The 69,707-nt window shown below is 37.6% G+C and overlaps 7 protein-coding genes and 1 pseudogene across 9 annotated transcripts; all 8 read right to left on the bottom strand.

Moving 5' to 3' along the window:
- Window positions 1–3,628: 3,628 nt before the first annotated feature.
- On the bottom strand, window positions 3,629–8,404 carry LOC118558369. The gene is made up of 6 exons (XM_036128894.1): window positions 8,204–8,404; window positions 7,485–7,704; window positions 7,020–7,328; window positions 6,595–6,652; window positions 6,420–6,499; window positions 3,629–5,927 (listed from the first exon to the last, which is right to left on the bottom strand). Exons 1-6 carry the CDS (start codon window positions 8,395–8,397, stop codon window positions 5,853–5,855), a joined length of 936 nt encoding a protein of 311 aa, XP_035984787.1. The 5' UTR covers window positions 8,398–8,404; the 3' UTR covers window positions 3,629–5,852.
- Window positions 8,405–18,714: 10,310 nt separating this feature from the next.
- On the bottom strand, window positions 18,715–22,000 carry LOC105932580 (extracellular calcium-sensing receptor-like). 2 transcript variants are annotated; one of them, XM_021321131.2, is made up of 6 exons: window positions 21,799–22,000; window positions 21,364–21,652; window positions 20,402–21,214; window positions 20,094–20,321; window positions 19,870–19,993; window positions 18,715–19,787 (listed from the first exon to the last, which is right to left on the bottom strand). In XM_021321131.2, the coding sequence occupies exons 1-6, from the start codon at window positions 21,996–21,998 to the stop codon at window positions 18,868–18,870; spliced, it is 2,574 nt and encodes an 857-aa protein (XP_021176806.2). In that variant the 5' UTR covers window positions 21,999–22,000; the 3' UTR covers window positions 18,715–18,867. The 2 variants fall into 2 exon arrangements, with proteins under 2 accessions (XP_021176806.2, XP_035984805.1); XM_036128912.1 differs by lacking the exons at window positions 18,715–19,787; window positions 19,870–19,993; window positions 20,094–20,321 and having other exon boundaries at window positions 20,838–20,885; window positions 21,005–21,214.
- A 2,941-nt stretch (window positions 22,001–24,941) lies between these two features.
- On the bottom strand, window positions 24,942–28,673 carry LOC105932555 (extracellular calcium-sensing receptor-like). Its single transcript, XM_036128892.1, has 6 exons — window positions 28,570–28,673; window positions 28,134–28,416; window positions 27,256–28,047; window positions 26,911–27,138; window positions 26,685–26,808; window positions 24,942–25,855 (listed from the first exon to the last, which is right to left on the bottom strand). The coding sequence occupies exons 1-6, from the start codon at window positions 28,656–28,658 to the stop codon at window positions 24,942–24,944; spliced, it is 2,430 nt and encodes an 809-aa protein (XP_035984785.1). The 5' UTR covers window positions 28,659–28,673.
- Window positions 28,674–34,459: 5,786 nt separating this feature from the next.
- On the bottom strand, window positions 34,460–37,224 carry LOC105932556 (extracellular calcium-sensing receptor-like). Its single transcript, XM_036128872.1, has 4 exons — window positions 36,964–37,224; window positions 35,747–35,974; window positions 35,515–35,638; window positions 34,460–35,373 (listed from the first exon to the last, which is right to left on the bottom strand). The coding sequence occupies exons 1-4, from the start codon at window positions 37,222–37,224 to the stop codon at window positions 34,466–34,468; spliced, it is 1,521 nt and encodes a 506-aa protein (XP_035984765.1). The 3' UTR covers window positions 34,460–34,465.
- An 8,008-nt stretch (window positions 37,225–45,232) lies between these two features.
- Window positions 45,233–48,443, bottom strand: LOC118558376 (annotated as a pseudogene).
- A 3,816-nt stretch (window positions 48,444–52,259) lies between these two features.
- LOC105932603 (extracellular calcium-sensing receptor-like) lies at window positions 52,260–55,796 on the bottom strand. The gene is made up of 6 exons (XM_036128885.1): window positions 55,675–55,796; window positions 55,201–55,483; window positions 54,282–55,073; window positions 53,880–54,107; window positions 53,617–53,740; window positions 52,260–53,167 (listed from the first exon to the last, which is right to left on the bottom strand). Exons 1-6 carry the CDS (start codon window positions 55,704–55,706, stop codon window positions 52,260–52,262), a joined length of 2,367 nt encoding a protein of 788 aa, XP_035984778.1. The 5' UTR covers window positions 55,707–55,796.
- A 3,003-nt stretch (window positions 55,797–58,799) lies between these two features.
- Window positions 58,800–62,488, bottom strand: LOC105932557 (extracellular calcium-sensing receptor-like). Its single transcript, XM_036128882.1, has 6 exons — window positions 62,337–62,488; window positions 61,848–62,130; window positions 60,946–61,737; window positions 60,593–60,820; window positions 60,333–60,456; window positions 58,800–59,727 (listed from the first exon to the last, which is right to left on the bottom strand). Exons 1-6 carry the CDS (start codon window positions 62,366–62,368, stop codon window positions 58,814–58,816), a joined length of 2,373 nt encoding a protein of 790 aa, XP_035984775.1. The 5' UTR covers window positions 62,369–62,488; the 3' UTR covers window positions 58,800–58,813.
- Window positions 62,489–65,276: 2,788 nt separating this feature from the next.
- Window positions 65,277–69,448, bottom strand: LOC118558375 (extracellular calcium-sensing receptor-like). 2 transcript variants are annotated; one of them, XM_036128907.1, is made up of 6 exons: window positions 69,109–69,448; window positions 68,120–68,911; window positions 67,793–68,020; window positions 67,559–67,682; window positions 66,291–66,566; window positions 65,277–66,209 (listed from the first exon to the last, which is right to left on the bottom strand). In XM_036128907.1, exons 1-6 carry the CDS (start codon window positions 69,370–69,372, stop codon window positions 65,653–65,655), a joined length of 2,241 nt encoding a protein of 746 aa, XP_035984800.1. In that variant the 5' UTR covers window positions 69,373–69,448; the 3' UTR covers window positions 65,277–65,652. The 2 variants fall into 2 exon arrangements, with proteins under 2 accessions (XP_035984800.1, XP_035984799.1); XM_036128906.1 differs by having other exon boundaries at window positions 65,277–66,566.
- Between the last annotated feature and the right edge of the window lie 259 nt (window positions 69,449–69,707).

The raw sequence follows: 69,707 nt of genomic DNA, 5'->3' as shown, positions 1-69,707 counted from the left end.
CTTAATTTTTATTAACATAATTATTCCTCTAATTATTCCTCTTAGCTTCCTAAGCTACCGACTCAAATCAGTAACTTGGGAAGCTAGGGTGCTGTAGCGGACGATCGTCCGGAAATGACGTGTCGGGGCACTTCCAGTGCCCTTTTTTGACATCAGCTTGAGTTTACCTTAAAGTTACATGAAACACCATTATATCGACATCAGTGTTGTAGTACTCGAGTCCGAGACTCGATCTCGAGTCCGAGTCATTAGCTAAATTTAGAGACTCGTGACTTGACTTGGACCTGAGCACTGATGACTCGAACTTGGACTCCCACATTTAGATCATTCTGACTTGGAAATTGAGAAAAAGACTCGACTTTTTTATATCATTAGGCTATAAATTTAATATGTCATTAGAATATTATTTGGTGTATGATTTTAATATCTAAATGGCATACCGCGCATGTGACGTCACCATCTTAGGAGCAACGCCCCTTGCCGCTAAGGTTGGGCAAACAGTGTGAGAGCGCACGTAGCAACCAGCCATTACACATGCAACAGATACAACTATATGACCGACTTTTCCGCTGTTAAACTTTCACAAGAGGATGTCCAGGCGCCCATTTTACTGGTAGAACTGTGGAACAACATACCAGCGTTCAGCTCAAACGATGGATTGAGTGTCGAGGGCTTAGAAAGACTGGAATACGGGCCGAGTTGATAGAAAGGTAAGTCGATGTTTGTCTTCTGCTCGGCGTTCATGGCGTCATCGGCCGTTTTTTTTCTGTTTGTAGTCACCGTCCACGAATCGGTATAAATTGTCCGGCCCGCTGAACAATTTAGTCCGGTCCGGTGGCCATGCATTATCATTATCATTATCCAACGGCTGTATCTCCTCGCTGCATCGACCGGTCTGCACCAGATTTGTTGTGAGTCATGGGGAGGGCTGCCGAATGTGTTTGTGTGAATCGCCCGGTGGACGGGTGAGGAAAATGCGTGACAGCATCTGCGGTGGCGGTGCGCGAACCCCGCCGGCCAGCCGGCCGGCATCGCAGCAGTGGCCAATAGGCCGGAGCGCGCTTGGCTGCGAGGGCCGATCGACACCGCTTGCGGCTTTAACATCCTTCATATGCGGCCTATCAGCGTACCTCGAGTCGCTGTTGCACGTTCCATAACAACAATGTTTCAAAACCATGGTTGGGAGACGTCTTAGACTTGGAAAAAGCAGCCGTTTTACCGAGTAAAACCAAGGGTAACTACAGCGAAAGAGTGGAGGAAAACGCATATTTGCCCTACATGTACCACGTGATATGACGTCACGTTCTAAAAAATAGCTCGCTCGCAGAACGCCATTATTAGTGTAATGGAATGTCACTGATTCATGTCATTCATAACGTCACGGCATGTTCCTACAACGAACTTGGATCAATAGTGACTCGACTCGGACTTGACTCGGATGAGTAATGGACTTGACTCGTACTCGACTCTGATTTTTTTTTAATGACTTGGACTTGACTCGGACTTGAACACTGGAGACTCGAACCTGGACTCGGACTCGAGGCATAGTGACTTGACTACAACACTGATCGACAGTAATGCTCCCTGTCAATGCTGTAATACTTGTAGCACTATTGAAATAATGGCAGAGATATCGAGAACAAAAATATGTTTAAAACAACTCATAATTATGTTTTACCAGGGTATTTGTTATGATTTGGGTTTTGTTTGTTTTGCCATTGGACTTTTCTTCAGCCTGCCACCTCTCAGCCACCAACACTATCCTGTCAGCTCTGCCCCAGTCTATTAGCCCACATCAACTGCACCTGCTGCCAGTAATTAGATTTAAGTCTTGTCACCTGTTCACCAGCCCACATATACCCGCCTCAGCCAACTCATGCCCACCAGAACGTCTCCTCACTTCACTTCTCATGTCAGATCACCCTGTGTGATGTACCCTGTTCTATCAGGTCCTGTGTGTTCAGCCAGCAGTACTCTTCAGTTAAGTTACCAGTGTCTACATGCTGCAGTTCTGCTGGTTTCTCCTTGAGTCCTTGCCATTTGCTCTGCCCGTTCTGGTGGCTCCCTGGTCTACACTGCTTGGTCTACACTCTGATTTCCTGCTCATCCCTGCCAGCATTTCCAACCAAGGTTCATCTGGCTAGTCTGGTTCTGTTTGTCATCCTCTGATCTCCTGTTCATCCCTGCCTGCCTGCACCTTCACCCAAGATTCACCTGCCATGTCTGTTCTGTTTGGCTGCCTCACCCACCACTACTCATCATGACAATAAAAACCTTTTAAATGTATCTCTGTGTCCGGCTGAATATCAGGTTCACCTCGAGGAATCATTACAGTATTAGGGAGTTATTAGAGAGGCTAATTTCGGCTAATGCTAGTGGGATCTCTGCGCTCACTTAAAAAATACTTTTGAGCCATATTTTGTCATAATGAGCAGACTGGCCCACACATACATTACTGTTCCATTGGTGTATGAAATTTTTATGGAAACAAAATTTGTTATTAAAACATCCAAATAAATCGAGACCCTGAAAGAACCCAACCTGAATGCAGACCACCAGGTGATGGATGAAGAAAACAGAAACTGGGGTGTAAGATGAGATGAGGATGATGACTGAGCCTGGGATGTAGATGATACAGATATCAGAATCAGATATAGTTTAATAATCCCAGAGGGAAATTGCTGTTTCAGTACAACCGCCATAACAAACAAACAAACATACATCACAAACATTTACAGGGGGAGACGATTTACTGAGGCCTTGCTGCCAAGGACAACCGCATTACACGGTGCCCACAGGGCGCTGCCATTACTCTGTGGAAAAATAGAGGCCACAAAAAAAGGAAGGTGAGAGGAAAAAAAACAAAACATAACTCATACTTTATCCTATAACAGCATACAGTTTGAGGTATCAAAAACCTCTTGCACATAACAAAACCAGGAGTGATTAGATAGGGAGGGCATTGACCAAATATGTTATTTGTTATGAGGGCAAGCTGCACTACTTTCCTGTCAGCTTTAAGTCTTTTGCTGGGTCCATATGGTGAAATACAATTTTTCAAATTGTTGGGCTTTTCCGCGCTTCACATCCAGATTTTATCCCAAACTCGCCTTGAGTCCAACCACCAAAGCCAGTCTCCGTCCCAGCACATCCAGCTTTTCGGCGTCGCTCCTCCACCTTCCAGAACTGTCCATTCATCGCCTTAGTCAGCGCGTCATATGCAGCCGGCAGCCTGATCAAGGCAAAATGGCTACCGACATCTGCTGTATTTGCTGATATATCAAAAATCCACCAGATTTATCTACCAATAAGTAGAAATCCAACTATCCTTAATCCAAACATGCTAACATTCCAAACGTCCAGGAATGACAAAAGTCGAAAGACACACCGTTTTCCATCCAAGAATATAGGGTGTATCTCACAAAATGAGTCAAATCAGGACCGGACGGGTCCCCCTTTTGTTGCCTACCCGTCGAAAAAAATGTATCAATAGCATTGAGAGACCAGCTTACCAGATCCATGTTTTACAGAGTTCGGTTGATATGAAGAAAGTGCTCAGAAAGACGAGACATAGCAGCAGGAGGGGGGGAGGGGGGGTGGCGGGGGGGGGGGGGTGAAAGCTGGAGAGGAGAGAAAGACACGACCGACCTCGAAGAGAGACAGAACAGATACTGGTGATGCTGATGACTGAGCCAGGTGTATAGGTAAATATGATGATCAAGCTGACTAAACCAGAAGTGTAGATGAAGAGGATAATGACATGATTATATAACACATTTATATAATACTATCTTGCTCTGGAATTCAGCATTGAAAAAGACCTTGCTCTGGGGCGTAAGGTCAGAGAAGCAAGGGACATGTTCTGGTGCTCTCTGGCATCTCGGGGCAGGTTCTGATGCAAACCGAACATTGGTCTTTCATTATTTTTACCTTAGCTTTCCTCTTGCTATGCTACCATTTTGGCCAGATTTATTAAGCACATGATTCTGTCAGGGATCTGCTGTGTGGTTTTCTTTGTGCTTTCTTCTCTTCTCTGGAGCTGCAGGTTGCCAGACAGGTGGAGCTGAGCACCAATGCAGCACAGCTGCATTGTATAAGGGCTCGTCAGCATGAGCTCAAGATGAGCTGGCTGCTGATCAGTGAATGCCTGAATATCAACCATTATGGTACCACTAGCCTTATGAAAAACTGATTGTGTAGTCCTTGTGCATTATTATTGCTAACCAAGAAATTCCCAAGCTCCTGCCAAGACACTATTCTGAACCCAAACTTTGACTTACAGGGTGATATCTTGAGATGTAGCACCAGTTTCTCCTTTGAAACACACATGCAAAATTATGCTAGCATCCCTGTACTACAGTTTTGGTTTGAACCAGAAGTATCACAATTGATTGAAACTATGTTGATGGTTTTGAAGACCTGGAAAAATACGTAGACTTAAGAAACAAACATTTTTGCTTTTTGGATGCTGTATCTATAATTCGAATTGATATAAAATTAACAAAGCATTTTAAAAAAAGGTACATCACACTGACTAGCAAACATGGTAGTAGGAGTGTGATGCTCTGGGGCTGTTTTGCTTTTACAGTACCGGAACGTTCTGCTCTTACTGATAGGAACATACATTTTCTACACTACCAGAAAATCCTAAAGTAGAATGTCCAACCATCAATTCATGACCTTAAAGGGGACATATCATACAAAATTCCTTTTTTGGCACTTAAATATTTTTTTGTGTACTTGGAGTCTCAAGGGGTGCATACAATTTGAATTTAGTCTTTTAAGAACTGCATAGAAATTTGTATGTTCTGTTTAGGTCATACTTCAAGACATTGAGTTTTCTCTGTTCTCTATTTTACCAGCCGGGCATGCATGTACGTGCGTGTGTGCATGTGAACAGCTGTCATTCAGGGCTTGGCCCCTCCCTGCCCTAAAATACCACCATCAGAGCAGTGCAGCGTTGGAGCAACATGGCGGAGAGCACCCCCAGCAGATCAAAATGTTATCTTGCTAGCAGCATTGAAAAGTTATGAGTCACTTATTTCTTCACTATATATGTTCCTCCGAAAGGTGATGCTGTTTTGCTGTGTTTTTATCCTTTACAAATATGCGCATGGGAGGTGACGGGGGAGAAGGTTAAGGAGGGACCAGGTTGAGAGGCGCGGTTGTCATACATCTTGTTTTGCTATAGACAGTGGTCAAGCACAACCTAGTGGTGAAATATCGTTATTGCTCCTTTAAACTCAAGCACACTTTGGTTAGACAGCAGGAAGTTGATTCAAAGCACACCAGTATGTCTACCTCTTAATTGCTCAAACAAAAAAGGAGTTTTCAGATTGGAATAGCCAAATCTTTACTTTAATCCTGCTGTGGCATCGTAAACTGGTCATTCATAATTGTAAATGCTTCAGTTTTGCTGAATTAAAACAATTTTGCATTCAAGAGTGGGCCAAAATTCCTCTGACGTCACATAAAATAACGAGTCTACGTTATTTCATGCAATTGATGGGTGTTGTTGCTGCCAGGCGGTGCACAAGCAAGTATTAGGTTTAGGTGACAATGCATTTTTTTCATATAGGGCCACCATGGTTTGGATATTGTTTTTCACATTTAATTAGGAAATCATCAATTGAGAACTGTTTATGATATTTTCCAAGGATATTTTTGTCTAAAAAAAAAAGTTGTTTGACCTAAAATGAGAAAAAAACGCAAACAGGAAGAGAAATATAGTTTTTACAACATTGTAATGGTTTAAAAAGTAAAACTGGCCAATTACAATGTCAGCTAATTAGAAAAAAAATAAGCATCTTTAGTTCCTTTTATTGGTTCAGTAGAAAATTAGAAATTGAACTTTAAATTAACCTGTATATTCTTACAAAAAGCAAGTACTTTCTTGGTGTTCTTGAATTTTGTGGGTAAGTCACCAGCTGGAGATGAAAAAGGACATTCAAGCAGTTCAGAACAGTCAGGATGAACTCTAGTATAGAGAGGATTAGGACAAATACACAGTAAAAACAAGCCAGTTCAAGTTCAAGCTGTCCTAAAATGACTAATGATCTTAAAGTCGATTCAAGACTATCCTTCATATGAATGTTGGTAGACCAGGCTTTCAAGTTCATATTTGGGAAAGTAACGATAAAAATTAGCCAAAGAACCAACAGAGTGGCAAATATCACCATTGACTTAAGGTGAAAAAGAAAAACTCTGTTTATGACCAAATGCACTGCCTTGTAGGCAATTAAAACATGACTCGCTTTTGTCACAGCAAAAAAGAGATAAAAGGCCATCATTGACCATTCAGATAAATGGTGCATTGCGATTGTGAAAAGCATCCTCATTGTTGTGCTGCTGTTATAAGCAAAGCCAGCCAGGTTTGTTTTAAGTCTTCTTGTATTGATTAAGGTCAGAAGTGCTGTTACCAGGAAAAGTCTTCCAAAACATCTGCTGGAGACTATATGTGCATCCCACACTTTTGTCCGCACATGAAATCTGAACATTTCTGTGAAAGAGCAAAGTTGTAGATGTTATGTGTATGCAGGAGAAAGTAAAATCAGACTTTCTTTTACAGGATAATTTAAAAGACAAGACTATTACCTGCTGGGATCATACATGCTTCTTTTAAGCAAGATGTTGAAAAAAACGTTGAAATGGTCTGTAAAGGAAATATAAGATTTTACACAAACACACAACTTACTGGTTTCTGGTGATGAAATAACTGCACAAGAGATAATCCTCTGCACTTATTTTAGTTATCAGTAATCTCCAAATAAGTTTATACGTTATGTTATAATACTTTTATTTGCCACAAGCATTTTACGCAACTTGCACACAAAGTGAAAGGTGTCTCTCATCTATTCAGATAAAATGGTAACTAAATGAGCTGTGTCTGGAGTTTTTACTACTTGCTTTATTATTTGGCATATTTGAAATTCTTCTGGTTGCAGTGATTATTGTATTGCTTTCTCAAAAACTATGATTACTACTAACAGAAAAATAAAAAAAAACCTTCTCATACACACCTTACCACAGCAGGCTCTGATGTAAACAATCTCTGATACATAAGAAGATCGATGGCTTATTTGGCTGCCACAAAATTTGAGGACTCTGTGTTTCAGAAATCCACTTCTAAAGTCTGTACACATAAAATCCCATAGAATTTTGTCTTTAAGGTCACACTCCTTGAAAATCGTAAAATAATTAACATTTCTCCAGTGATACAGATAAACAATGGTGGTGACTTGGGGACACTGAATCTCTGATCTCAGCAGAAGAGATGAACAACGGACATTTATATCATTTAACTGTGTCGTCTGGTCACCAGCTTTTGTCTGAAAAGAGTTACAAACAAACAAGGTTCTTTACAATATATGTATGTGATCAGGCAATAATAACTTCCACATTTGGAGAACTGCGCTACTCTAAATTAAAATAAAAGTTAGTTTTTCTCCTATCTTGGAATAGTGTATACTGCATATTGCACTCACCTTCATCTTAAATAAAAGCCAGTCAGTCTTAGAGAGAAAATGCATCCCATATTGAAGAATCTCACATTTACACATTTCTTTGTTTTCCTCTGTAGCGTTCACGTTGCGCTTAGCTTTTTTCAGAAGATATAAGGATGAATCATGGGGCATGCAGAAGACGGACACTTTACATCTCTCACAAGCCAAAATCCTATCAAAGGCCACAACCATTTTATCAGATCTAGAATAGCAAACAGCATTTTGTTTTATCACATTATGTATTTGATATGTCACATCACTTTCATATATTGCAATAGTTTCCCTTTTGTTTATCATCACCCAGGTCTTATGGAATCAATGGGCATTTAAAAATCAGGAAATGCTGAATCCTGGTATAACTGTTTAAAATTGTATAATAGAAACCTAATTGCACAAGAGGGAGTTCTTTTTAATTTCTTTATAAACACACTTGAATTGCATTAGGCTACTTATCTTCTCAAGAGATTATCTAATTGTCTATGCAGGGGCTTCTTAATGCATTAAGACCCTCTTAATGTTAAGCGGTTCCCTGCAGGGAACCTAATTAAATTACTGACAAATTAGAACTAAATATGTGAAAAAAGCACACCTGGGTATTCAGATTGCTAGCATCATTGTGCATGTTAACATGCAGACTGCAAGTGAAGAGAACAGAAAACTGTGAACATTGAAAACATCAATTATACCTTCAAATTACTTACCTTTGAAATGCCAAAGTTGATTTTGTTTTGTAATTGTCATAAATGACAGAATATTTATATGAAAAGCTTAAGGTCTCATTTTTTTGATAATGCTCATCCTGACAAAATTCAATTGGCTGGTCCAGGCCAGACAAAGTGCCAGATGATAAGATCCATGTACACACAGTTAAGAACCCAACTCTGACTGTTGTCATTGCAGAGGTTTGCCTGTAGCGTACGTGTTTGATCCAAAGATGTCTTTTTAAAGCTCTCTCTCGGCATCTGTGGTGTAGGAGGCAACTTGGTGGACCACTCTCAGTGTCACATGCAAATTTTTTGCATTCATTTGATTAGGATTTAAAGAATATAATGTATGCATATTAAAATATACATAAAAACATATTTTACAATTTTTTTTCCACACAAAGAATTACCCATTGGCCATTGGAAAAGGTAATTAGATATAAACATTTTGTTTTGCTAAAATATAAAACAAATAACAAAACATCAGTTATTTTTAAAATAACTGATACTCCTTTAAATTGTATTGTTATCTTCCACTCATCTAATTTCTCATCAGAAACAGACTTGGTAGAATAAGAATGATTGTACATTTAAATCAGCTTCTTGTTAATAGTAACAAGACGGTAACTTTCTGATTTGATATCACTGCTAAATGGTGAACTGACAATTTAGAGATTAATATTCAATGCTGTATATTCTGCCTATGAGTACATACACAACGTTAAATTATTAACTGAACTAAATCAGTAAAAATGGTAGAGTTAGCTGCCATTCAAGGATTTTGTATACACAGGTGAGTAAATCAAGTCATGTTCTTGTTAGTTTACTAGTGTGAGTTTTGTTTAACATTAACGTACTTATTGCTCAAATCATTAAACATTTCTTAAAGTCTTTGGAGCCTGATTGATTTGAGTGTCAAATTACAAAATACTATAGAACTACGTTCAGGGATTCAAGGATTCTTTATTGTCACCGCGTGTTACCGTGGTGAAATTTCTTTTTGGCCTCTCCGGCTAAGAGTGCACATAAGAAAGAAACAAACAGGTAATGAACAAGGGTTAAATTTTTCCCATGGTAGTATTCAAAAGAGTTTCAAAAATAAAAAGATGAAGATTCAAGAGTTTGTATGACGGGCTTGTATGTTACGTATGATGGGCTAGTAATAGTGGGGTGCTTTTTAATGCGTTGGACTGCAGTTTCCCATCAGGGGCGATTGCCCTCACAGCTCTTAAGAGCAATTACGACTGCCCTCACAGCTCTAGGGAAGAAGCTGTTTCTAAGTTTATTGTTTTGGCTTTGAGGCTTCTGAAGTGTTTTCCTGATGGGAGAGGGGCAAATAGCCCATTGTCTGGGTAGGTGGGATCAGTGGAGATGTGTCTGGCCCTTCTTTGGACTCACTCTGCATAAATTGAGTCTAGATCCTGCAGACGGCATCCTGCAATCCCCTGCTCTGTTCTCACCACCCGTGCTAGGCCCTTTCTCTCCTGGACTGTGCAGCTCCCACACCATACAGTTATGTTGATACATAAAACACTCTCTATGGTAGCTCTATATAAGTTCTTTAGCAGTTTAGTGGGAAGTCCAGACCTTTTCAGTTTCCTGAAGAGTCGTTGTTGGGCCTTCTTCACCAGGTTGGAGATCTAATTAGCAGAATCTAATGCTGTCCACACGCTCCACCACCTCCCCTTGCATATATAGAGAAGTGTGTTCAGTCATCCTGGTCCTCCTGTAGTCTGTTATTACCTCCTTGGTCTTACTGGTGTTCAGGATCTGATTGTTCCTGGAGCACCACTGTGTGAGATTGCTGACCTCATCCCTGTAGTGGGACTCGTTGTTGGAGACGAAACCCACTACAGCGATGTCGTCCACAAACTTCACCACTGTGTTTGTGGGGTGGACAGCAGAACAGGGTGAAAAGGGTGAAGAGGGCTGGGCTAAGGACACAGCCCTGCAGCATTCCTGTGTTGAGGATCACTGGAGCAGATGTGCGTTTCCCTATCCTCACCACCTGGAGTCTGTTGGTCTCCTCCTCGGTTTAAGGTTGTTTTTTCTCTTTTAAACAGAGGAGGAAGACTTAGGTTTCAACTCTCAAAAAACTTACAACACAGCAATAGGGTTAATTCCTTCCAATTATCACCTCAATCCTCACCTCCATGCAGGTGATCAAAATATCGCTCCTGTAAGCCAGGCCATAAACGACCCTAATGACTCCGCATTCCAAAGGCGTGGACCCGTTTTGGTTTAATTTGCAGGCCAACAACGACCTTTACAACTCCCGATTACATAAGAGTGGACCTGTTTCAGTACAATTTGCATGTTATCTAAGCCATAACAAGGCTTTTGTTGGGCAATACTATAAAGCTTAAAACTCCACACTACTACAGACATTTTGAGTTGAGAAAGCTTTCTGGATAGGAAGTGAAATGTCTTCAAACTTCGGAAAAAAGTCCCGTTTTATTTTTTTTACTTTTTTGGAATGACCATGAGCTACACCAGCATATCACTGTGTGAGCCCTTCAGCTCATTCTTCTCTGATGTAAACATTGATGCTCCGGACTGGGTGTGTGATCCATTTTCACCAGCTGTTACACAACATGGCCGAAGAGGTAAATAAAAAGAAATATAGCTCTAGGAGTTATCTTGTGATAGAACATCAAAGGCCCGATTCCAAATGCTAAGTCATGAAAACCTTCAGGCCTGTTTCTTACAAGAGTATGCTGAGCTGGCTTTTGAGGCTATACAAATATAGGTGTCCCTTCCTACCACTTGCTTCTGCAAATTATCTTTATCAACTTTGACTAGAGTCAAAAATGGGTGCGGAGCTTGTCTACATGTAGAGGATGACCTAAGAGTCTGTTTGTCATCTATCCTTTCAAGAATAGAGAAACTTAATGATGAGTGACAGGCTCACTGTGTCATGATCTTGGCATTCATCATCCCAGCTTGCTCTTGGATTGTGAGAAGTGGTTTCTGTACCACATGCTGGTGATTCACCTGCAACCTGCTGCAGTTTACTCCTCAATAAACTGTTTTGTTAACATTATCGGATTTTGTCTGGCTTAATTCTGGGTCCTCCATTTCTGATCATTAAACACCGTTCTCATTAATTTAGGGAGTTATTGCAATTACTGATACTGGGACTGATTGAGTAATACAACTTAGCAAATGTTTATAAGGTTAAGATATTAGTCTTCTGCCAAAAGTTTGAATACGATGTTATATATTGTGTTCAAATTTAACCCATTAAATGTCTTTAAACTGATAGACGCTTCAAAATGGATTCATTGGAATTGTTCCAACCTTTTCACAATTTGGAAGCTTTAAAATGTTATATTTGAAAAAAATATATATAGACAATAAGTTTAAATGTCACTTGAATGAATTTGCCCTGTCATTACAAAGTTTTTAAATGTTTTTTATTTAATTTGCATATGGTCTTTATCTCTATGCAACAGATTTGGAGTATTTAGGTTACAATATAAACACATCCTTCATCATTTAAGAGTACAAAGGCAGTTTAAAAGATGCTATCAGTGTGAGGAACATAACTGGTTGTGTAAAAAAATATATATATAAGGGGTCCCTGGCACCAAAACGTTTTAGAACCCGTGATTTAGAGAATCCAGCAATATTCATCCGATCACTGGACACTCAATGACCATGACAATCTTGAATGATGATCTTTTGGCATACAACAGTCTAACCATTAAAGTAGGGACAAAATGAAACTTTAAAGTATTTCTTTGTCTTTAAGAACCTATCATATACAATATTTCAGAAGAGGTTAATCACTAATCCAGTGCACTGTTAGAAATTTAAAGTGAATTAAATGCTAAGTTAAATGTGTCATTGTGCTGCCCCTGCTTAACATATGGATAGTTTCTCAGCCCTAGTTTTTACTTTATGTATGTGTGGCCTTTTAGAATCTAGTGTTAACGATTTTCCAAGCTTTCTTTTTCTCATTTGTTCTTATCCACTACAATTACCTTCTGCTGCTAACGCTTCAAAAACCTTTTTTTCATTGGTATGATAAAGTAAGTTGATGTCCATAGTGGATCCTGTGAACCCTTAGGTATCCTCCAGATATCATGACTTCCTAAAAGACTAAAACATTAAGTTTTGTAATGGCTGATGCTGAATCTGGTGTCAGTGTTACTGTGCATGCCTGTTTTAGCAAGTGTTGACCCTGTGATGGACTGGTGACCTATTCCAAGGAAAACTAATGCCCGGAGCATCAACAGATCAATTTCTGCTACCCTGAATAATGAAACATTTGTACACAGTGTGACTGAGAGAAACTTTTTCATAATGACTAGAGAACTCTTACAAACTCAAAAAAGTTAGAACACTTTAAACGATATTACATGCTACATAAGATAGCAATATGTTCGAATCTAGATAAAGTTGGTGGTCTTTTGTTCATTTTTTCTTTCTTATGATCATGAGTAGTGCTTTGACCGATTTAACCCAGGTGAGTGACACGTTACCACTGTACATCTGTACTGCAAAACATATTGCTCTCAAAGTTACCTTGTCTTGGCAAAACCATGCTGTATCATAGTTTGACCTGGATCAGACTACCTTATTCTATGATTATCTTACTGAACAGACTGCACCTTCACTTCAAAAAAAGGGAAAAATTGGTAATTAGTTACAACAAATAATATTTGAACTACACACTTTTTTTTGCCAATAATATCTCTTATTTCTGTTACGTAGTCCTGCAGTATAGCAATGTGACACTCCAAAGAAAACAAAAGAAAGCAACAAAGAGGAAAAACAATCAAAATATTGTTTTAACTTAATGAAGAACTGTTGATTAGTTATTTTGACAGTTGTTAATTAACACACCCTTATTTTTTCTGCTTGAAGCAATATGCCACCTGTTGTTCTGCTTGTTATGTACAAGAAAAAAGCAATGTGTTGCAATGTTTAATCCCTGGTGTCTGCTGTTTGTGATCCCGCTGCAGCTGCTCTGTCCTATTAGAATGAGCTCCTGGGTAATAAAGCCTTGTGTATGACAGATGTGAACTTTTACTTTTCACTGTTTTTCTTTCTCTCTTTGTGTGTGTGTGTGTGTGTGTGTGTGTGTGTGTGTGTGTGTGTGTGTGTGCGCGTGTGTGTGCGTGTGTGTGTGTATGGTGGTGGTGGTGGTGTGTGTGTGTGTGTGTGTGTGGGGGGGGGGGGGGGGGGTAACCTTTTGTAACCTTTCATTTGTGTGATACTGTTGCCTATTTCACTGGTCCAGTCCATTATTAATAACAAAAGGAAATTAGAGTGCAGTCTAACTTTAAGGCCTAATGCAATGTAGATCGTCATTTGGAGTAAACAACTGCACATTTAATTTGCAATCATAATTTCATAAACTGAATTTTATTAATTGAAATTAAGCAAGTTCTGAATGGAACAAGTTTTACACAAATATTTTAATATGATTCTGAAATTGCAACATAACTCTTCCTATGAATTTTGTTCTATACTGTAAAACAGCTAGGATCATGAGTTTACAAAGTTTACCTCACTCCTTAATGCATTTCATTGTCTTCAAGGTCCATAGAACGTTAAACAAAAGGGTAAATTGCCAAATTATTTTCAAGCAAGGCACAGGCCTAGGTGGGTCCTGACTATTATTACCAATAAAAGCCAGTAACAGTATATTTTTCTCTATTTTATGAATTTTAACATGTTCAAAAATTGATATCTTACAGCACTGGGAATTAATGTATGCCATTAATTTAATATGATTAAAATGCAGAGCGTACATAAAGTGGTATTTGCGCATCCATGACAATGACTCCTGTATACTGGCATGACTTAGGGAATTGTAATAAGCAGGATAGAGACTTGTCTTGTGCCTTCAGCCAAGAAAGAACATAAAATTCAATTCAATTCAGTTTTATTTATATAGCGCCAATTCATGAAACATGTCATCTCAAGCTACTTTACAAAGCCAAATTCAATCATATTATACAGATTGGTCAAAAATTTCCTATATAAGGGAACCAGTTGATTTCTTCAAAGTCCCGACAAGCAGCATTCACTCCTGGAGAAGCGTAGAGTTACAGGGAGAGTCGTCTGCATTGTCCATGGCTTTGCAGCAATCCCTCATACTGAGCAAGCATGGAGCGACAGCGGAAAGAAAAACTCCCCATTAACGGGAAGGAAAACCTCCAGCAGAACCGGGCTCAGTATGAACGGTCATCTGCCTCAACCGACTGGGGGTTACAGAAGACAGTACAGAGACACAACAAGACAGACAAAAAAAGCACAGAAGCACACATTGATCCAGTAATCTGTTCTACATTAGATGGTAGTAGCGGGTGATCTGTCTTCTCTGGATGATGTCACAGTTAACAGAACGTCAGACCAGGTGTACCTACTATGAAGAAAAAAGAGAGAGAGTAAAAAGTTAAAAGCTGAAATGACAACAGTCATTTCAATGTAACGTAATGCAATGCAAGACTAGAGAACAGTAGACTAGAGAACAGTAGAAATCAGTAGAGTGAGGAAAAATAGGCCCCAATGTCCTCCAGTAGCCTAAGCCTATAGCAGCATAACTATAGAGGTAGCTCAGAGTAACATGAGCCACTCTAGCTATAAGCTTTGTCAAAAAGGAAAGTTTTAAGATTAGTCTTAAAAGTAGACAGGGTGTCTGCCTCACAAACCAAAAGTGGGAGTTGGTTCCACAGGAGAGGAGCCTGATAGCTAAAGGATCTGCCTCCCATTCTACTTTTAGAGACTCTAGGAACCACCTAGACATGCAGCCTGAGAGCGAAGTGCTCTGTTAGGAACATACGGGGTAATCAGAGCTCTGATATATGATGGAGCTTGATTATTAAGGGCTTTATACGTTAGAAGAAGAATTTTAAATTTTATTCTTGATTTAACAGGAAGCCAATGAAGGGAAGCTAAAATTGGAGAAATATCATCCCTCTTAGTCACAGACTATTTCAGTCACTTCCCTCTGGCAGGAGGCTGCGGTCCATCAGGACCAAAACCTCACACCACAAGAACAGTTTTTTCCCATCTGCTACCAGCCTTATGAACAAGGCCAAGAGCTGCCCGTTAAACTGGACACTGTCTCTCTCCCCCGCTCAGGACTTACAAGCTTCTGTGTTACATTAACGCACAGTTTACTGAGTGTATATAGCTTCTGTATATGTATCCGTTTTATTTTATTGTATTTTTATTTTTTGTCTTGGCGATTAAACTTCATTCTGATTCTGATTTGTTGATTTTCATCAGAACTCTTGCTGCAGCATTTTGGATCAGCTGAAGACTTTGAACTGCATTTTGTGGACTTCCTGATAGTAAAGAATTACAATAGTCCAGCCTGCAAATGCATGAACTAGTTTTTCAGCATCACCCGTGGACAGAATGTTTCTAATTTTGGTGATATTCCTGAGGTGAAAAAAGGAAACTCTGGAAACCTGTTTAATATGGGATTTAAATGACATGTCTTGGTCGCAAATAACTCCAAGATTTTTTACTGTATTACCAGAGGCCAAGTTAATGCCATCCAGATTAACTGATTGATTAGGAAGTTTATTTTTTGAGGTCTCTGGTCCAAAGATTACAACTTCTGTCTTGTCAGAATTTAAGTGCAGGAAATTTAAAGTCACCCAGCTTAGACATGACTGCAGTCGAAGTAATTAATTGGATTCATCAGGATTTATGGATAAATATAGATGAGTGTCATCAGCATAACAGTGGAAATTAATTCCATCCTGTCTGATAATATTGCCAATCAGAAGCATATATATATATTAAAGAGAATTGGTCCAAGGACTAAACCCTGTGGTAATAAGACTGATAGTTGGAAACATGAAATGTGAGACTTTTAAAGGCATCAGGGGACTGTTCTCACAGCAGGCGGCCACTGTATAAAAACCCCTGGCCACAAACAATCGCTCTCTTTTGCCCGCTGCCTGAAGCAGCATTGGGGGAGAAAAGCTGATCTAAAAATATCCCTTTCAAGTAGTTAAAAGTCCAAAAACACTACATGACCGTAACTCCAACAGGCGCTCGCGGTCAAGTACTGATCGGCTGGGTAGATGAGAGATTTCTAGCGAGTTTGACGGCATTTTTTATGACAAATGTCGAGAGTTGGTCGGAGCTGTATGCATAGCTGCTGCCCGGGTGGGCGCCACCGGAAGAACATGTCCCAGTCAGAGCACTTTTTTTTGGTTCTCAGATTTGGATCTGCAGTGAACCAAGATTCACTGAATTATTCTTGTGATAGTTTTCAACGATTTTTTAATTCGTCCTTTGTTCTTTTTTGTGTGTACACAGTTCCTTAGCTCCTTTTTTCTTAATTTTGCTTAGTAATTTAGGTAAGTTCCACTAGCCTAGTAGAGAGGATGTGTTTGAATTCAAATAGTGTTAATTCAGATAAACAACATTCTATAGAGGCATTCTCTGGATTTTCAGTTAAGTTCTGTTAAATTCTTGAACTTGAAGATAAGTTGTCACTCATTTATTCCATATGTGTGTGGAGTTTGCTGTTAAAAGACTACCAATGCTCGAATCACTCTTTCAACTATTGTCCTAATATCACCTGTATGGGCTGATATTCACCGGACAGTACCTAACAGACCAAGGGTTATTTAATAAACATTAAATAACTTAAAACATGCATGATGAGAGAATACTTGCTAGCAGTGGTATAGCATTGTGCTAGGATGGCATAGTCTTTATCCTGACATGAGAGCTGGTTCAGTGGGCATCCAGTAGGATTGTTCTAAAATGCATATTTTAGACATATAGAGGTTGGTGAGGATTGAAGTTATGTTATGGAACCAGAAATGGCAGTAGCAAGTATTAAGAGCCTTTGCCTTGACCTGAGCAAGGTTTTCCAAATTTGCAGCAGTCCACTCAGATTCATCTAGGTCTTGTAGGTCATGAAAAGCGCAACCATGGAAGTTATGTTGTAAAAATATATTTTTATCAATGTCTCCTTAGATACGAATCAGTGTCTATCCCTAGTTTGCTCTAGCTCTCATTCAATATGCTATTTTGCAACATGCTTTTAGGTTTTTTGTTATGTACCCCTTTTCAGTGTCACATACAACAGTTCAGTGGGAATCAATTCAGTGGTTTGTCTTCAGAATATCATAAACTCATATTTCTTTCTCTACTTAAATCTTTGTAGAATGTGTTGATTTTCAGATTTTGTCCTTTTGGAAAGGTCCACTTGATTTTAAAGGTTTTGAAACATATGTTCACCGTGTTAATAACAACTGGCATGTAATATGTACAATTTATAATTTAATATGTTATAAGGAGCTTGGCAGTCCCTGATGCAGCCAACAAAGTCCAAACTATAACATTTTGACCATTGTGTTTTGCTAAACTGATGCAGAACAAGATTTTTACCCGACACACTTGTCAGTAGACCTGATCAAAGGTTATATGGGGCCTTTCAGAGGAATGCGGAGGAACGCTGCATGTTTTAGGTTGTGAAAGAAGGACTGTGATGTTGTATATAAGAAGTAGCAACCATAAAGTAAAAATGTTTTCAATTTACATTTCACTCCCTGTGTTACCTTATAAATAATTGATTGGCATAAAATGTAACATATTGTGCCATAATGAAAACTACCAATAAACATATCAGTTTTTATTATATATTTTTGCTGGGACAAACCATTAACATAAAAATATAAAAGAACAATTTGTCAATGACATTATTTTAACTGTAATAGTTATTATTCTAAATTAAAAAAAGCACAATAGATAGTTGAAGGAAAATACATGAACAAATATTTTAAATGAGTTTTCTCAAATCACCTGTGCAAATACCAAAGTATGGTAATTATTGATTAATGAAATTTTGAGATATACGTTCTGCCTAAGAATACCAGGATTATTCAGCAACCCCTGACGGGTTTTTTGGGCCCAAAGCAGTGGCTTTATTTGTTTTTGCTTTAGAGCTGGTTCTACTCTTTCTGCAAGTCATGTTTTTGATTATTCTATGAATTTTGATTTGTAGAGCATCAGAAAGACCATTTTGCTTATGATCTCTTCACCTCTCAAAGTTATCCTAAGGAAAATGTTTTCAAACTTAGTGTAAGTTTTGTTTATTGAGATGTAATTAAAAAAAAATTATTTGATAAAAAGTATTTCAGTGTTCAAGATAATATTTTTTTTCTGAGGAATAAAGAGACTTTTCTAGATCTTGTTATGATTACGTAGCCCTTATCTTTAGCAAAGGAAAACAGCAAATACTGAATGACATAAGACAATTCCCCCTCACCCACTTACTTTAGTTCTTCTTTATTAATGTAAAAATATAATAAATGATGTTGTTGTATTTTCTAAGTGATTCATCTATTTGTTGTTTACTCTAAATTTAAAAGATAATTGTAAATAAAATTATAAATAAAAAGCATGCAGTATGTTGACAATGCATGTTATAATAACAATAAATATATTTCTATGAAACAAAAGGAACACTTGAAAAATACTTTTTACTCACATTTTTTCTGTTTTCTTTGTCTTTATCTAGTTTTGGGTTCCATTTATAGTTAAATAACATGAAACTTTATTCATCACAACATACAACAGTGCAATCACAATAGGAGCAAAAGTTGGAAGTGTATTACAATACAAACACAAAACTTTTACACATTTTTTTTAGAGAGTAAACAAATAAGAACTTGTTAATATTGGATATCTATTTTGATGGTTTTTCCCATTATATGTTTCTTGGTATTCTGTTCTGGTCTGAACAATATTATATAGCATTTTGGCAGAAAAATGCAGAACAGGACTCCATAAGTAGAGGCCAAAATAGCAAATATTTCTACAGCATCGCTTAGCTTACCAGGAGAGCTGATGTATGCGGGTATAAATGTAATCCAGACTGAGCAGAATATCAACATGCTGAAAGTAATAAACTTAGCTTCATTGAAGTTATCAGGCAGCTTTCGAGCCAAAAAAGCAAGTACAAAACATAAAAGAGCCAAAAATCCTATGTACCCCAAAACAGTGTAGAACCCAATGGCTGTGCCAAGATCACACTGTAAAATGATTTTGTCCTCATAAAGCGCCATATTCATAAAAGGGAATGGAGGCTTTGTAATTAGCCAAAGTACGCATATTAAAACCTGTATAAGTGTGAACGCTAACACGCTGAATCTTTGCTGTGCAGGCCCAAACCATTTCAATATATTGCTGCCTGGAAGTGTAGCCCTGAACGCTATTAAAACCACCATAGTTTTCCCAAGAACACAGGACATACAGAGGACAAAGGTCACCCCGAACGCTGTGTGACGCAGCATGCAGGACCACTCAGTGGGGCGGCCTATAAAGGTTAGAGAACACAGGAAGCACAGAGTCAAAGAGAAGAGCAGCAGGAAGCTCAGCTCTGAGTTGTTAGCTCGTACTAATGGGGTCTCTTTGTGGGTGAAGAAGATTAGTGTTGTGATCATAGTTAGAAAGATTCCCAGTAGTGAAAAAAATGCCAACACCGTCCCCAGGATTTCATGGTATGCTAGGAACTCAACTGGTTTTGGGATGCAGGCATCACTTTGGTTGTTTGACCAGGACTCAACAGGGCATTTAAGACACTGCAATGATTCTGCAAAACAAAGAGGAAAGACATCTGATAGATGCATTAACCACAAAACTGAATCTGTTCATTTTAAGCCAGTTTATGTTACCAGTTAAATTTGTGATCTCGCCTGCTGGGCAGGGTATGCAATCATGACAGCAGATTGGCTTTCCTTTCTGGAGCACTTTATAAGTTCCAGGGAGACATTTTTTACTGCAGACTGACACAGGCACCTTGTAGACACAAAGATGATTGTATAACATTAGATAACATTACACAACAAAATAATCAACCACTATCAAATTATTGGAAATGCAAACAAAAAATCAATACCTCTAACAAGCCATTTGCAAAGGCTACTGAGATGTTATTCATAAGGAACTGTTGATCATCTGGAAGAGAATCATCATAAAAGCCAACAGTTTCTCCTTCCATGATCCCTTTTGTTGTAATTTGTAAATTTACAAGTTCATATCTTGCCGGTGAGTCACCATTACTGTCAAAATAAACTCTTTCCCCATCCCCGGTGGTGAAATTTATGTTGTTAAGATTTTGCAAGACCTACAATAAAAAGAAATTTAAATGTAATCATATATTCCTAAATGACATCATAACGTAACAATAAACTCTGTTTTTCTCACCTGCCATGGCTGTATGTGCTTAGGGTCTAAACAGCTCCTATTAAAGAATGTTTTTTTATTATCATCACATTTAATGATGACATCAAGTGCATGAGCAACTGCATAGACTGACTTGTAGACATTTTTGGTAAATCTGAGCTCAGACACATCAGTAAACTGTGATTCAGTAGTTTGCAAGCTCTCAAAGCCACTACAGGGTTGTCTTTCTGTGTTCACAGTTTCATTTAGAGAGCAATCAAATACTTCTTCCCAGAAATCTTTGACAAACTGGCTGTTGGGGAACTGAGAGGGATGGAGTTGCCTCAGGTGTTCTCCCAGTCCAAGGATGTTAGCTTTGGCAACAGCAAAGCCAAGTGACCCCAGCAGGATAGTGTGTCCTTCACTGTCTGTGAGAGAGGAATCTGTGATCCATGCATCACTACCAATCCACTGCAGTCCTGTGATATTCTGTTTGTACAACTCAGAAGCAAGTATTTGTATTTCCCTGTGTGACACAAAAGCCACAATAACCTTTGAAGTGGACTGCTTGATGGTTTCTATTATTCTCTTTAGCACATGGGGTGGATCAGAAGATGAAAATGCTTCAGAATACTCTATACATACTCCATATTCTTCTGCAGCTTCGATAAATGCCGTAATTCCATTCAACCCATATTCATTATCCACAGCTACAGCCCCGACCCAGGTCCACCCGAAATGGCTGACTAGCTTTGCCAGAGCTTTGCTTTGGTAGTTATCACTGGGAACAGTCCTGAAAAAAGTTGGATACTTTCGCCTATTGCTCAGGCAGGCACAAGTAGCAAAATGGCTGATCTGCAATAAGGTAACAAAATGTCTCACATTTACTTTCTTGGATTTGAAAATTATTTTAAGTAATTCACCAGTATCAGCATAAATGTAGCTATGAAATATAATAAACAGAATTCCCAGAAACTTTACCAATAGTGTTGTCTTTAACTTACCACAGGTATTTGAAATCTTCCGACAATCTGTAAAAAGGCAATGGTTGGACTTGATCCTGAATGACCCAAGATAGCTTGCACTGTCTCTGTGTCTGTGCAGTCATGTTCATTAACTTCTTCTTTAAGCCCACTTACAAGTGCCAACGCAGCTCTCAGTATGTCCATAGTCCCACAGTTGTCATAGATCTTGTAGCCAAGTCTCACACCAGAAAGCATTTTAGGATTTGTGTTGATCTGATTTATAGCAAAGATCATTGTTTGGGCAAATCTGAATTCTCTTAAATTGAAACTGTAAAATATACAGTGCAATCGTAAATCTCATTTATAACTATGTACATATAAATCAAAACATTCATGACAGCATAAATCATTTAAAAAGAGAATAACAGGATCATTTTTCAGTTAACGAGTATCAAAACACAAGCTTAGCCATACTTGTTGCATTTTCGGAAGTCTGGAATTGCCTGAAATGTCTCGGTAAAATAATCCTGGCCTGTGCGGAATGAAAAAATGCCTCCAATGATAATGTCGCCATCCTGTGCAAATTCAGGCTGTTGTGTTCCACCTCTTAGTCGACAAACAGTCCTGCCATTTGCTGTTAGCGCAACTATTAGGATCAGCCTGAGCAGTAGCATAGTTCCTCCCTTTTTGATATCAGCTCTTTTTGTCATGGCAAGCTTTTATACACAATCACTTAAGGGGGGGTGTTTGTCAAAGTCAAACTCAGGAGGCAGCAGCACAGGAGTAACAAAAGGAAAATGTTCAGAAGTCTTCATTTAATTATCTGTCTATGGCTACACACACATACATGAACATACTGTTACTTTTATCCTTTAATCTATTTCCTCTAAAGTTCACACACACACACACACATATACAGTATATATATATATATATATATATATATATATATATATATATATATATATATATATATATATATATAAACTTGATGTACACTGTCAGTGCACTATGAGCAAGATCAATCAAAATCAAAGTCATATTTCTTATTTGTGCACATGACTTTGGTCAATAAAGCTGATTCATATTCTATATTAAACAAAACATTTCATGATTTTCGCAGTTCCGCTAAAAATCATTTGTACCACTTTCAACCAACAAAGAAGATAGAAACGAATATAGATTTAATAGATAATAAAACTGTGTAAATCATGTTAACAGAATTTCATTTAAAAAATAATGTTGTGCATTTAAATTTGAATAAAAAAAGGCTGCATCGGAAATTATTTTAAAACTTCCTAATAGGCAAAAAAATAACTTGGTTGCTATTACAGCAATCTAATCCTACTTTTTGCATGTTTGCCCTGATACTTTTACTATTGATTTTTGTTGAGGACCTCTTTGAGGTCTGAAGGCTTTCTTCCCCTGGTCTAATATTTAACTCCATCTGCAGATTTTCTATCAGAGACAGGTCAGGACTCAAAATGTTAATATTACTTCCAATCAGAACACCCACATAGACAAAATTAAAAATGTACTTTAAACCTAAATATTTGAGGGGTATGAATATTTTGGGGCTTAACTGTACAATTTGCTATACTAATAAAATTAAAATAATGACATTATGAAAACAAATAACAACAGAACATGAAACTGGATTTGTTGAGGAAAAACAGTTGTCTAAAAGGAAGAACTTGTGTTACATGTGTTCGAACCATCCAAATGTACTCCCAGATGTTGGAAGTTTGATGAAGAAAATGCCAGTCAGAGGGTATTGTTACTCTCATCCAAAATAGTACATTCACATGTGTGTTTTGTGTTTTTTCCCTTCACTGCCATGAAGAAAGATGAATAGATTGAACTACCTAAAGTCAGAGTGGACTCATGATGCAAACAAACATACAAACATTCCTACAAAACCAATTAACCATTGGTGTGGTAATAATAATGCAAATAGCATCAACAACCAATGTGTCTGTTTTTTTCTCTAAATTATGTTTTATATCTTTAAAACCTTTAAAAGAAATATGCCCCAGTTTTATCATTTTAAATGTTTAGTTTAATTTCTGTGAAGAATCTCAATACCCCATACTTGTTGATCCATGACCCCAAATGGGGTGCCGACCCCAAAGTTGGGAATCAACTGTCAGGGGTCTGCAACCTGAGGCTCCGGACCCACAGGTGACTCTTTGGACCTTCCACAATGGCTCTTAGTAACTGTGATAAAACATGACAAAGAACTAACTAATGTTTTTAAATATAGATATAATAATGCTATTTTATTTTTATAGCAGTTTTAAAAAAAAAAAGTTCTTGAAATAATTTAATTGGCTTTCTATATAAGAATGAAGCTAAATGTACTAGTAATATTTTCTTAGATCTATTATTTTTGTCATTAGGTTGCAAACAATGTTTTTTCTTTACATATAACACATAAATTGTATCTATGCTCTTTTTTGAAAATATTCAATGTTTTTCTTTATTTTAAAACCTAAAGAACCTATAGAAATAAAATCACGAAAAAATGTCCTATTGTGGATATACATGAAAAAATATTCTAAGCTGTTATTTATTTATTTTACCAAAGGTTCAGGTAACATTTGTGGTTCTAGCCTGGACTCAGGGTAAAAATGGCCCTTTGGATTGCAAAAGTTGCAAACTGCTAGTCTGGACCAAACAAATGCAAAAATGGATGGCAATGACATTCAGAAGACTTAAAAACCATCTGCTAATGAGTTGTGGAAAAACAGTTGTCTGCAACCTCAGTGGATCTTTAGTATGTTGAGTAGTTTTAGGTTTCAAGTAATTACAGCAGTAGTGATGGAGTGATGGGAATTTTACAAGCCCATTAGTCGTTTATTAGCATTCTGCAAGTAATTAGTGTATATATTAAGTATACTTAATTACACTTTTTTTTTAGTTTTTGCTTACTAGTTCTATACTAGCAACTTTGCTTTGCCATTTATATGATTGTTAAACAACAACCAAGATGGCAACAGGAACTATCCATCCATCCATCCAATTTCTGACCCGCTTAATCCCTCATGGGATCGCGGAGGGTGCTGGTGCCTATCTCCAGCGTTCAGGTGGGAGAGGCGGGGTACACCCTGGACAGGTCGCCAGTCTGTCGCAGGGCCAACAGGAACTAAATATGTGCCAATTACTTCTTAACAAGGGCCTCCTAATGTTCAAACAGTGTCACAACAGGTAGGCATCATATTGAATCAATTTATTTTGTATTTTAAATACTGCTTAATTCTTAAGAGTTATTTATTCAGCAATATGTTAAGGGCAATTTATAAATTATATTCCTGTTTCGAATATGCCCTTCAGTTTGAACCAAATAAACTCAACTGTTTAACACATGGTCTTTACTTCAAATTTGATGAAAACATTTCAAATTTAATTTGCCATTACACAAATACTGACTTACTGTATTATTATTATTATTATTATTATTATTATTATTATTATTGATTTATATTTATTTTTGCTTTGATAATGTATCTCCATCACACCATGATTTAAATGTACTTTTCCTGCCCTAGTGTGAAAAAATAAAAAATACATTAAGCATTACAAATTCAGAGAAAACAATTCCAGATTGATTTAATTGTTCAAAATGATTTTTGTAACCCCTTCCCCATTATATTTTTCTTTGTGTTTTTCTCTGGTTTCAGTAAGATGATATAGCATTTTGGAATGAAAATACAAATAAGCAATCCAAAACTGGAAGCTAGAATAGCAAATATTTCTACAGCAACACTGAACTTTCCAGGGGAACTGACATACGCTGGAATAAAAGTTATCCACACTGAACAGAATATCAGCATGCTAAAGGTGATCAATTTAGCTTCATTAAAATTATCAGGTAATTTTCGAGCCAGAAAAGCAAAAATAAAACACAACATGGCAAGAAGTCCTATATATCCAAGTACTGACCAGAAACCAATAGTGGAGCCTAAATCACATTCCAAAACAATTTTATCTTTGAATTCCTTAAAGTTCTTGATTGGAAAAGGAGGAGATATTGTTAACCAGAGGATACATATAACAATTTGTATAAAAGTAAAACCCAAAACACTGACTCTCTGTTGTGTAGGTCCAAACCATTTTTTGACATTTCTCCCTGGCATGGTAGCTTTAAATGCCATTAAAACCACTATGGTTTTGCCCAGAACACAAGAGATGCAGAGCACAAAGGCGATTCCAAATGCTGTGTGACGCAGCATGCAGGACCACTGAGAGGGCTGGCCGATGAAAGTCAGAGAGCAGAGGAAACACAGAGCCAAGGAGAGGAGCAACAGGAAGCTCAGCTCAGAGTTATTTGCCCTGACAAGAGGACTTTTCCGATGTCTAAAGAAAATGGTAGCTATAACAGCAGTTATGCATGTTCCAAATAAAGAAGTTGTTGTTAATAGTGTTCCCATAATTTCCTCATAGGAAAGGAACAGTTCTTCTTTCTTTATACAAGTGTCTCTTCCCTCATTTGACCAGAACTCTGGGAAGCATTTGAAACAGGTGATAGAATCTGCAACATAATATTGAATCTTATTATTCATTGGGGATATCCAAGCTTGACAAAACTTAACACTTCATCCACTGATTGTGATTTTGTAAATTGCATCCCCCAACACATTAGGTTAGGTTTTGCCTCATTAATTTTCAAAATAACACCTTGTTGTTATTGTGCATAGCTTGCTAAACTAGATTGTATGCTGTGCACATTATATTTAACCATTTACAATGACACTGAGTGTGAAAGACATGTCCTGTGACCTATTCTATACTCATCCGAGATAACCCAGATAACCTGGGAGAGACATATTTACGAGTACATGAGTCACAAGTCATGAGTAAGCAGAGAGTAAACATGCAAACATCACTTCAGCAAAGTGCTCAAGTCTAAAACATTGTCAGCATGAACAAGATGCAAGTTTATTGAAGCTTGTAGCTATATGTGTCAAGTCATATATATATATATATATATATATATATATATATATATATATATATATATATATATATATATATATATATATATATATATTTAGACACAAATGATGCAGCCATGCACATCCAAAATCCCCAGAACATGCTTACAGCTGTGAGGACTTCTCAGATTTTTTTTTTTTAAATTTCCTTAATTACCTCATTTGAAACTATGTACAGGAAACTTTACTGAGACTCAAAGAATAACAGATCAAAATAATATGTTGTGTTACAAATTATGAATTATCTATATTTGCCAAATCACAGTACAGGACTTCATCAAACCTTAAAAAGGTTATATGATGCTATACAAGTTAGGGCAATTTATTTTGGGATCCAAATTTCAACTTGCTTGAGTGATACTGAACCTGTATTGTTGCTCATTTCTCCTTCTGGGCATCGTACACAGTGATAACAGCAAATGGGTTTTCCTTTCTGGAGAACTTTACGTGTTCCATGAGGACACTTCTCATTGCAAAGTGACACAGGGACCTGCAAAAGACACACACACACACAAACACAAACCTTACTTACTTATGATGCGTAAGTGTTGAAGTACTGACTGTAGTGAATGTAGTTAAAACTCTTTGTTACCTGCAGTGAGTTTTTCGCCCAAATTACAGACATATTTCGCACATCCAGTTGTTTTTCTTCAGGTAATGATGCATCATATATTCCAACACTGACAAATTCAACTATGCCTTTTTCTCTTGGCTGCCAGTTGATAATTTCATATTTAGCAGGTGGATCTCCATTTGCATTAAAGTAAACATGGTCTCCTTCCTTTGTTTTGAAGTGAATCCTTTGTAGGTGCTGTAAAATCTAAGAACAAGAATCGCATCACAGTACTAGCTAAGGTACAATGAAGAAATGCTGTTTATAAATTATCTTTAGGTATCATAATATACTAAACAGAGTGAATGTACATAGTAAACTTACCTTTAATGGATCTAGCTGGACATACATGCCACATGTTTTATTACAGTTGAGAATTTTATGTAGAGCATGGGCTACTGCATAAACTCCTTTATAGACATTGTTAAATATGGGCATGAGTGACATGTCAGTGAAGCTGTTTTCCACTCCCGTTAGATCTTCGTCTCCGGTACATTCTTTATGAATCTCTCCTGAGTTTGAAAGATTGAACTTACAGCTAAACAAGGCCTCCCAGAACTCTCTAAATAAAACACTATTTGATGAATTCAGTGGTTTAACGTTCAACATGAACTCTCTGAGCCCACCGACATGTGCTTTGGGGATGGAAAGACCTATAGCTCCATCCAGGATATGATTCTTGTCCATTGCTGCGATTTGAGAATCAGAAATCCAGCCTTCAGTTCCTACCCACTGGTAGCCAGTTAGGTTGTTTATAGAAAATTCATGTAACAACACATCCCAATCCATATTGGAAAGAAAAGTAACAATAACCTTTGAGGTAGATGTCTTAATAATCTCAATGATATTTCGTATCTTTTCCGATGGATCTGTTCTAAAGAATGATATGGAATACTCCACACATATACCCAGCTGCTGTGCGATTGCTATGAATGTTGACATGCCATTATTTCCATAGTCATCATTGGTTCTAACAGCACCAATCCAAGTCCAACCAAAATATTTGACCAGTTGGGCCAGGGCTCTGCTCTGATAATAGTCACTGGGTATGGTTCTGAGAAATGAGGGGTACTTAGTTTTATCACTGAGACAAGCACATGTGGCAAAGTGGCTGATCTAATAAAGAAAAAAGACAATATTTTTTAAATAATTCTGATAAAAACATTTTTTTGTAACACAGAAATGTACAGTTTTTTACTCACAATTGGGATATGTAAGGGTCCAATGGCAGTCGCAATGGCTGCTGTAGGAGAGGAAGAGGTTTCTCCCATTATAACCTGTACTTGTGCAGGTCTTGTACATGCCTTCAAATGTGAAGCCTCATTTTCATTACCATTAAGTAAGGCCAGGGCAACGCTTACACTTCTGGCAATGGAGCCACAAGTATCATACATTTTATAGCCCAGAGTGATTCCTGGCAGTAGATCTGTGCTGTTATTAATTTCCTCAATGGCAAAAAGCATGGCTTGAGCAAACTGGAAGTCTCTGAGGTTTAAACTTAAGACAAACAATCTCTAATTATGAAATTATAACCAAATTATTCTTTAAAAGTAATTAAAAACAACATTTTTAAATATTGGGAAAAAAAACTCTGTTAAAAGGATTAATTATCTTTACTGAATTAGCTTTGCAATTCACCTGGTGCACTGCAGTTGCAGAGGTTTTTTGTCATAGTTGTCTTTGTTGTTTTTCCAGCTGCTGTGGAAAGAGAAGATTCCTCCTAACATTATGTCCCCATTCTGAATGAGCTGGGCATCCTCAAGATCCACTATTTGTGTGCAGACCGGTTCCTCTGCATGAGAATAACATACCACTAACAACCAATAAAAAAGTGTCCATCCTTGCTGTGTCCACGTCTGTGCACTTGCCATCCTGAGAGAAAGAAACAACCTCTAAACCCTCACCCGAATATTTATACATTATGAGTTTGCATGAGGTTTGTTGGAAAAACAATTTGGATTCTACCTGGAGGGTGGGGTGAGGAAAGGGGATTGCTCTAATAAACATGACTAAATGTACAACATATTTGAGGAAAGGTTTTGTTTTACGCTGTCTATTTTAGTGTAAATTTTATAATGACAGTACCTGCAAACTTCACCGATGCATTGTAACTTATATATAGAAATAGTATCTTGAAAAATGGCAGAGAGAGGCAATAAAGTATGCAGTGTAAAGGTTTTAAGTATGCTAAATTAGATGAACATGAAATTCCCAGGTTGAACTATCAACGCCTCTGACATTATCAAAGTAATGTTGAATGTTATGTAATGGCCAAGCAATAATAATGTGACAGAGAAGTGTTAGTGTGCACCGTGTACTTAGTCTTTTTTTTTATAAGTAGGCTTAATTAAAAAAGTTTAAAAGGTTCCCTTTCACAAAATTTGCCAGATTAATCAGGTATTGATAAATTACTTTTATTGACAGTAGACCTAGCAAAGAGAGCTCTTTACCCTGGAATGAAATACAAAATAGACATATTCCACACTGTTTAAATGCTTCCTTTGATTTTCTTCATACTTCTTTAAACTGGGTATATACAGGAAATCAGACGATCTACATCGACACAATCCACACCTGTGAGTCTAATGAAGACCCATTATGGTAATCAGAAGGGTCTAATGGTAGCACCCTGCAATGTGACCCAAAGGCTGGGCTCTGAAGATTGGTGAATAAGCATTTCTAGATGGGCAAGCTGCCATTTGAGCTGCATTTAAGTATTCATGGAGGAAACACTACAGGAGGCCACAAAGGCACCAGTCATTGTACACTGGTAATGATAATGAAGTGAAATTAAAGCACTGTTCTACTCATACCAACAAGTACTTTCATACTACACGTTTAGTTCACTTAACCACATTCATAAACACACACACATTCATATACTGATTCAATTTCAGTGGGCAACATGTCATTAATTGTATTGCCCAAGGCATTCCTCACTAATGATTATTGAGCGAAGAAACACAAAGACATCTAACAAAGATAAGAATGATAATTTATCTATACACAATTATTGAAAGAAGATTTTAAAAATGGTAAATAGACTGAATTTATGTAGTACTTTTCTAATCACACTGACCACTCAAAATGCTTTTCACTATAGCCACATTGACCCAGTCACACTCACTAATGTGCACACATTTATACACTGACCAGTAGACAACTTGGGCTTGAGTGCCTAGCCCAGGTGCAAAACAACATATGATAGGGGGAATCAAACCTACAACCTTCCTTGCAAGACTACTACGCTACCCAATGAGCAAAGTTGTCCCACAAAGATTAGACAAAGAACATTCCAACTATTATGAAACTGATTTCCATATTATCATAGCACAAAATACAACACAACACGATACTGCCTAGCATAGCACAGCATAGCATAAGATAGTACTTTATTTATGTTGGGCCCAGCCTTGGGAGGAACAAAATAGGCCAAACTGCACCAGAGAACAAAAGACATTGGTAAAAAAAAAAAAAAGAAAAATCCCAAAATACACAGTCTTAACCCATTTTTATGTCAGCTCCTAGGAAGGATGAATCACGGTTAGAATCCATAAAGCAGCAAATGCAAATAACATCTTATTCTCACAAGCCAAGATAAAGTCTGCATTTTCAAAGAAACCTTGAATCCAAAGTAAAGTGCAGTCTACTGTATCTCAATTTACACAAACTTGCACTTGCATTTTTATGCACGCCAGCATCTTCAGTGCCATGTAAATATCTGTTTTCAAAGGCTGTTCAATTACAATTAAAAACTGCTTCTGAATTAAATTGTTTAAATTGCACAAGCACATCCGGTGCCCTCTTTCAAGTTCCACTAGAACTTTTACTGTGTCAGTTTAAGACCCATGCCATTTCAATAAAGTGACAGAAAAATGTGCCATATGAGATTCTACCTTTCTTAGAAAATGTACACACAAAACATGTTAAAAATATATTATTAAAGACATGTGATGATCATTAGAGAATGAATGGTTATTACATATTAATGTTAAATTTCCAAGAGCTCTAAAGGATAGAAATGCATGCAAGCATTACAGATTATATTGCTGACTGTGATTATGCACTCGACCAGTAGATGGTCTCATGTGTAAATTAAGTTTTGAGAAATGTACCCTTAAGGGTAAATGTTCATTGAAGGTGGAAAGGTGGAAAAGAGTAACATACAACTGATAAAACATACATAAAAAAGCACAATCCAAACATAAGGAGGTATAAAAAGAATAGTTGATGTCTCTTAATTAAAGGCCAAACAATACAAGCGGATTTTCAACAACATTTAAAAAGAGCCACTCAGAGAGCCTGTGTGACCTGGAGTAATGAAGTGTTCCAAGGTTTAGGACAATCAGCAGCAAAAGCACTGTTTCTCCCTACTCTCGTCTTGTTTTTGGAACTTCTAAGGACATCTGATCTATTAATCTTACTGTGTTAGAAAAGATGGATATCGGCATAAGTTATGACAGATAAAAAGGGAGATGACCATTAAAATACTTAAAAACGTATAAAAGAGTTTTGAAATAACTTTTAAAAGTAATTGAAAGCCAAAAAAGAGTGAATCGAACAGAAGTGATTTTTGCATGAAATTAATTTCTAACATCTTTCTAACCCGACTCTTGCAAGATGGATTTTATTCTGCAGAGCTCCACACATCCATCTGGAATCACCCCATTGGAGATGTACTTCAGATGGAGGAGCCTTATCAAAAATCCTTGCATATGATTGGATAAACCAGTTGGATAAACATCTTTACTGGTGTGTTATTTCACCCACTCACACTCAAAATCAACATTGTAACAGAGACCATTGTTTCCACTAACAAAAGCCTTCAAAGCCGTTCTCTGGTGTTCTTTTAATTAATTAATATCTGGTAGATTGGACAACACAGATGAAATAGCAGCATCACTGTTACCGGATGACCAGATTTCTCTAATGAAAACTGAGGAAGTCTCTGGTTAGCGGGCGGTCAGGCGCAGAGTCTCTGTCGGGTGTTGGTTTGTTTTACCCAATCTGCATTGGCGAGGGTGGGAAAGGCGTGTTCGGCTCAGCAATTCTACTACGTCGGGACAGCGGCAGGACTGGGTAAATACCTCTTGTTGCATTAAACTTTTTTACTCCATCATGATTCACTGAAATTGGGGACATTCCCAAGACAGCTTTTGCCAGGGACAGGGCATCCAAAACTGCCACTCGGGGACATCTGGTCACCCTTGCTTCCTCGCTGCAAGCCGCCATTGTTGTCTGAATCCAAACAGTTGCTTCTCTGATACGTCATCTCTATGAAAATCCCGCCCAGCGATCCTGATTAGCTTGTCCATTTTATGTGGTATTGAAATTCCTCCCAATGGCAGCGATTCCAGATGGATGTGTGGAGCCGTGTGGAGCTCGGCGGAACTACATCCATCTGGCGAGAGTCAGGTTATTTCAAACACCTAGGTTTGTAATGATTGTTTTATATAGGGAGCCATCGATCAGATAATGTCAGTGAACAAGGGGTCCAGCCACAATTGGGTCAATATAACATTACTTCAGCTTTCTTTTCACTGAAATTTAAAGTCAAGTGTCCTCCACTTCCTGATGTCATTGATATAGACCAGGAGGGTTCACACTCTTTATTGGGAAATTTTACAAAATGTTTGATAGATTTTAGATTATGTGATACATTTTAGCATATTTCATTTTAACAACTATGGAAAATCATAATATTTTTTAGCTTGAAGTTATGATGCTTTTAGCTTTAGATCTCAGTATTCAGCAACGCTGTTGTTTTTTTTGCCACATACTATATTGTATTGTTAGGCTAGCTTGGCCTACCAATGCACTGGAAAAGTAGCTGTGGTTTTAATCTTGCATTTTTACATTGTGTTCATTGATATACAGTGTCCCTTTTACAAATATATACATACAAATACAAACGTATGTCAGTCATAATGAAATTTAATGTTCAGTTGCTCTTTTCCAGCAGTGATGCTGAAAAACTAGTGAATGAATATGTTACTTCCAGGCTAGACTACTGTAATTATTTGCTATCAGGAAGATCACACAATGCAGTTTGAAACCTATAGCTGATCCAAAATGCTGCTGCAAGAGTTCTGACGAAAATCAACAAGAAGGATCATGTTTCTCCTATTTTAGCTTCCCTTCATTGACTTTCTGTTAAATCAAGAATAGCATTTACAATTTCCTTCTCACGCATAAAGCCCTTAATAATCAAGCTCCATCATAGATTAGAGCTCTGATTACCCCGTATGTTCCTAACAGAACACTTTACTCTCAGACTGCAGGTCTGCTGGTGGTTCCTAGAGTCTCTGAAAGTAGAATGGAATGCAGATCTTGTCTACTTTTAAGACTTAAAACTTTCCTTTTTGACAAAGCTTATAGTTAGAGTGTCTTAGGTTACCCTGAGCTATCTCTGTAGTTATGCCGCTATAGGTTTAGGCTGCTGTAGGACATCAAGATCTAATTTTTCTCACTGTTAAGTTCTCCTACTGTTTTCCAATTTTGCATTGTTTGTTATATCAACTTTTAACTTTTTGTTCTGCTGGAGGTTTTCCTCCCTGTTAAAGGGGAGTTTTCCTCTCCACTGTCGCTTCATGCATGCTCAGTAAGATGGATTACTAAAAAGCCATCGACAATGGAGACGACTGTCCACTGTGGCTCTACGCTCTTTCCGGAGGAATGAATGCTGCTTGTCAAGACTTGATGCAACTGCTGGGTTTCCTTAGATAGGAATCTTTTTCACCAATCTGTCTGATTTGATTGAATTTGACTTTGTAAAATGCCTTGAAATGTCATGTGTTGTGAATTGGCGTTATATAAATAAAATTGAATGATATTAAATTAAACAAAAATGAGAAATTTACCATGAGCATGTTAAACTTTCTCAAAAAGGGAGTTGTGGAGAATATGGCTCATTAGCAGGCATATTCTCCCCCTGAGCTGTGGTTCTATGCAGCCCTTCCAGAGTTACTATGGGTCTCTTGACTACCTCTCTGAATATTGCTCTCCTTGTCTGGACTGTTTAAAGTTAGTTTTTATACACTACTCTGTGGGATGTTTAAAACTTGGAATGTTGTTTTACAATCTGCTTTAAAGTTCTCCCAACTTCATCTCGGGATATGCCCACCAGTGTTTATAAAACACTTCTGAAACTTTCACAAAAAGTCTGTATTCACACTGTGATTAAATGACTCCATTTACTGATTAACTGACTTCCAAAAATAATAATAATTGAGTTCATTGGATCGGGTCAAGATTTTATTTAGGAGTATTAGAGTAAAAGGAACTAAATAAAAAAAATGTATGCCCCACTTTTAAGATTTTTTATTTGTATAGCAATTTAAAAACCGTGTATCAATCTCAATGAGAGTAATTATGCATTACTTGCGTTTCTTTGTGAGATAAAGTCCTAATAATATGAAAGTTTGTGTTATTTCCTGCTTTTGAAAAGTGTTTTTTTTTTCTGAGCAATTTAATTGACTGTCCTATAAACTGAACCACACTGCCTTGGCCAAGATATTGTTATCTGGTACAACAATTATTTTGGGGCAACCTTTCCCATTATGTTCTTTTTTGTATTTTTTTCTGGTTGCATCACCATAATGTAACATTTTGGAATAAAAATACAAACCAATAGTCCAAAACTAGAGGCAAGTATAGCAAATATTTCTACAGCAACACTGAACTTCCCCGGAGAACTGACATACGCTGGAATAAAAGTTATCCATACAGCACAGAATATTAGCATGCTGAAAGTGATAAATTTGGCTTCATTAAAATTGTCAGGCAGTTTACGAGCCAAAAAAGCACAAATAAAACACAAAATGGCCAGAAGTCCTATGTACCCAAGGACAGCCCAGAAGCCAACAGAAGACCCAAGTGAACACTCCAAGATGATTTTGTCTTTGAATTCTTTAAAATTCTTGGAAGGAAAAGGAGGAGCGATTGTTAACCAGAGGATACATATGATGACTTGCACAAGAGTAAAACCCAGAACACTGACTCTCTGCTGTGTAGGTCCAAACCATTTCATCACATTTCGTCCTGGAAGTGTAGCTTTAAATGCCATTAAAACCACTATGGTTTTCCCTAAGACACAGGAGATGCAGAGGACAAAGGTGATGCCAAATGCTGTGTGCCGCAGCATGCAGGACCACTCAGAGGGTTGGCCGATGAAAGTCAGAGAGCAGAGGAAACACAGCTTTAAGGAGAAGAGCAGCAGGAAGCTTAGCTCAGAGTTGTTTGCCCTCACAAGAGGAGTTTTCCTGTATTTAACAAAAATGACTGCTACAACAACAGTCATACATGTACCAAATAAAGAAGCTGCTGTGAGCAATGCTCCCATTATTTCTTTATATGAAAGAAATTCAGCCTTCTTCTTTACACAGGCATTTCGATCTTCATTTGACCAGGATTCAAGGGGGCATCTCACACAGGTGACAGAATCTGAAAAATAATTGCAAAAGGGATGTTAAACTTACTGTGTTACTTGGTCATGCTCTTATAACTTTGGGATTTCTTTTTTCCACATTAAACGATGTGGTAAACAGAACTCATACCGACATATACAGAGTTATAAATACTGACCCAAGGTGTTGCTTATCTCTCCCTCTGCACATCTTATACAGTCAAAACAGCAAATAGGCCTTCCCTTCTGGAGAACTTTTCGTGTTCCCGGGGGACACTTCTCGCTGCAAACCGAAACAGGTACCTGCATAAAATCACGGTACAATTAAAACAAATAACATTGATTTTGGCATTTTACAAGAATGCGATACTATACCAGGTAAATAATTAAAATGATAAATTAGAAATTTACCTGCAGTGAGTTTTTTGCCCAAATTATTGAACTCATTTTCACATTCAGTTGTTTATCGGCTGGTAAGGATGCGTCATAAAGACCAACAGACGCAAAGTTCAACATGTCATTTTCTCCCCGTTGCCAGTTTATGATATCATATTTTGCCGGTGGATCTCCATTTTCGTTAAAGTAAACCTCATCCCCTTCCTTTGTCTTGAAATGAGTCCTTTGTATGTGCTGCAAAATCTAACATAAAAAAACAAATATTAAACAAGTATTGCACAGGCCAAGCCGTGATTAAGAAACATTCAAAATAAATTTCTTTAGGTATCATATAAGTTTTTATATTGAACTTACTGTGAGTGGATCAAGCTGTATGTTGTTGTTACATGTTTTATTACAGCTGAACATTTTATGTAGAGCATGGGCTACTGCATAAACTCCTTTATAGACATTGTAAAATATGGGCATGAGTGACATGTCCGTGAAGCTGTTTTCCACTCCATTTATATCTTCCTCTCCAGTACATTCTTTCTGAATCTCTCCTGAGTTTGAATGCCTAAACCTACAGTTAAACAATGCCTCCCAAAGCTGTGTAAATAAAACACTATTTGATGAATTGAGCGGCTTAATGTTAAACATGAACTGTCTAAGTCCACTGACATGTGCTTTGGGAATGGAAAGACCTATAGCCCCATCCAGAATTCGATTCTTATCCATTGCTGCAATTTGAGAATCAAACATCCAGCCTTCAGTTCCAACCCACTGGTAGCCAGTTAAATTGTTTGTAGAAAACTCATGTAACAACACATCTAAGTCCATGTGAGAAAGGAAAGCTACAACAACCTTTGAGGTAGATGTCTTAATAATCTCAATTATCTTTTGTATTTTATCCAATGGATCTGTTCTAAAAAATGGTACGGAATATTCAATACATATGCCCAACTGCTGTGCGGTTTCAGTGAACGTCGACATGCCATTATTTCCATAGTCATCATTTGATCTGACAGCTCCAATCCAAGTCCATCCAAAGTATTTTACTAAGTGTGCCAAAGCTCTGCTTTGGTAAAAGTCACTGGGAATTGTTCTAAGAAATGAGGGGTACTTGGTTTTATCACTGAGACAAGCACAAGTAGAAAAATGGCTGATCTAATGGAGAGAAAAAATACAGCTTTTTAAAAAAAAAAATTGTAAAGAATGCTCAACAAAGTCACTTCAATACCATTTTTACCCACCATTGGTATATGAAAGGGTCCAATAGCAGTAGCAATGGCTGCACTAGGAGAGGAAGAGGTTTCTCCCATTATAACTTGCACTTGTGCAGGTCTTGTACACACCTTTGAAGTTGAAGCTTCAATTCTGTTACTATTAAGTAAGGCCAATGCAACTTTTACACTTCTGGCAATGAAACCACAGGCATCATACATTTTATAGCCCAGAGTAACTTCAGGCAGTAGATCTGTGCTGTTATTAATTTCCTCAATGGCAAAAAGCATGGCTTGAGCAAACTGGAAGTCCCTGAAATTCAAACTTAAAGTAAAAAAAAATAAATAAATATGACATCATAAACAGTAAGTTGATATAAAAGCAACAACTTATAAAAACATTAAGTAGATTTAACATCAGCTATTATAACAATATAATATTTTAATTCACCTGGTGCATTGTAGTTGCTGAGGCTTTTGTTTAAAAGTGTCTTCACTGTTCCTCCAGCTACTGTGGAACGAGAAGACTCCTCCCAACATAATGTCCCCATTCTTAATTAATTGGGCGTCCTCAATATCCCCTCTATGTATGCAGGCTTGTTCCTCAGCATGGGAGAAAGTCGCCACCAAAAACAAATACAGAAGTTCCCATCGAACCTGTGGCCACCTCCCTGCAGACATTGTGCTGAGTGAAAGAACCACATTTAAAACTCTCACACAAATATTTATACATTATATATTCACCTGAGATGTGATGAAAAAAACATAATGCTTCAACCTACTGGGTGGGGCGAAGAAAACAGAAATGCCGTAATAAATATGACTAAATACACAGAGACATTTTTGGTAGGATAGAAGATTAATTTCAAATAACTTTTTTTCAGCATATTACTTTGATAACATTCCTCCAGATTTTATATTTTTTTTCCTATTACATTGGAAAACTCAAATTAAAAATTCCATTTGAGGGAAAAAGTGCCATATGAGGGTTGAAAGTACATACGTAAAGAATCTTTAAATCAGACCTAAGCATTTTACGGGTCACAAACTGCACTGTAAATCTTATTATTTTGGTATACGAGCACAAAATGCTTTTGATTCTGAAGCCTCCATTGCTTTCCCAACATCATGTGTGTGTTTATGTGCCTCAGCAGATATACTTAACTGCTTTCAAGAAATTAACAAATCATCCATCCATTCATCCATTTTCTTCCACTTATCCAGGGGAAGGTCGCAGGGGTAGCAGCCTTAGTAGGGAGGCCCAGACTTCCCTCTTCAAAGCCACTATGTGCCAGCTTCTTTGGGGGAACCCCAAGTTGTTCCCAGGCCAGCCAAGAAACATAGTCCCTCCAGCGTGACCTGGGTCTTCCTCTGGGTCTCCTCCCGGTGGGACATACCCGGAATACCTCACTAGGAAGACGTCTAAGAAGCATCCTTACCAAATGCCAAAGCCACTTCAACTGGGTGCTCTCAGCGTGGAGAAGCAGCGGCTCCATTCTGAGTCCCCATCAGATGACCAGGCTTTTCACTCTATCTCTAAGGGAGAGCCCAGACACCCAACAGAGAAAACTCATTTCTACCACTTGTATTTGCGATCTCGTTCTTCACAACCCACATCTCATGACCATAGATGAGATTGGGAACATAGACTGACTGGTAAATTGAGAGCTTCGCTTTTTGAATCAGTTCTCTCTTCACCAAAACAGACCAGTGCAGTGCCTGCTTCACGGCATACGCAGCACAAATCTGCCTATTGATCTCCTGCTCTATCTTTCCCTTATTCGTGAACAAGACCCTAAGATACTTAAACCTCTCCTTTGGGGAAAGTTTAAGTTTGAATTTCTTAATATTTCTCTGCTGAAATTATCCTCGAAGCTGTGTGTAGGGTGTGAAGAACATAAATTGGTGTTTAAGGATTACAATTAGATATGCTATTGTGAGAGTAAAACACAGAAAGAAGTACAAGAATTTTACTGATGCAGAGCAGGCATAAGCATCAGCAGATTTACTAGCAAAACTATGAAAGCAATGGATGTTTTACAAAACTCCACTATTTTAGGTATGCAACAGTAAGGACCAGCTTTGTAATATACCACATAATTGATAGTTAGGTATGATGCTATTTCAAAAATCCTACAAAAGTTTACCTTTTGTAAACTTTTAGAAATAAAACGTAAACGGTGCTTGTAAACGGTGCTATAATCTTGTGTTCCACACTTGATTGATTATTGTTTAGCTGACAGCTTGACATTTTTGTCCTTCTGTTTTTTTATCAAGGTTGTTAACTTGATGCTGCCATTTTAGATTAAAGCAGAAATGAAATCAAATCTGCAAATATTGACATAGCTGGAAACATTCAAGGGACCGATTTATCTATCTGCAAACTTGATTAACTTGTTTTTAGCATTTTTGTCAGTAAATGCCGAAGTGGGTTTAGACTTAGACTTAGATAACTTTAGTGTCATTTTGTATGTACAGAGTGCATACAGAATGAAATTTCGTTGCATACAGCTTACGACAGTGTAATGGGATTGCAGGTGGAATAAGGTAATATCACTATACAATATAAAGTGCAGCAGTGATCAGATGTAACAGTGCAGGAGAAAAACAGTGCACAAGAACAGTGTGCAGATGAATGTTCAACCATTGTTTATGTGCAAAGATAATGGTGCAAAAAGGCGGCGAGGCCGGTTCTTCCTGAAGTCGACAATGATCTCTATCATCTTCTCCACGTTCAGGATCAGGCTGTTGTCTCTGCACCAGCTCACCAGCTGCTCCACCTCCTCTCTATAGTCCCGGTTGTTGTCGTCTCTGATCAGGCCCACCACAATTGTGTGAACGCTGAACTGAAGTCCAGGAACAGCATCCGCACGTGGGTGTTCTTCTCCTCCAGGTGTGTCAGGCTCAGGTGAAGAGCGGAGGAGATGGCGTCCTCAGGGGAGCGGTTCCGCCAGTAGGCAAACTGTAACGGGTCAAATGTTGGGGGGATTCTGGAGATGATGTGTTGTTTTACCAGCCTTTCAAAGCACTTCATCATGATGGGAGTCAGTGCAACAGGCTGGTAGTCATTAAAACAGGTGACTTGAGGTTTCTTTGGCACCGGGATGTTGGAGGCAGACTTGAAACATGCTGGCACTGTGGCTTGGTCCCATTCACAATGTATGTCCTGAGTTAAACAAACCATTATTTGAAAAAGTAAGATTTTAAGGAAAGATTTGCTCATTAAAATCAGTACCTTTAGGACAATTGATTTTATTAATGCATTTATTCCTCCTGGAAGCTAGGGTACTGATTGGTCACTTGATGGGTTAACCTAAAGTTATACAAAATACCATTAAATCAACATTAATCTTCCCTATTAAATATGTACTATTGCTCATAGCACTATTGAACGATGGCAGAAGAAACAAAAACAAGCATTATGTTTAAAACAAACCGTAGTTGTGTTGACTCGGTGGTAGCACTAATGTTATCCGAGGAGCTAAAAGAGCAATATCCAATCAGTTCGCTGTTGAGTTTTAGTTTATGCTTTCTGGCAATGTGCATATTTTAATTAAGATTTTTTTGTAAACCATTACATTTGACAATATATTTTTAACAGAGAAATATCACACAAACTTTTTAGTCCTTTTTTGGTTGTTTGTTGTGCAAAACTGCATATCATAAAAGTTTTTGTTATGGAAAAAGTTTGACGTATTGTGTTTGCAAATTGCTATTTATTTTTACTAGTCATTTCAAATAAAATATATCAAAACACTTAAAATATCACGTTACAGTGCTTATTGGGTTATTAAAACTGTGTAAGATAATAAATATTTCCATGTGTGAATGTTTTAGAAAGTATAACTTGTATCCCATCCTCTTGAATGTGTTTCTGAGTAATGTCAGCTTTTAAAGTGTAACTCACCCCTATGTCAAAGTATATTCTTGCCCCAGGACAAATTTTAAAAAGTCCATCAATGTGGGTGGGCAAAAGGAGGGGAGCGTAGCATCAGAGGTCACTTTCTCCAAATTACTTCATAAAAACTTTTAAACAATATGCAATATTGATTTGAAATTCAATGCATGACCACCATTTAACCCTAGGAGGGCACCACACTAACGATTTTAGACACAAAACACGGATTTCAACAAATATGTACTAATCAAAATATTGACCAAGATATGTGGACAGTACTATAATTCAATTCAATTCAATTAAATTTTATTATATTTATATAGCCCTAATTCATGAAACATGTCATCTCAAGGCACTTTACAAAGTTAAATTCAATCATATTATACAGATTTGGTCAGATTATACAGATTGGTCAAAAATTTCCTAAATAAGGGAACCCAGTTGATTGCATCAAAGTCGGTCATCTGCCTCTACCGACTGGGGGTTAGAGAAGACAGAGCAGAGACACAACAAGAGAGACAAAATAGCACAGAAGGACACATTGATCTAGCAATCTGTTCTACATTAGATGATAATAGCAAGTGATCTGTCTTCCCTGGATGATGTCACAGTTAACAGAACGCCAGACCAGGTGTACCTACTATGAAGAAAAAAAGAGAGAACAAACAGTTAAAAGCTGAAATGACGACAAGCAATGCAAATTCGAGAACAGTAGAACTCAGTAGAGTGAGAAAAATATAGGCCATGATGTCCTCCAGTAGCCTAAGCCTATAGCAGCATAACTATAGAGGTAGCTCAGGGTAACATGTGCCACTGTAACTATAAGCTCTGTCAAAAAGGAAAGTTTTAACATTAGTCTTAAAAGTAGACAGGGTATCTGCCTCACGGACCAAAACTGGGAGTTGGTTCCACAGGAGAGGAGCCTGATAGCTAAAGGATCTGCCTCCCATTCTACTTTTAGAGACTCTAGGAACCACCAGAAGACCTGCAGTCTGAGAACGAAGTGCTCTGTTAGGAACATACAGGGTAATCAGGAGCTTGATATATGATGGACCTTGATTATTAAGGGCTTTATACATTAGAAGAAGAATTTTAAATTGTATTCTTGATTTAACAGGAAGCCAATGAAGGGAAGCTAAAATTGGAGAAATATGATCCCTCCTGTTGATTTTCATCAGAACTGTTGCTGCTACATTTTGGATGAGCTGAAGACTTTGAACTGCATTTTGTGGACTTCCTAATAGTAAAGAATTACAATAGTCCAGCCTTGGAGTAACAAATGCATTGACTAGTTTTTCAGCATCACCCCTGGACAGAATGTTTCTAATCTTGGCAATATTCCGGAATAAAAGTAAACTCTAGAAACCTGTTTAATATGGGATTTAAATGACATGTCTTGGTCAAAAATGTCCAAATGGAGTGCAACTTCTGTCTTGTAAGAATTTAAATGCAGGAAATTTAAAGTCATCCTGCTTTTGATGTCATCAAGACATGACTTCAGTCGAAGTAACTGATTGGATTCATCAGGATTTATGGATAAATATAACTGAGTGTCATCAGCATAACAGTGGAAATTAATCCCATGCTGTCTGATCATTTTGCCAATCGGAAGCATATATATAGCAAAGAGAATTGGTCCAAGGACTGAACTCTGTGGTACTCCACAGGTGACCCTAGAGTTTGAGGAAGATTTATTATTAACATGAACAAACTGGAATCTGTCCGATAGATAAGATTTAAACCAGCCTAATGCTTTCCCTTTAATCCTTGCAGTATGCTCAAGTCTTTGTAGGAGAATATTGTGAACTACTGTGTCAAATGCAGCACTGAGATCTAACAGGACAAGTACAGACACAAGTCCATTATCTGAGGCCGTGAGAATATCATTGGTAACCTTCACCAGAGCTGTTTCAGTGCTATGATGAGCTCTAAAGCCTGACTGAAACTCCTCAAGTAGGTCATTACTTTTTAAATGTTCACAAAGTTGATTAGCAACTACTTTCTCAAGAATTTTAGATAAGAAAAGAACATTACATATAGGTCTGTAATTTACTAACTCGTCTTGATCAAGAGATGGTTTCTTAAGTAAAGGTTTAATAACAGCTACTTTAAAAGCCTGTGGTACATATCCATTTACTAAGGATAGATTAATCATGTCTAAAATAGTGCCACTGATCAAAGGGAATATCTCCTTAAGCAACTTGCTTGGGATTGGGTCTAACATACAGGTAGAAGGTTTAGATGAAGCTAAAATTTTAGATAACACAACAATGTTAACATTTTATTGGCAAAGAAATGTTGCTTTGGGGGTGAGTTGCCCTTTAAGGACTAGAAAGCCAGTTTTTTGCTATTGCCCAAAACCACAGATGCCATTCCAAAGTGCTATCCGTTCTGAGCCCAAACCCAGGGTATGGTGATGTGGAATGGACTAATTCACCTTTAAGGTGAAAATACTAAAACCAATATTTAAAATTCATTACTTCTACTTGATTAATTTAAAAATTTTAGGATTTTCTAAATTCACTTTATAATTTTTTCCACTTTTATTAATAATAATACTTTATTTAATCATATATCCAGTTCACCCAACTAAACTACCTTTTGGTTATGTGATGAGATATGGCTGGGAACCCAATGATCTACTAGAGATTAGCAATATTTACCTAAAGGGGCCAATCAAATCAATTCAGGGGACACAAATGTCCCTCCGGGCCACACTTTGGACAGCCGTGGGTAAAATGATTAGAGTAGTGGTTGTGGAATGTGTTGGTCTCATCTTTGCCATGTCTCGATCCTGGTGAGTCTTTTAAGAAGCAACTAAAGACTCACTTATTCATACTGGGTTAAAATGTCCTGGCAAGGCAGGGAACCCGAATTGTGAGTCAGACATGGTGTTGCATTTGAAAAGGTTTATTTTCAAAAATGTGGTGATGCTGAGTACTGGCTGCCCGCAGCTAAGATGAAAAGCAGCATGGATGGGCTTGGTTTGAATCTGGAAGACTTGCTTTGGTTGTGGACAGGTGGTCAGGGCTGAGAAGGGCAGACAGAAAATTTGGTAGATGTTCAACAAGAGATAGGCAGGAAAATACAGTGGTTGAAACATTGCAATCATGAAAGGAAACACTGGACCAAATGCTTTCAATAATCAGGCACGGTCTTGCTGTTTGTGGTGAGCTTATTAAGATCAGAAAACAGAAGTGTGAAATGAACTGATTGCAAAGCAGCAGATAAGCAAGATTGCAGGGTTGGTGCATGAAACTTATTTAAGACAGCATGGGAGGAGTGTCAGGGTTAATTAAACTAATCAGACAATTGCAGCTGATCCAGAATGCTGCTTCTCGTGTTCTCACTAAAATAGAGCATATTACCCCAGTTCTAAAGTCCGTACACTGGCTCTCTGTAGTTCAGAGAAAATACTTTAAAATACTTCTGTTAGTTTATAAATCACCAAACGGCTTAGCACCAAAATACATGAAAGACCTATTGTTGCTGTGTCAACCCTCCAGACCACTGAGATCTTCTGCTTCTGGTATATCTCTGCATACCCAACCTGGAGAATCACCTTTTAGTTCCTATGCTCCACAAATCTGGAACAAACTTCCAGAAAACTGCAAATCAGCTGAAACTGAAACTGTTGTTTTAAATTAAGCGTGAAAATCCACCTGTTTAGAGCAGCTTCAGCCCATATTAAGAGGACCATTTACCAACATATTTGATATGTATTGATGTTTTTACCTGATACAATTTAAACTGCTGCAGGAGATAAGAATTTGTTACTGGTCTCTCAACCAGTGACTATTTCGATGTGTGTATGATGTTTTTATGTTTTCATGATGTAAAGTGCTTTGAACCCTCTTGCTGCTAAAATGCGCTATACAAATAGAACTGACTTGACTTGTAAAGTACTTTGTTTTTGACCCGTGATGAGTGATTTCTATGGATAAAGTTGATTTTACTAGTGCTACTAAACAGCATTAAATAATTGCATTTATATTTTTTTAAATATATTGGTGTTTATTAACCCTAATAAAAGATTGAAAAAATACAAAAAATAGCAATTCTAACCATACTGTTAAATTTTCTGGTTTGCAAAGGTGTTAGTAAAGTTTTGGCCAAACTGTCTTGACTGCGCTGCCAGTATCGTTTCCTTTATAAAATGATATCCCATTCAATATTCATCAAAGCCAAAGCCTCTGTTTATATACATATTTTAAATATACATATACATTGCCTTACATGAAAATTTCAAGAAACAATATTATGTAGCTTCTGACTTTGGCTTAAGCAGAAAAAGGAAGATTTTCACCCATTAACAAATAATAACCTCTATAAATAACTTCCAATTATATTCTGGAATTTTTGTTGTTCTACTTTTATGACATTTTCTTAAAAAATATATAAATAACATCAAACTGACTTATGAAGACATTGTTCTAGGATATGACTTATTTCAGGGCACCCTTCCCCATCATATTCCTTTTTGTATTTTCTTCTGGTTTTATTAGAATGATGTAACATTTTGGAATAAAGATGCAAATTAACAATCCAAACGAAGAAGCAAGAATAGCAAAGATTTCTACAGCAACGCTGAACTTCCCAGGAGAACTGACATATGCTGGAATAAAAGTTATCCATACAGCACAGAATATCAGCATACTGAAGGTGATAAATTTGGCTTCATTAAAATTATCAGGCAGTTTACGAGCCAAAAAGGCACAAATAAAACACAAAATGGCCAGAAGTCCTATGTAGCCAAGGACAGCCCAGAAGCCAACAGAAGAGCCAAGGGAACACTCCAAGATAATTTTGTCTTTGAATCCTTTAAAGTTCTTGGAAGGAAAAGGAGGAGCGATTGTTAACCAGAGGATACATATGATGACTTGCACAAGAGTAAAACCCAGAACACTGACTCTCTGCTGTGTAGGTCCAAACCATTTGATCCCATTTCGTCCTGGAAGTGTAGCTTTAAATGCCATTAAAACCACTATGGTTTTCCCTAAAACACAGGAGATGCAGAGGACAAACGTGATGCCAAATGCTGTGTGCCGCAGCATGCAGGACCACTCAGAGGGTTGGCCGATGAAAGTCAGAGAGCAGAGGAAACACAGCTTTAAGGAGAAGAGCAGCAGGAAGCTTAGCTCAGAGTTGTTTGCCCTCACAAGAGGAGTTTTCCTGTATTTAACAAAAATGACTGCTACAACAACAGTCATACATGTACCAAATAAAGAAGCTGCTGCGAGCAATGCTCCCATTATTTCTTTATATGAAAGAAATTCGGCCTTCTTCTTTACACAGGCATTTCGATCTTCATTTGACCAGGATTCAAGGGGGCATCTCACACAGGTGACAGAATCTGTAAAATCATGGCAAAAGGGATGTTAAACTTACTTATTGAATCTGTATTTTTAAAGGCTTATTTGCAATTATTTTATTGATAAAAAACATACACACAATTAAATGCACTTTTAAAAAAAGAACAAAAATAGAAATCAATAAAAAAATAAATGTGCAATATATACAGTAAAAAGTAGAAGCACTTTATTTTAAATAGCAACCTAATTTAGTTACAAGTAATTTGTTTTCTTTAAGTCCTAACTTACCTATGCTGTTGCTTATTTCACCTTCTGCACAACGTATGCAATCGTAACAGCAAATGGGTTTTCCTTTCTGCAGAACTTTACGAGTTCCTGGGGGACACTTCTCGTTGCAATCTGACACAGGCATCTGTACCAGAAAATTAATTAATTAAGATTTTTGTAATTGATGCTAGTGGATGCAGATATTACAAGTGTACAGTAATATACTGTATCATCATTCTTCCTGATAAATAATTACAGTAGGTACCAATGCTGCCTTGTTTAATAGTTTCATATGACATTTATGCTATCTTGAATATGGGTCTTTGGGACCAAAAAAAGTTATATCTAAGTGGAACCCTCATCGCTAAATAGAGGTTTTCTTACTACTACTACTACTACTACTACTACTATTACTACTACTACTACTACTACTACTACTACTACTAATAATAATAATAATAATGATAATGTTATTTGTTTAGAAGCATACCTTCAGTGAATTCTGAGCCCATATAATTGACTTAATTTGCACATCCATCTGTTTGTCTGCTGGTAATGATGCATCGTAGAGACCCACTACTACAAATTCTACGGGGCCATTATCTCTTCTTTGCCAGTTTATAATTTCATATTTTGCTGCTGGATCTCCATTCCTATTAAAGTATACTTCATCACCTTCCTTTGTCTTGAAATAAATCTCCTTTATTTGCTGTAAAATCTAAAAAAATAATAAGTAATGAAACTTAATTTCCTTGTGCAGTCATACAGTATTTTGCATATGAAAGGCTGTCACACAAGACTATATTTTCTAACTAATTTCAAGTGTCTTATTAAGATTACAGTAAATACCAAGCTCACCGTCAATGGATCTAGCTGCACATTGCTGTTACATGTTTGATTACAGCTGAGGATATTGTGCAGAGCATGGGCCACAGCATATACTCCTTTATACATATTGTTAAAAATAGGCATGAGTGACATGTCAGTAAAGGTATTTTCGACTCCTGTGAGATCCTCCAGTCCTGTACACTCTCTCTGCATCTCCGCTGAATTTGAGTGCTTAAGCTTGCAGCTGAATAATGCCTCCCAGAACTCTGTGAACAATTCATTATTTGATGAAAACAAAGGATCCACATTCAGTATGAACTCTTTGAGACCACTGACATTTGCTTTCGGGATGGAAAGGCCTATGGCTCCATCTAAGATGTGATTCTTATCTCCTGCAGCGGTTTGAAAATCAAAGATCCAAGCCTCCGTACCCACCCACTGGTAGCCAGTTAAGTTGTGGCTAGAAAACTCATGTATAATCACATCCATGTCAGCTTGGGAAAGGAAAGCAACAATCACCTTTGAAGTTGAAGCTTTTATAATGTTAATTATCTTTTGGATTTTGCTCGATGGATCTGTCCTAAAGAAAGATAAAGAATATTCAAGGCAAATGCCCAGATGTTGTGCAGATTCTATGAATGTTGCCATGCCACTGTTGCCATAATCATCGTTTGTTCTAACAGCTCCGACCCAAGTCCATCCAAAGAATTTCACTAACTGGGCCAGCGCTCTACTCTGATAGTAGTCACTGGGTATTGTTCGGAGAAATGAGGGGTATTTGGATTTGTCACTGAGACAAGCACATGTGGCAAAGTGGCTGATCTGAAGTAAAAATTAAAAATAAAGCAAATGTTTATATATGCTAATTAAAATGCAACACATTTTTACTTTATAAGGATACCTAACTTTTTCACAAAAGTATAGTGTTTCTAGTTCTCACCCACCATTGGTATAAAGAATGGTCCAATGACAGTAGCTATCGCTGTGCTTGGAGAGGAAGAGGCTTCTCCCATTATGGCCTGCACATGCACAGGTCTCACACATTCCTTGGCAGGAGCAGACACATTTTCATAATCGCTAAGCAAGGCCAATGCAACTTTAACACTTTTGGCATTGGAGCCACAGGTGTCATATATTTTATAGCCCAGAGAAATTCCCGGTAGTAGAACTGAGCTGTTATTTATCTCCTCAATGGCAAAAAGCATAGCTTGGGCTAACTGGAATTCTCTGAAATTCAAACTTTATTTAGACAATTATTAATAATTTGCAAATTGTTCAGATAGTTCTGGAAATGAAATCAGCATCAAAGAAAATTGAAAAGCAGGTACTGTAAACAGAACCATAACATTGCAGAAAATTATAATGTGCTTTAAAGTAGCTGTGCCTGATGTGGTTAATACCTCAGATTTATTTCAACATTTTCAATCATAATTGAGAATTCATTGAGTTTACCTTGTACATTGCAGTGGCAGAGGTTTTTCAGTGTAAGTATCCTCTCTTTCTTTCCAGTTATTGTGGAAAGAAAAAAGTCCTCCCAACATAATGTCTCCATCCTTCACTAGTTGAGGGTTTTCAAAATATCCCCACTGTCTACATACTGGCTCTTCAGCTTGAGAAAAAGATGCTGTCAACAAAAGCTGTAATAATGTCCAACCGTGCCCAAACCTTTCCTTTGTATACATCATGCTGAGCAACCTATAGGTAGTGTCACATGTACAGTACCATGCACAGACTTGGTCTTATTCCTATGCTCTTATGGACCCAGTATTAGTAAGTGATATTTTATCTCTGTGGACTTATAAGGTGGGGGAGGAGAAGAAAGGTGAACAAATGAAAAAGAAGTCTGAAAATTATTTTTAAAAAGCACTTGGTAACCATACCAGAGATCTACTTAAAAAAAACCTCAAAGGCAATGATAATCACTTCTGATAGAAGCTCAGAAACAATTTGAAAAAGCTGAACTGAGAACTCATGACATGTGATACATCAGTGAATAGAAAGATGAATCCAGACACAAAGCAAAACTGCAAAAAACATCAATACAGTTACGATTTTTTTTTTAACAGAAGGTTACACTTTTATTATCCTACAGAAAGAAAATGTTCGCCAACTAGTTAAGAGCTCTGTTTTTGTGCCCAGGCTTTGTCGTTGTTAGAAAATAGAGGACTAAGGAAATCTACTTGTGGGTATTGTTTATTTCAGCCTAAATACATTTTCCCATCTTCCACTTTAACTTAAATAGCAATAATGTTTTTTTTAATCTTTTGACCTTTGCCTGAATACGTCAACAGTCAGTTAAATTATCAGATATGAATGGTTATTCTTTTTATCTTTTGCACGATTTAATAAAAAAAAAAAACTGTACACATGTTTATTGTCTGTTGTTTTTTGTATGTACTCTAAACCAGACTATAAGACAGAAAAATAAATAAAGTAATGAAAATTGGCTTGTGCATATCTATTCACTTCCTTTGCTATGAATCCCCTAAAAAACTCTTGCACTTCAGCAACATATAGATGTAGCAGAACAACTACAGGTTGCTCAAGGTGTGAGCAACCAGATCTGACAAAGACTCCTGGATTGATGTTGAAACATTTTCATAAAAGTATTGAGTGAAAGTCAGGTTGCCTCTGATTTTAGCCTGTATGTAATTGCCATGACCCAGATAAATGTGCACAGACATCCAGGATGGAAAGAACATCAACATGAAGACAGTGGAGGACCAGCTGCTGCCGAACAACATCGGTGGGGTTTTAAAGAGCCTGAAAACTAATTTAGGTCACAAATCAACCTTGCAGGCTGTAGGAGATTTAGGTTGGGTGAATGGCCTTAACCAATTTTTCAACAGGTTCAATCAGACACAGGAATGTGGCTCTGACAGGCTGGTCTGCAGTACATGGACAAAGCAGGGAAGTGTGATGGAACCGTTCATGTTCATCCTCTACACTCCAGACTGCCCAGCAAAATTTGTTTAACAAATGACCATCTGAAATCACAGTGCGCATGCCCAACGCGCTCTCGGTAGACAGCTGTGGGGCACAAATACTCCGGCCCCAAGCAGGGCCGGCCCAAGCCTCCATGGGGCCCTAAGCAAAATTTGATTTTGGGGCCCACTATTTCAGTCATTATATAGGGCCAACCCCGAGAAGCAATTCAATCAAAGGTAAAGCTACACAAATACAAACATGTTAGTATGATTTGTTATATTTAAAAAATAAACTTCTATTGTTTTTAACTAGCTAGTTTGCCATTAACTGCTTGGCTAAACAAATCTCTTTTAAAAACATTAGCCAACCAAGCAAGCCAAGATTCAAACATACCTTTATCTTCACATTTTTACTCCGCTTCCTCTTTCTTCCCTTTTCTTTTCTTTGTCCCCGATGGATATGTTCTTTTTTGCGACATTGTGTCGTCTAACCATCTGTGTTTTAGATGTGCGGTGTGTATGCATGTCAGGAGGTGGGAGCCAGCAAACACTTTTTCTTTTTCTTTTCTTGGCAGGAGGCAACGGCGCAACAAAGCTTTAGTTACAGAGGCAGTAAGAATAACTAGGTAACACTCTGTTGAAATTGTGTTTTTGCACAATATCTTTGATCATACAGATATCACCATTTATACATGGGAAAAAAAAAAATAATAACTTTTTTCGATTACTCTCGAGGGCGCCCTAGTAGCCTTGGGGCCCTAAGCCAACGCTTAGTTCGCTTGTGCCTTGGGCCGGCTCTGGCCCCAAACTCAGATCGTTCAATCAAAATACTGTAATTGCACACGTTACGTTTATGTTCTGCTAGATAGTGTGCAACCATCTAGTTTTGATTGGTCTTGTTGGCTCAGAGAAGGATTGATGTGACTCTTTTCTGTTCAATAAATTAACATTATCAGTAAGCCTTTATTTGAAATTTTAGGTATACAATGTAAATTGCCATTAGCTTATTTAAATGGATTTTCTAGTGTGTTGGTTTATGCTAATTTATCTGTTTCATTTAAAATTTATCAAAGTGAGGTCATATGCATTACAAAAAAATTAGTTGCTGCTATGTGTTGAGTTTTTGTGCCCCATTTAACACATCATGCCAGTGATGCCACAGGTGATAGGTAATCCACATATTCTTTTTTTTTTTTTGGTATGTTTTCTACTTAGTAGACAGTGTTTAATGTATTTTATAAAAGCAACATTAATATTCAATCTTTTCTTCCTTCTGTCTTACTGGTAACCCATGATGATTCATGATCAGACCATTCTGACGTGTAAAAACAAAAAAATATTTATTTTATTTTATCTATGTTCTGAACAATTCTGTAAAATGTGCAAAACACAATAACACAAATGCATACATTGAAAGAAATAAGACAATGTGGTAAATTCCTGAAACAATTTTTATTATTATTATTATTATTATTATTATTATTAATATTATTAATATTGTTATTATTATCCATCCATTTTCTGACCCGCTTAATCCCTCGTGGGGTCACGGGGGGTGCTGGTGCCTATCTCCAACATTCACTGGGTGAGAGGCGGGGTACACCCTGGACAGGTCGCTAGTCTGTCGCAGGGCAACACAGAGACAGACAGGACAAACAACCATTCACTCGCACACTCACACCTAAGGACAGTTTAAAGGAGCCAATTAACTTAACAGTCATGTTTTTGGACATTGGGAGGAAGCCGGAGTACCCGGAGAGAACCCACACATGCACAGGGAGAACATGCTAACTCCATGCAGAAAGGCCCAGGGTTGGATTTGAACCCAGAACCATCTTGCTGCAAGACAACAGCGCTACCCACTGCACCACTGTGCCCATTTATTATTATTATTATCCACTTAAATTAATTTGGAATCACCGAATCAATGACTAATCAGGTTTACAGCAATGGCTGATAAAAACAGCTTATTTCTGCTTTAACATAAATGAGGAAACAAGATGAACCAAAGTTAAGTGATTCTATATGGAAAATGTTCCAAAAAAAAACTAAATCTCATTCCAAAAGCATTTGATCATACATTGCTGTCATGAACTATTTTGATGGTCCAGTTCCTATCATATTCCTCTTTGTATTTTTCTCTGGTTTTATCAACATGATATAACATTTTGGGATGAAAATACAAATCAGCAATCCAAACGAAGAAGCAAGAATAGCAAAGATTTCTACAGCAACACTGAACTTCCCAGGAGAACTGACATACGCTGGAATAAAAGTGATCCAAACAGCACAGAATATTAGCATGCTGAAGGTGATAAATTTGGCTTCATTAAAATTATCAGGCAGCTTTCGAGCCAAAAAAGCACAAATAAAACATAATGTGGCAAGAAGTCCTATGTAGCCAAGCACAGCCCAGAAACCTGTAGCTGAACCCAGAGCACACTCCAAGATTATTTTGTCCTTGATTTCTTTAAAATTCCTGGATGGAAATGGAGGAGAAATTGTTAACCAGAGGATACAAATAAGAACTTGTATAAGTGTGAATCCCAGAACGACAAGCCTCTGCTGTGTAGGCCCAAACCATTTCATCACATTTCTGCCTGGGAGTGTTGCATTAAATGCCATTAAGACCACCATAGTTTTCCCCAGAACACAAGAGATGCAAAGTACAAAGGTGATGCCAAATGCTGTGTGGCGTAGCATACAGGACCACTCAGATGGCTCTCCGATAAAGGTCAGAGAGCAGAGGAAACACAAGGTTAAGGAGAAGAGCAGCAGGAAACTCAGCTCAGAATTGTTTGCCTTCACAAGAGGAGTTTTTTGGTATCTGACAAAAATTAGTGCAACAACCACAGTCATACACGTTCCGACTACAGATGCTACAGTGAGCAATGCTCCCATCATTTCTTGATGTGACAGAAACTCAGCCTCCTTCTGTATACAGGCATCTCTTCTTCTGTTTGGCCAGAATTCAATTGGGCACCTAACGCAGGTGACAGAATCTGAAAAATAACATTGAAACGATTTTAAACATTTCAAGCCTTAAATTTGTTATTTGTTAACTTTCACACAAAGTGATGCCATCAATAATTATCTCGTGAAAAATCACAACAGTGGGTGAGATACTTAAATATGTGCTCACATTTTGGTTTTGACTTTCTACATTAAAATAATTATCAGTATACGAGTCTCAAATCAAGTTATGACTATCATGTTGTTTGAATACTTTTAATAGCATTGAAAGTGCTTTATTATTATATTATTGAAATATATTTTATAATTTTAAAATCAGAGATTACACAATTTTAGTAATGTACAGTTATGAATATTTCTCATCAAAATATTTAAATATCTCTCATTACATCAGTGAATCAATCAAACAGTGTTTTTTTTTTTTTTTTTTTGATTGATTGATTTTAGAATATTTTCTGTGTATTAAATGTTACCTGACCTGAGCTGTTGCTTATTTCTCCCTCTGCACAACTTATACAATCAAAGCAACACATGGGTTTTCCTTTCTGGAGAACTTTACGTGTTCCTGGGGGACACTTCTCACTGCAAACCGAAACAGGTACCTGAATGGACACAAACGGCATAGGGATGAGGTAAAAAAAAAACATGTGAAATTTTCATGGGTCTTTTTGCTAAGACAGGTAGATAAATACGCTGCCATAACATGAGACTGAATAAGTTAAGTTTATGCAAGAATATTACCTGCGCTGAATTCCGTGCCCAGATTATAGACTTCTGTTGCACATTCATCTGTTTGTCGGCAGGTAAAGAGGCATCATAAAAACCGACTGTGACAAAGTCCACAGGGCCATTTTCTTTAGGCTGCCAGTTTATAATTTCATATTTGGCAGCTGGATCTCCATTCTCATTGAAGTAAACTTCATCTCCTTCCTTTGTTTTGAAGTGTATTCTTTTTATATTCTGTAAAATCTAAGAAATTAAGTATGAATACTTAATAAACTTTGTAAAGTTATCCTATCTCATGTACAAACATTTGTGAGATCTTATGTTTTGCATTTTAAAACATTTTCTTTAAGAACATTATTTAACTTAATTAAATTACATTCATTTTTAATTAAAAAATAATGTTGCTCTCAGACTCACCAAGAGTGGATCTAGCAGTGTTTTATTGTTACATGTGTTATTGCAACTTAGAACATTGTGGAGAGCATGGGCCACTGCATACACTCCTTTATACATATTGTTAAACATGGGCATGAGTGACATGTCAGTGAAGCTGTTTTCCACTCCAGTTAGATTCTCATGTCCAGTGCAGAGTCTCTGGATCTCATCTGAATTTGATTGTTTGACCTTGCAGTCGAATAATGCCTCCCAGAACTCAATAAACAAGTCGTTGTTTGTCATATAGAGTGGTTTCACATTGAGTATGAACTCTTTGAGACCACTGACATTTGCTTTCGGGATGGAAAGGCCTATGGCTCCATCTAAGATGTGATTATTATCTCTCGAGGCACTTTGAAAATCAAAGATCCAAGCCTCACTGCCGACCCACTGGTAGCCGGTCATGTTGTGGCTGGAAAGCACATGTAGGAAAACATCCATGTCAGCTTGGGAGAGGAAAGCAATAATCACCCTTGAGGTTGAAGACTTGATAATTTCAATTATCTTTTGTGTCTTGTCCCATGGATCTGTTCTGAAAAAGGCTAGAGAATATTCAAGGCAAATGCCTAACTGTGCTGCAGTTTCTGTGAATGCAGCCATGCCATTATTGCCATAATCGTCATTGGTTCTAACAGCTCCAACCCAAGTCCAGCCAAAGTGCTTCACCAACTGGGCCAGTGCTCTACTTTGATAGTAGTCACTGGGTATTGTTCTGAGAAATGAGGGATACTTGGATTTGTCACTGAGACAAGCACATGTGGCAAATTGACTTATCTAAAATAAAATGAATACACTGTCTTAGATCAGAAGGTGCTGTTTTTTCCCCCCATTTTCTTTTATCGTGTCACATTGTCTTTTATAATACTATCAAAAATGTGTAAGTTTTAACAACCATACTCACCAGTGGGACATTAAATGGTCCAATTACAGTAGCTATAGCCATGCTTGGAGATGACGATGCCTCTCCCATTATAGCCTGTACTTGTGCCGCTCTTGTACATGTCTCAGAAGTTGCAGACACATTTTCATTACCGTTAACCAAGGCCAGGGACACTTTAACACTTCTAGCAATGGATCCACATGTGTCATAAATTATATAGCCCAGCGAAATGCCTGGTAGTATGTCTGATCTGTTATTGATCTCTTCAATGGTGAAAAGCATTGCCTGGACTAACTGGAACTCTCTGAAATTCAAACTTGATTGAGAAGGTTTTAAACAGTTGGCATCATAATCAGTCCTTGATGAAAATAAAAACAATATTACAGTGAGAAATAAAAGTCCAAACATTTCAAAATCGAGTTTGAGTAAGATTTTTCTTATGTAAACCTTTTGCCAACACCAAAGCCTTTAATGACATCAAGTTAAATAGATTACCTGGTACACTGTAGGCGCAGAGGTTTTTCCATATAAGCAGTCTCTATTTCATTCCAGCTGACATGAAAAGAGAAGACTCCCCCCAGTATAAAGTCCCCGTCCTTAACAAGTTGAGGGTTCTCAGGATCTGCTCTATGTATGCATACTTTCTGTTCACCCTGAGAAAGATGTGCCAATAACAATAGATGCAAAAGAGCCCAACCCTGCTCCTGCTTTTTCATTACGTACATCATGCTAAGGGAACAAAGGTAAATCACTTGATAGCATCTCATACACATTAATTGAAGAGGAAGGTTTCCACTGATATTTATGGTATTATGGATTGGGATATGATTTAATAATAGCACAACAATTCATCTCTGTGGACCCTCAAGCTGGGGTGTGAGAGAGAACATGACAAATTTAAAAAAAAAGTGTTGTTGAGTTGAGTGTAGCTGGTTTTGATGAGGTCTTCTAGTAATTACGGTTATATTTCCTATCCTGTCAGTATTGTAAACGTATTTTTCATCCAATTTATAAATTTTTATATGGTTAAAACATAGTTAAAAGCAATTTAAAAACAACACGTTGTTGTTCTCAAAAGCACATTTGAACCGCTTAAGACACATCTTACTTTATTAGAATCTGAAAGCATTGTCTCTGTCTCTCTCCAAGGTCGGTCGTGCCTTTTCTCTCTCTGCAGCTTTTACCCCCCCCCCCCCCCCCCCCCCCCCTCTTCTGCTTTGCTATGTCATGTCTTTCTGAGCACTTTCTTCATATCAACCGAACTCTGAAAAACATGGATCTGGTAAGCTGGTCTCTCAATTTTATTGATACATTTTTTTCGACGGGTAGGCAACGGAAGGGGGACCCGTCCGGTCCTGATTTGACTTATTTTGTGAGATACACCCTAAATTCCTGGAGGAAAACGGTGTGTCTTTTGACCTTGTCATTCCTGGACGTTTGAAACTTTCACATTTGGATTAAGGATACTGGGATCTCTACTTATTGTTTTTTGTGGATTTTTGAAGTATCGGCAAATATAGCGGATGTCAGAGCCATTTGGCCTTGATCAGGCTGCCGGCTGCATGACGCGCTCAGTATGGTGGTGAACGGACAAACCTGGAAGGTGAATGGAGCAGAGCCAAAAAGCTGGCTGTGCTGGAACGCAGACTGGTGGTTGAACTCAAGTGGAGATGGGATAGCATCTAGAAGTGAAGCACGAAAAAGCCCAATAATTTGGAAAATTGGATTTACCATTTGGAGCCAGCAAAAGACTTAAAAGCTGACAGGAAAGGCAGTGCAGATTGTCTCATAACAAATAACATATTTGAATTCCCTCCCTATCTCAACTCCTGGATTGTTATGGCGGAGATTGCTCAGAAAAGCCCCCGGCTACCCCCCTCCCCCGCTGACACCTGTGGATGCTTTCCTGAACTGTGGGTCGGCTGATAACATCAAGGACAATGGGCTGTTTCGAGGAATGTGCCAAACGGCTGCGCTGAAATAGCAGCGGCCGACTGGCTGCGTTCCTTCGCAACGCAAAGAACGCACATTTTATACAGTCATTGTTTAAGTGTATGTGATGGACGGTTGTATTGAAACTGATTTTTCGATTGCAATGCCAATTGTAATTGACAATAAAATTTTATTGATTGATTGATTGATTGTGTGTTTTATGCACTAAAGCAATAATCCTTATTTTAATACTGTTAAAATACCATTCAAAATAATAAAAAAACAACACATTTTTACAGTACTGACTTTGAGGCCTATATCTGTTGTCACAAATTCATATCAGTATGTCTGCTCTATCCCCTTCTTCAAACTGGCAGTTGTTTAAAAGTAGTTGTATGATAATCTGTGACAAATCTTGACTGGTGTGTTTTTACCCGAGATGCTCTGAAATCTAAACTAAACATATAGCTTAAGGGAAAAAAAATGAGGTCATCATCTGTCTGCTTTTCACGTATTTATTTAGATTGGATTTGTCAAACCGAGTGGCCAATAGAGGGTGCAAGGGTTCTGTCATCACTCACCACATTACCTTAAATAAGACAATAACATAAAAATAAAATATTTCAAAATATATTTATGTATTTTTTTTAGTTGTGTTAGATAAATATTTAAAAGTTAATGATGAGTAAAGTTGTTTTGTTCATCGACGATGTCTGATTGGTTACGTATTTCCACTCTGGGGCGAAAAATCTTTGCCCCTGGACTCTCGTTAAAAGTTGTAAATGCGCAGTAGCTCCTCTTCAATACAAGAGATAAGACAATCCAGGGGCACACCTCTCCTGCATCTAGAGCTGAATGCAGCTTGATTTGCACATACCCTCCCGCCATGGGACGACGTTAGGGTTGACGTCATAGCTGTCTGTTATAAAGTTTGCCTGAATGACAGGTCGAGACACGGGAGTTGAAAACAATTGCACATAAATTAGACATGCCGCAAGAAAAATTTTATAGTTCAGTACAGTCACTCAAAAACACACTTTTTGAGAGAAGAACTTATCAAGAGAAGTTAGGCGTTTAAGAGCTCGAACCTGGTCAGCCAAATTCAGCAGTCCATAGACAGAGGAAGACAATACACTCACATTTTCCAGGGCCTGGTGTAGCAGCAAAGCTTGGCTAATGGCATGTAGTGAGGCTATTGCTTTATTCTGCTTTCCCTGCCTCCTTTTTCATCAGCATCTAACCCAGCATGGATTAAGGCAGGTACGACCTAATGCACTTTTCAGAAAAGGCAAAAAGACATGAACGGTCTGGGACTCATGGAAAATACACTGTGACTAACCATGTTTGGGAAAATAAACATTTGAGGAGAGATCATCATATCATTAAACATTCAAAGAATGTAATCATAATTTATTTATGAAGTAATGTATTTACTTTCAAAGCAATATAAAGTAATTTATTTACTTTAGAGGTGAATAATGTTGATGCAGTGAAAACAAATTAAGTTATCCATGTAATAAAATACACAGAGTTTACAATATTTGAAGCAAAAATAAATAAAAATATAAAAGAAAACAGTAAAAACTGCTCTACATGCTTCACATTTCTGAAGACACATCCTCAGTGTTTTAGTTTAAATATGTAAACAACTATGTTCATAATATATCTGAGGCTTTAGTTATATAATGTCTTAATACGAATATCAAGAGGATTTGGAAATCCCCTTGCCCATCATATTTCTTTTTGTATTTTTCTCTGGTTTCATTAATATGACATAACATTTCGGGATGAAAATACAAATTAGCAGTCCAAAAGTAGAGGCAAGAATTGCAAAGATTTCTACAGCAACACTAAACTTCCCAGGAGAACTGACATATGCTGGGATAAAGGTTATCCATACAGCACAAAATATCAGCATGCTAAAGGTGATAAATTTGGCTTCGTTGAAATTGTCAGGTAGTTTACGTGCTAGGAAAGCACAAATAAAACACAACATAGCAAGAAATCCTATGTAACCAAGGACAGCCCAGAAGCCAACAGAAGAGCCCAGGGAACACTCTAAGATGATTTTGTCTTTGAATTCTTTAAAATTTTTGGATGGAAATGGAGGAGAAATGATTAACCAGAGGACACAGATGACAACTTGTACAAGCGTGAAACCCAAAACACTAAATCTCTGCTGCGTAGGCCCAAACCATTTCATCACATTTCTGCCTGGGAGTGTAGCTTTAAATGCCATTAAAACTACTATTGTTTTCCCCAGAACACAAGAGATGCATAGAACAAACGCAATGCCAAATGATGTGTGACGCAGCATGCAGGACCAATCTGAGGGTTGCCCGATGAAAGTCAAAGAGCAGAGGAAACACAGCTTTAAGGAGAAGAGCAGCAGGAAGCTTAGCTCAGAGTTGTTTGCCCTCACAAGAGGAGTTTTCCTGTGTTTAACAAAAATGACTGCAATGACAATAGTCATACATGTTCCAAATAAAGAAGCTGCTGTGAGTAATGCTCCCATAATTTCTTTGTATGAAAGAAACACTGCCTCCTTTTTTATGCAGGCATCTCTCTTCTCATTTGACCAGGATTCCAGGGGGCATCTCACACAGGTAACAGAATCTGAAAAATCAAGTCAAAGATTTCAAAATAACATTTTTTAAATTGTCCAAGGTAGATTACTGTACATTGTTGCCTGAATAACATAAATCTTGTCTTTTTGTGTTAGTTTTAACTCCAACAGGAGTTGGATTTAACTCCAAACAGGAGTTAAATCTGAGCACAAAAAAGGACAACGGGTGTCCAATAAAATCAACAGAATCAAAATACTAGGGACCAAAGTAAGAAATGAGAGTAGTAAAGTAAATAACAAATTTGAATTTTTTTCCGTTTTTTTCTGACTTGCTTTCAGAAGCAAGAGTCTAAATTGTTTCTTGAGATAGCAATAGTTACTCAAGCATGGATACAAAGGGGAAACTTAAATCATAGTTCTTTTCAAATAATTAACACAAGTCAAGTGGTTTAATGTAATTTTGTTAAAAACTTGTCAGATACAGATCTTTATCTGGATGTTGTTTATCTTAAAGATGTCATGGATGTATATTTGTTGCATAAATAACTTAATATACATACATACCAAAGTCATTAACCCTTAAATTAATGTATGATATAAAACTTTATCTCTGGAACAACAAAGGTACAAAAGCATACATCAACTAATACCAAACCTGTACTGTTGCTTATTTCTCCATCTGCACATTTTATACAGTCATAGCAGCACACAGGTTTTCCTTTCTGTAAAACTTTGCGTGTTCCCGGTAGACACTTTGCATTGCAAACAGAGACAGGCACCTAAACCAACAAATGCAATGAAGGGAATATAAAATAGATTTCAATCAAAACTTGGCTTTTCAAATTTTGATGTAAGAAAAGTATGAACATTTTGAAAAGTGCAATTATCAGTTGTAGTTTTAAACATACAGATTACCTCTTTAGAGTTATCTGCCCAAATTAAAGACGCATTTTGTAGATTCATCTGTTTGTCTGGAGGCAAGGAGGCATCATAAAGACCAACTGTGACAAAATCCACAATGCCATTGTCTTTTCTGTGCCAGTTTATAATTTCATACTTTGCTGCTGGATCTCCATTTTCATTAAAATATACATCCTCTCCTTCTTTTGTTTTGAAGTGAATACGTTTTATGTGATGTAAAACCTTCAGAAATAAGCATGAAAACTTGTCAAGTATAAAATAGTTCACCAACCATTGTGCTCTATTATTTAAGCTATTTTCTAATATTTCGTTCCTCTAACTTAAATCAAAGTTTACAGTGAGCTTACCGTTAATGGATTAAGATTTATAGTACTATTACATGTTTGATTACAGCTGAGGATATTGTGCAGAGCATGGGCCACAGCATACACTCCTTTATACATGTTGTTAAAGATGGACATGTGTGACATGTCAGTAAAAATGTTTTCCACTCCAGTTAGATCTTCACGTCCAGTACACTCTCTCTGTATTTCTGTTGATTTTGACTGCTTAAATTTACAACTAAATAACCCTTCCCAGAATTCTGTAAACAAGTCATTGTTTGACGAGTTGAGTGGCTTCACGTTGAACATGAACTCTCTGAGACCACTGACATGTGCTTTGGGGATGTAAAGGCCTACCGCTCCATCCAGAATGTGATTCTCATCTCTTGATGCAGTTTGAGAATCAAAGATCCAGGCCTCTGTACCCACCCACTGGTACCCGGTCAAGTTGTATTTTGACAAGTGTTGTATAAGCACATCCATATCCATGTGAGAGAGGAAACCTACAACAACTTTTGATGTTGAGGCCTTGATAATTTCCATCAACCTTTGTATTTTGTCAGATGAATCTGTTCTAAAAAAAGTTAAGGAATATTCCAGACAAATACCCAGCTGTTGTGCAGTTTCTGTAAATATAGCCATGCCATTATTGCCATAATCTTCATTTGATCGAACAGCTCCAACCCAAGTCCATCCAAAGTGCTTTACTAACTGTGCCAGAGCTCTGCTTTGGTAGTAATCACTGGGTATTGTTCTGAGAAATGACGGGTATTTGGATTTATCACTGAGACAAGCACATGTGGCAAAATGGCTGATCTAAAAGTATAAATACAAGTAACGCATCTCACATTTCTTAAGTAAAAACCTTAATATTGATGTAAACTGGTATTGTTCATAGCTGTGTAATGTGTATAAGTCCTACTTACCAGTGGGATATAAAAAGGTCCAATGACAGTAGCTATAGCCATGCTCGGAGATGAAGACGCTTCCCCCATTATGGCCTGAACATGTGCAGGTTTTGTGCATGCCTTTAAAGTGTCAGACATATTTGCATTACTGTTTACCAAGGCTAGTGCACCTTTAATACTTCTGGCAATGGAGCCACAAGAATCATATATTTTATAGCCCAGAGAGATGTCTGGTAGTAGGTCCGATCGGTTATTTATCTCCTCAATGGCAAAAAGCATTGCCTGGGCTAACTGGAATTCTCTGAAATTCAAACTTGATTCAAATAGTTATAAATAATTGGCATAATAATCAGTGTCTTCTGGAAATAAATAATATAGTGAAATGAAAGCAAACAAAACGTCTGCTATGTGCAAAACATGTTTTTTTTATCTGAGTCAATACATATTCTTTTTACACCAATTCATTAGACACAACATATATAAATTAATTACTGGTAGACAAGTTACCTTGTGCATTGCAATGGCAGAGGTTTTTCCATGTATGTATTCTCTCTTTCATTCCAGCTAGTGTGGAAAGAGAAGAGTCCTCCTAACAAAATGTCTCCATCCACAACCAGTTGAGGGTTTTCAGGGTCTCCTCTCTGCTTGCATATCTGTTCCTCTGCCTGGTAGAGAGATGTCACCAAGAACAGGTGTATGATTGGCCACCTCTGCATGAACGTCATGTTGAGTAAAACTGCTTAATAGCATAACATGTACCTTACTGTAGCTGGAAGACTCGCATTGATATTTATGCAGCTTGGAGCAGCACAGGACATTATATGAAATCAGTGAATATACCTCTCTGTGGACCTAAAAGGTGGGGCAAGAAGAATCTATGTTCTGTGAGAACATGTGATTTTGGAATTTGTGTTTCTTCTTTTGGCAAACATTTTATTTTGTGATGGATTTATTACTAAGTCTGCTAAATACCAACTTTTATGAAAAAAATAAAACCCATATCCTTACTTATATGAAACAATTTATTTACCATGCATTTCTCAAATTACTACATTAAGTCATTGTGAGAAATGTCCTTTATAAACCATTATCAAATACCCTTTAATCTGAGAAATGAGCTCTCTGCAGACAATATCCAAATCAACCCACAACCCATAATTTACTAAAACGTCTTCTATACAAATGCTCTAAATGCTTCACGTTAACAAGGTAGAAAACTGCAATTTGGAGTCAAACTTATAAAAACGTATTGTATCATATTATTGTTACTGTCATGGTTGAGTTTTGGTTTGGCTTTGTTTTTCTGTTACTTTCATTTTTTCATCTCTTTTGGGTTAGGTTTGACTTTATTTATTGTTAGTTTTCAGTCATCAGTTATTTTCTGTCAATTTTCACTTCTCCTCCTCAGCAGTCAGTCACACCTGTTATCATTTGCTGGTTAATTAGTCAGACCCTGGTGTCACCTGTCAGTTCTCTATTTAAACCTCCCTCTGTCTTTAGTTCAGCACTGGGCCGTCATCATCACTCCACACCTCTCCATGCCAGTCCCCGTTTGCCTTGGAAGCTTTGTTTTTGCTCCTGTTAAGGTTAGTCCAGTCAGTCACTCTAAAGACTGTTTGTTCTCTGTTTGTCCCTGGAGAGGTTCTGCTCTGTGCCCTGTTGTCTCTCAAGTTCTGCTAACCTGACTAGCCGCCCTGGAGGAGTTCTGCTCTGTGCCCTGTTGTCTCTCAGTTCTGCTAACCTGACTAGCCGCCCTGGAGAAGTTCAGCTCTGAGCCTCGGTGTCTCTCTAGTTCTGCTAACCTGACTAGCCGCCCTGGAGAAGCTCAGCTCTGAGCCCTGGTGTCTCTCAAGTTCGGCTAACCTGACTAGCCGCCCTGGTGAAGCTCAGCTCTGTGCCCTGGTGTCTTCTATGAACTGCTAACCTGAGTGCTACGAGGCCTACTAGCCGAGCAACACCAAGCAAGGGTGGACTCTCTGTCTCCGGTCCGTCAGCTCCTGCCATCACCTTCTCTCCGTTCCTGTACAACCAGCTCCTCTGGCCTCATCAAACCTCCACCCATCAACCTTGTAATAAATACTCTCAAACTTTTAGTCCCGTGTGTGCATCCTGAGTTTATCGGTAAACAAAATCGTGACAGTTACTATTCATTACTACAAAGTTTCCACTATTTGTAAAATGTTTTATTTAGAAATGTTTGGTGTTTAAATTTAGATCCATTACATTTATGTCCAAAATGTGAATTGCTGGGTTTAATTCATTATTTACTTTAATTTAGTCGTAAATATCCAACTGTCTTTTTATATCACTACGTGATTTTAATTAGTCGATGCCCACTGCTGATTTACTTATATGTTTTGCGTTACAAATAAAGTTTGTAACACAGCTGATGTTGTGTCTGAGCCTCTATCATTGGCTGTCGACAACTTGTACATGTGGATGGATCAGTGATCAGTTCATACTACCCAACTGGGTCCAGCTACTGCTCAAAAAATTAAAACATATTTGTGTGACTGCGGGTGAGGTTGGCTGTAGAAACATTTCTCCAAACTAATAAGTGATTCAGTGACTCAACACCCCCCCAAAAAAAAATTAATAAAATGTTGAGTAGGTCCTCTCTCGACGGGTTCTTCGTTGTTGAAATGTTTCATATCTTCTGAAAAATCTTCAATCTGAAGAGTTGTAGGTGAAATCAACCTTGCAAGCAATACCTTTGCATAGTGGATCAACCAGTTTAACCATGACAATCAAAACTGGTTGCTCACATGCAAAAGAGGACCATCAACCTAACAACCAATCATTAGTGCTTTGATGGCTGCTTATTGTTCCCAGGGGGCTGAGTCATGCTTGCAATAACAGCATTGTAAGAGGGGGACAAATGGACACAGGGCGTGCTGCATGCTGTAGGATTCTTCCTATTAAAGGGGGATTTGCCTTTCTGCTGTCGCTACATGCATACGCCATATGAGGGATTGCTGTAAAGTCAATGACACAATTTAAGCGACTGTCTATTGTCTAGCTGGAGTTCCTTAGATAGAATACGTTTTCATCAACTGACTGTGTAAAGTCCCCGGAGATGACATATCTTGTAAGTTGGCGCTACATAAATAAACTGAATTGAATTGAACCACTCCCATATGTATTTATTTGTGTTTTGTCTTATACCCATTAAGCACTTTATACCCACTTATCGGTATAAATCACTTTGAGGTATTTATACCAATAAAGCACAGATGAATTGTGCAATATTATCCTATCTTATCTTTTCATCTGACTCAACTTAAACACATTGTACTTTTCTCATTGTTGTAAACCACAAAGAAAGTTTATTTAATTAGTATTCTACAATGTTGAAACGATAGGTTTGCAAGCTGACTGGCCACACCTGTCGTTCAAGTTTTTACAATTTAAACAACTTTTGAAGGACAGAAAGGGAGAAACCTGAACTAAAAAAGTTTGTGAAGGTGGACAACAGTGAAGTGAAGCCAGTAGACCATGTGTGTTTTTGCCTTGGTAGATGGAACATTTTACTTTTCAATACAGAAGCACAAATACATGTACAAAAACCACAAGGAAGACAAAATGTTTGTGGAAATGATATCAGATAAGAAGCTACATGGTCTCTAAAGCTACACCAGCTGCTTAGAGTATCCAAATGACTTGCCCCTTGGAGGTTAGTTTTTTATGGATAAAGCATTGTTTTTATGCTACACAGAAACTTAGTTCATTAATACACCCCTTTGTCAAAAATTACCATATAAAATGTTATATAAACATATATATATACACAGTATTTTGTTTTTTAGTGGTTGCAAATTAACAATCAAAATGAGTTTGATACCCCCTTCCCCATCAAATTCTTTTTTGTGTTTTTTTCTGGTTTCAGTAGCATCACATAACATTTAGGGAAGAAAATACAAATTAGCAATCCAAACGTTGAGGCTAGAATAGCAAAAATTTCTACTGCAACACTTAACTTCCCAGGCGAGCTGACATATGCTGGGATAAAAGTGATCCACACAGCACAGAATATCAGCATGCTGAATGTTATAAACTTAGCTTCATTGAAGTTATCAGGTAGTTTCCGAGCCAAAAAAGCCAAAGTAAAACACAACACAGCAAGAAGTCCTATGTACCCAAGCACAGACCAGAAGCCTACAGGTGAGCCCAGAGCGCACTCCAAGATGATTTTGTCTTTCATTTCTTTAAAATTCCTAAATGGAAAAGGAGGTGAAATTGTTAACCACAGGATGCATATGGTTACTTGTATAACAGTGAAAGTAAGAACGCTGAGTCTTTGCTGTGTTGGCCCAAACCACTTCATCACATTTCTTCCTGGTAGCGTGGCTTTAAATGCCATTAACACCACTATTGTTTTCCCTAGAACACAAGAGAGGCAAAGGACAAAGGTGATGCCAAATGCTGTGTGACGCAGCATGCAGGACCACTCGGAGGGCTCACCAATAAAAGTCAGAGAGCAGAGGAAGCACAAAGTCAAGGAGAAGAGCAGCAGGAAGCTCAGCTCAGAGTTGTTTGCCTTGACAAGAGGAGTATTTCTGTATCTGAAGAAAATGACTGCAACAATGGAAGTCAGGCATGTTCCAAATAAAGAGGCTGCAGTAAGCAACGCTCCCATAATTTCCCCATATGAAAGAAACACAGGCTCTTTCTTTATACAGGCATCCCTTTCCTCATTTGACCAGGTTTCAAGGGGGCATCTCTCACACGTGATAGAATCTGCAAAAACCATGATCCACAAAAATGTTATGCTTACAAAGCAGAATTGTTTTTTTCATATCTGAAGGTACTAAGTGAAGATAACCTTAAGCCTTGAGTAAACCCCTATTTATTTATTTATTTATTTGTATTACAAAGAGCAGGGATATCTTGTGGTCTTTTAATTTTTTTCAGGGAAATATTTAATATTAGCAGGGTATTGTCAAACAAAAAATACTGTGCTAATTTGACTTCCATATTTAGGCTCTAAATTAGGCACAAACAAAGGCAACCTTTTTTGTTGCTCTGTATTGCAGAAAATGTCACTGAACCTGTCATTAACAGTAAGACAGATGTATACAAATTATGTTAAACATAAACAGGACTTTTGAACATTTAGCACTTTTAACGTCCTACTGAGTCATTAACACTTAACCACTTTTGTGGATATGTGCTATCACAAAATCCGTCAGAATGTCCAACTATGAACAGAATGAGTTTTTTACTGTATTTGGCCTTGGTGGTCTCCACTTGATAATCATAGTTCTAAAACTCTTATATTGATTTTCAGAGCGGACAACATGTTGTTCAGAAAATGCATTTAGTCCCCTTGAGTCATTGCCTTTGAAGAAAAAGGTTTTACTACAATTACAGCTGCATGTCTTAAGCTACGTCTCTACCAGTTTAACACATCACAAACTGAGATTTTTGGCTGTTCTCTGCAGAAAAAAAAAGCTCAGTCGGCTTGGATTGAGAAAATCCGTTTTTAAGTTTTGCAACATATTCTTAGTTAGATTGAGGTATAAACTCTTGAACATCCCAAAACATGAACATGCTTTCTTATTCTTACAAAAATGATACAATAAAGTGATGTTATTTCTGAGAGTTTGTTTGATACAATTTCTTAAAAGTTATGCACTAGAAATATTACAACAATGTAGTATTTCTTAAAACGTCCAACTTTCTTTTGTGCTATACAGAAATTTAAAACGTTGCATAAGAAAGTACTTAACCTGTACTGTTACTTATTTCTCCCTCAGCACATTTTACACAGTCATGGCAGCAAATGGGTTTTCCTTTCTGTAGCACTTTGCGTGTTCCTGGTGGACATGTTTCACTGCATACTGACTCAGGGACCTGCATTAAAACAGCATAATTGAAATGTGATGTTCTCACAAACTTTGTTTAATAACTTAGATGAATAAACATGTTATGTGAAACTATAAAAATGTTGACAGGGTAAATACCTTCAATGAGTTCTGTGCCCAAATTAGAGATTTGTTTGTTAAATTCAGCTTTTTACCAGCAGGTAATGTTGCATCATAAAGACCAACAGTGACAAAGTTCACTATATTGCTTTCTCCTGGTTGCCAGTTGATTATTTCATATGTTGCAGCTGGATCTCCATTCTCATTAAAATATATATCATCCCCTTCCTTTGTTTTGAAATTAATTTTCCTTATGTGCTGTAAAATCTATAATATTTTGATTTACATAAAAATGCAATGAACATCTTAGATTTACATTGTCTTAAGGAAATGTATTTGTTGTTTCAAGTTAAGAAATAAACTCACCATGTATGGATCTAGTTGCACATTGTTGTTACACGTTGTATTGCAGCTGAGGAGTTCATGCAGAGAATGAGCTAAAGCATACACTCCTTTATAGACATTGTTAAAGATAGGCATTAGTGACATGTCGGTGAAGCTGTTTTCCACTATTGTCAGGTCCTCATTTCCAGTACATTTGCTTGGTAATTCATCTGATTTTGACTCCTTGAACTTACAGTTAAACATTGCCTCCCAAAACTCAGTAAATAACTCACTGTTGGATGAATTCAGAGGCTTTACATCAAACATGAACTCTCTGAGGCCACTGACTTGTGCTTTGGGGATGGAAAGGCCTAAAGCTCCATCCAATATGTGATTCTTATCCATTGCTGCAATTTGAGAGTCAGAAATCCAAGACTCACTGCCAACCCACTGATACCCAGTTAAGTTGTGGTTGGACAACTCGTGAATTAGCACATCCATGTCCATGTGGGAAAGGAAAGCAATAATAACTTTGGAGGTGGAGGACTTCATAATTTCAATGATCTTTTGTATTTTGTCCAATGGATCTGTTCTAAAGAAAGAAACAGAATATTCCAGACAAATACCCAACTGCTCCGCGGTTTCAGTGAATGTAGCCATTCCATTATTGCCATAATCATCATTGGTTCTAACAGCTCCAACCCAATTCCACCCAAAATATTTGACCAAATGAGCCAGAGCTCTACTCTGAAAGTAGTCGCTGGGTACTGTTCTGAGAAATGATGGATACTTGGTCTTATCGCTGAGACAAGCACACGTGGCAAAGTGGCTGATCTGAAAGAAAACAGTGGGAAATATAAATGCAGTAACAAAAGATGAAAGTGTGCTTTATGACAGTGATTCATATAGCTTGTCATGCATTACATAACAAGTAATAATAATTAACTACAATTGTTTTATCAAAATTACAAGCAGTTGTTGTTTTTTTGTTTTTTTACCTAAACATTATACATTTTATCAGTGCTACCCACCATTGGGATATTGAATGGTCCAATGACCGTAGCTATTGCTGTGCTTGGAGAGGAGGAGGTTTCTCCCATTATGCCCCGCACTTGTGCTGATCTCACACACAGGCTCTCAGAGGTTGAAGACACATTGTTGTTATCATTTGTCAAAGCTAGTGCGACTTTTACACTTCTGGCAATAGAACCACATGTGTCGTAGATATAATAACCAAGTGACATCCCTGGCAGTATTTCTGTGCTGTTATTTATCTCCTCAATCGCAAAAAGCATAGACTGAGCAAACTGGAACTCTCTGAAATTCAAACTTTATTAAGAGTTACAAAAGGTTTACTTAAACACAGGAATATAATAATAAATAAAAATATTATTTTTGCATACTGCAAAGCAAAACCAGAACTCACAAAACAGATTTACATTGCGTAATTTACCTGATACATTCCAGAGGCAGAGGTTTTTGTCTATAAGTGTACTCTCTGTTCTTCCAGCTGCTATGAAAGGAGAAGATTCCACCCAGCATAATGTCTCCTTCCTTGAACAGCTGCGGGATCTCAAGATCCCCTATCTGCCTGCAGAATGGCTCCTCAGTCTGTGAGAAAGACACTAAT

Source organism: Fundulus heteroclitus, unplaced genomic scaffold (assembly GCF_011125445.2).
Source record: "Fundulus heteroclitus isolate FHET01 unplaced genomic scaffold, MU-UCD_Fhet_4.1 scaffold_124, whole genome shotgun sequence".
Classification (NCBI taxonomy): domain Eukaryota; kingdom Metazoa; phylum Chordata; class Actinopteri; order Cyprinodontiformes; family Fundulidae; genus Fundulus; species Fundulus heteroclitus.
Note: the sequence above shows the minus strand (reverse complement) of the source record. Positions and strands in the feature narration are given on the sequence as shown.

What these genes read in the sequence shown, in the direction of transcription:
- LOC105932580 (XM_021321131.2), bottom strand. Translation starts at nt 21,998, where the DNA reads ATGCTACTGCTCAGGCTGATCCTAATAGTTGCGCTAACAGCAAATGGC. An exon ending in GACTTCCGAAAATGCAACAA is followed by an intron (nt 21,653 to 21,798) that starts GTATGGCTAAGC and finishes TATATTTTACAG; the next exon opens with TTTCAATTTAAGAGAATTCA. An exon ending in AGCACATACAGCCATGGCAG is followed by an intron (nt 20,322 to 20,401) that starts GTGAGAAAAACA and finishes TTTTTATTGTAG; the next exon opens with GTCTTGCAAAATCTTAACAA.
- LOC105932555 (XM_036128892.1), bottom strand. Translation starts at nt 28,658, where the DNA reads ATGTTAGGAGGAATCTTCTCTTTCCACAGCAGCTGGAAAAACAACAAA. An exon ending in CTGCAACTGCAGTGCACCAG is followed by an intron (nt 28,417 to 28,569) that starts GTGAATTGCAAA and finishes TTTAAACCTCAG; the next exon opens with AGACTTCCAGTTTGCTCAAG. An exon ending in GACCCTTACATATCCCAATT is followed by an intron (nt 28,048 to 28,133) that starts GTGAGTAAAAAA and finishes TTTCTTTATTAG; the next exon opens with ATCAGCCACTTTGCCACATG.
- LOC118558375 (XM_036128906.1), bottom strand. Translation starts at nt 69,372, where the DNA reads ATGCTTTTTGCGATTGAGGAGATAAATAACAGCACAGAAATACTGCCA. An exon ending in TGCAACTAGATCCATACATG is followed by an intron (nt 68,021 to 68,119) that starts GTGAGTTTATTT and finishes AAAATATTATAG; the next exon opens with ATTTTACAGCACATAAGGAA. An exon ending in GGGCACAGAACTCATTGAAG is followed by an intron (nt 67,683 to 67,792) that starts GTATTTACCCTG and finishes GTTTTAATGCAG; the next exon opens with GTCCCTGAGTCAGTATGCAG.
- LOC118558369 (XM_036128894.1), bottom strand. Translation starts at nt 8,397, where the DNA reads ATGACAACAGTCAGAGTTGGGTTCTTAACTGTGTGTACATGGATCTTA. An exon ending in TCAACTTTGGCATTTCAAAG is followed by an intron (nt 7,705 to 8,203) that starts GTAAGTAATTTG and finishes TTGCTATTCTAG; the next exon opens with ATCTGATAAAATGGTTGTGG. An exon ending in GTTTTGGAAGACTTTTCCTG is followed by an intron (nt 5,928 to 6,419) that starts GTAACAGCACTT and finishes TTTCATCTCCAG; the next exon opens with CTGGTGACTTACCCACAAAA.
- LOC105932557 (XM_036128882.1), bottom strand. Translation starts at nt 62,368, where the DNA reads ATGGAAAAACCTCTGCCATTGCAATGCACAAG. An exon ending in TAAATCTTAATCCATTAACG is followed by an intron (nt 60,821 to 60,945) that starts GTAAGCTCACTG and finishes TTATTTCTGAAG; the next exon opens with GTTTTACATCACATAAAACG. An exon ending in AGAAATAAGCAACAGTACAG is followed by an intron (nt 59,728 to 60,332) that starts GTTTGGTATTAG and finishes TTGATTTTTCAG; the next exon opens with ATTCTGTTACCTGTGTGAGA.
- LOC105932556 (XM_036128872.1), bottom strand. Translation starts at nt 37,224, where the DNA reads ATGCTTTTTGCCATTGAGGAAATTAATAACAGCACAGATCTACTGCCT. An exon ending in GACCCTTTCATATACCAATG is followed by an intron (nt 35,975 to 36,963) that starts GTGGGTAAAAAT and finishes TTTTTATGTTAG; the next exon opens with ATTTTGCAGCACATACAAAG. An exon ending in GGGCAAAAAACTCACTGCAG is followed by an intron (nt 35,639 to 35,746) that starts GTAAATTTCTAA and finishes GATTTTATGCAG; the next exon opens with GTACCTGTTTCGGTTTGCAG.
- LOC105932603 (XM_036128885.1), bottom strand. Translation starts at nt 55,706, where the DNA reads ATGGAAAAACCTCTGCGCCTACAGTGTACCAG. An exon ending in CACTGCTAGATCCACTCTTG is followed by an intron (nt 54,108 to 54,281) that starts GTGAGTCTGAGA and finishes TTAATTTCTTAG; the next exon opens with ATTTTACAGAATATAAAAAG. An exon ending in GGGCACGGAATTCAGCGCAG is followed by an intron (nt 53,741 to 53,879) that starts GTAATATTCTTG and finishes GTGTCCATTCAG; the next exon opens with GTACCTGTTTCGGTTTGCAG.